The sequence below is a fragment of the Callorhinus ursinus genome, unplaced genomic scaffold, assembly GCF_003265705.2.
Source record: "Callorhinus ursinus isolate GAN/ISIS: 27379988/994484 unplaced genomic scaffold, GSC_fseal_2.0 scaffold25, whole genome shotgun sequence".
Lineage (NCBI taxonomy): Eukaryota > Metazoa > Chordata > Mammalia > Carnivora > Otariidae > Callorhinus > Callorhinus ursinus.
The window spans coordinates 25,541,781-25,613,869 of NW_027397087.1; the positions used below are offsets into that span (position 1 = coordinate 25,541,781).

Consider the following 72,089-nt stretch of genomic DNA (forward strand, 5'->3'; position numbering starts at 1 on the left):
CACAGCTGCCCAACAGAGTGCCACACACTGGGTGGCTTAGAACAAAAGAAATGTATCATCTCACAGTTCTAGAGGCTACAAGCATGAAATTGAGGTGTTGGCAGAGCCATGCTCCCTCTGATACCCAAAGAGAAAGGATCCTTGCCTCTTCCAGCTTCTGGTAGCCCCAATGTTCTCTGGCTTGTGGCAGCATAACTCCAATCTTCACATGGTATTCTCCTCAGGTCTCATCACACAGCCTTCCCTCTGGGCTTGTGTTTGTGTCCAAATTCAACACCTGTCCCCTGCCCTGCCACCTTCTTATGGATACCAGTCAGGTTGAGTTAGGGTCTATCCTAATGACTTCATTTTAATTTGATTATCTCTGTAAAGACCCTACTTCTAAATAAGGTCATATTTAAAGTATGGGAGTTATGACTTCGATGTATCTCTTTTGGAGAGATTCAACCCATAACAAATAAATTTAGCAGATCACATACAACAGAAGAGAATCAAGGAAAAAGAAAAAAGATAAATCAGGAAATTACCCAGAATGCAATTAGAAAAATTAAGAGATCAAAAATATCAAAGTTCAAAGTTATAAAGGACAAGATAAGATCTACTATATATTCTTAGGAATTTCAGAAAGGTGGAGTAAAAAGAATGAGAGGGAAGAAATATTCAATAAGATAATGGATGAGATTTTTCCAGAATTTATGAAAAACACCTTCTTAGATCCAGGAAACATGCCAATAGCAAAGTAGCACAAATAGGAATAAATCCACAGCTATATATATCACATAATGAAACTGCGTATCACCAAAAATAATATCTGAAAAGACAGGGGGATAAAAAGATTAACTATAAGTAAATAAAGACTAGATTGACAGCAGATTTCTCATCAGCAAAAATAGAAACTAAAACAAAACTAATCTATGCTGGTAGAAGTCCAGATAGTGTTTAACTATTGGGAGGCTGGCTAGTGGCTGGCTGGGGACATCAGGAGGGCTCCTGGGGTGCTGGCTGTGTTCTGTACCTTGAATTAGGTTTTGATTACATGGGCTCATTTAGCTACACACTCACAATATGTGTGCTTTTCTACATGTATATTAAATTTCAACAAAATTTCTTAAAAAGACCAGAAGACAAAGGAGCAGTATCTTTAAGGAGAAAAGGTCGGCAAAATTGTTGCTCAAGTAGCATGATAAAGACATTGTTCAATCAAACGAAGATTGTGAGACTTACTATTCACCAACCATGCTGAAAGAGCCACTGAAGGACATACTGCAGTAGGAAGAAAACTGAACCCATAATGAAGGAATGGCATTGCAAGGAGCAGTAGTGAGGCAAGCAATTAGTAAACGTGTGAGATAAATCTAAATAAACACTTGCTGAAAAAGCAAAAGTAAACTTCATGACTAGTTTTTAACCTAAACAAATTAAAATCCCGAGAGGGGAAAACATCATGGATAATGAGAGTGATCTTTGGGTATAAAGGTTTCTGTATAATTTAGGAAAAGGGAAGAAATATTAAATTTTGACTTTAGGCATGCATGCCAAAAACTAATGATAAACACTAAAAAATAAGAAATAGAATATATACAATTCAAAGCTATAGAGAGAGGAAAAGGAATAAAGAAAATTCGGTCTATTCAAGGGAAGCCGGCAAAGGAGAAAAAACTAAGCCAAGAAAAGGCAGGTTATACTGAAACATCAAACAAGATTGTGGGGGAAGAAATCCAAAGAAATAGTGATTTCAATCATGAAATTTAAACGGATTAAATTGGCCAACTAAAGAGAGATATTCTTAAATTTTTAGTAATTCAGTTATATGCTGTTTCAAAGATACATGCATGAAATATAACACATAAAAGTTGAAAGATAAGAAATGAGGTAAAAGATAAGCCATCAAATACTAACTCAAGGTAAGTTTAAAATTAGTAATATCACAAAAAAATAATTTAAGAGGGGAAAAACCTTATTAGGCGTTAAGAAGTTGTCATTAATTTACAAGAAATAAAATAATTAATTCTCCAAGAAGATCTAGCAATTATGAGACTGAATGAATCATGAATCAAACAACATTGCCTCTAAAGAAAAAAATTAACCAAATTACAAGAGGAAATTGATAAATTCTAAAAAACACTTTTAATTCTGATAAGTCTAGTTGATGTGCATATATTTCACTTCCATAACTAAACTGTATTTTCCTTGAGGTAAAAGTGCATGTCTTCTGTTATATTCTCCAGCATATGTGATGCATCTCCCCTCCACCCAAAAGTAAGTGCACATAACCCTTTCTCATATCATAGATGGAAGGCTAAGTGCTAAAAGCAAATGCAAAGCACAAAAAGTTTGTACTAATAATTTATTACTAATACTATATATTTTTTAACAAGCAAAACTATAAGCAGAATTAATGAAGACATAAAATGGATTGAAAAAAAATTATTCTATCTTACTGTACTTTTGCAGCATTTGTAAGACACAAAGATCATTTCTTAAATTATAAAATTACTGCACTCAAGGCAGAGGATCACTTATATTCACTCTCAATGGGAAAAAAATACACTTGGAAAGGTTAAAGAACTACTTTACTTTACTTTAATGGACTCAAGACAATAACAATGATGCTACCCCCTAGTGGCAGAGAACAGCAACCCAAAAAGTTTATCTTCTGGGTCATTTTCCTAACAAAAATATTAAACTAGAGAACACAGAGTTGATAGTGATATGTGTTCAATTAGATTAATGTCTGTTATAATGTCATCATTATCATCATTTTCATCATGCTCAGCCTATAGTTAAGTGCTTTTGTGACAGGTGGCAATTTCCAGGCCATCAGCTGTGGCCGGGGCTACAAGGTCATATCACATAGAGAGGAAAATTTATAATGAGAGAATAGTCTTTGGCTACTTTTCTCAGAAGGGGGCAATGTAACCATCAGACATTTGGAGGCTTCCTGGCCTTTCCAGCACATTATGAAAAAAGCAGCTCTTTGAAGATCAGTGATACAAAGTTCTATGCTAAAGAATACTAAGGGTATCCCATAATGGAATAGAATGCCATAATAATGTGGCCCTCGATTAAAAATAAAGAAAGAACGAGACTATGTTGGTGTTGGGGGGGTGGTGTGGAAATTGTTAATCTTGTATAAAGCAACTCAATAAATTGTTTCAAGGTTTCCAAAAAAAAAAAAAAAGAAAGAAGACAGACATTTCAGTTACAACTCAATAGGTCCCATCTCAGCTGTGAGTATGTCCCACATGCTGGATTGAAAGTGCACAAATTCATGTTTTAAAAGAGATTAAAGTCCCTATGTTATTTGTCAAGAGATTCTCTTACAGTCCATAAATTATAGGTAGCAATCAGCAATTCTACCATTTCTTACTTTAATGAGGGTCAAGAATCAAATATGTTGAGAAGGTCTACCACGTAGTTTCCATTAGGCTTTCATCTAAACCCAATGCCCCAGTGCAGGCTTTACACAATCTAATTCTTCAAAAGAAAAGGAGTTTTAGGATCCCTGCATAACTTGTCCTACACATGAAATAATACTCTTTGCAACTTGAGGAATTCCCTCTAGGCTTTAGCTCATTTTGTTGTGTGTCTTTCAGACCAGTGAGGTGAAATACTTAACTAACAATATTAAATCTTTTTCATGAGTTATGACTAATCAGTGGGCAAAGGACCTGGAGTTGAAGACAAACACGGAAGGAATGTGATAAAAGGCAATTTGAAGATGACTCAGCAGTCTAAAATGTAATGATCAAAATTTCTGGCTTTAAAATGTTTAAAATGTGGACTTCACACAACAGGGAATGTGGCAAATTGTGATTCCAAGCTAAACACAAATCTGATCAGTTGCCAATCGGCCTATTTGGTCATTTTTAAGTTTACTGATAGTGAAAACCAAAGGTGAGACGCCATTTCAAACCCACCAGAATGGCTAAAATAAAAGGTACAATACTGAGTGCTAACAAGGGCATGGAGAATCTGAAACTCTGTTCCACACTCTTGGTGGGAATGTAAAACGGACCAAGTTGCAGAACGATTTGGCAGCTTCTTACACAGTAAAACCTACATCTACTTTATGACCTAGTAAGCCCACCTCTAGGTACTTAATTAAGATAAATAAAAACGTAGGTCCACAAAAAGATGTTTTTACATGAAGAGCAGAAGTTTTTAAATTTTGATGGAGTCCAATTTATTGGTTGTTTATTTTATGGTTCGTGCTTTTGTTATTTAATCTAAGAAAATTTTGCCTATCTCTAGGGTTGTGGAGATTTTATTTTCTTCTAGAAGTTGCATAGTTTTAATTTTCATATCTAGGTCATGATCCATTCTGAGTTAACAAAAAGACTGATACATAAATGTTAATTGCAGTTTTATTAATAATGGTCCAAAACTGGGAACTACCAAATGTCCATCAACAAGAGAATGAATAAATACAATGTGGTATATCCATACAGCAACAAAATGAACAATTGATATGCAGGACATAAATTAATCTCAGAAACATTATTTGAATGAAAAAAGACACAGAAGAGTATACTGTATGTTTCCATTTATATGAAGTTCAATAATAAGCAAATCTAACCCATGGGACAGAAGTCCGAAAAATGGTCACCAGGGCTGAACAAGAGGAAGATGCTGACTGGAATGAAGTACAAGGGAACTTTCTAGGGAGATGAAAACATTATATAACTTGTTTTGAGTGATAGTCACACAGGAATTCATCTGTCAAAACTCTTCAAACTATACACCCCCAGACATTGCATATTTTATTGTATATACATTATAACTCAATATAAAAAGAATATTGTTGATTTCAATTTAATCCACTAGAGAACACCTTCCAAGGCACAAGGTTACTTTCCTGGAAATGAGAAGTAAAAGTATTTTCAGTTTTCTGAGCCTTGTCCTTGCACAGTGTCATCACAGAGAGAAGCTATGAGGCAGCAAGTTAGAACCAGGCCAGTGTGGAGTTACAGCTCACTTTTCCAGCTTCTGCTATTCAAAAATTCCCTAATGACAATTCTTGAGTCTCTGCCATTTTCTTCCCTAGGAATAGTTGAGTGACAATGAACAGGATTCATTTTTTTTATTAACTTAATACTAGTTTTATTTTCAAAACAGGAACATGCAGCGGAATCCCAGATTTCATTTTGAATTCAGTGTTCCTGTTCCTGTTTCATCCATTATTCATCTACACTGTGTTTTCTTGGCTTATGATTTTACTAAATTTCTTCATTTGAATTATGGCCTTGTGGTCAACAGCGGGCAATATATTATTCTTATATAATTTTTAAATACAAAGGCAAATGGCACGGAACAATTAGAATCGATGGCTTGGGAGTCTGGCTCTCAGATGTCATAGGCAAACACCGTGCTCTTGACTTTAACCTATGGGTTCCACTTCATGTGGGCTGTATTTTTCATACATCAGGGGTTTTTATAAATTTACTATTCAATCCAGCAGCCCTACTTTGTTCGCAAAATATAAGCAAAACAAATATGTCAGGGTAATGATGCCAGGACTCTCCCTTATTGAAAAAAGCAGTTTATTAATACCTTATTGCTACAAGCTAGATCTTATTATCATCTTGGGTCATTTAGAATCTTATTAGGTATTCTGCTGGTGGATGAATAATCCTGTGATAAATTCTTTGCCATGTCCTTCACAGTTGTCATAGCAGGATCATAAACAGCATTTATAACAATCTAGCCTAGAGGAAGCGGCTGACAATGGTCTGCTTAGCATGCAGGAAATATTCAGATCGGCTGTGTCTGGTTAGACACAAGCCCACAGGAGAGATCCCAAAGTTAAATGTAGCATGGGTTTCTCCGAAGATTCCCCTTCAAAAAATGCATGAGGTCAGGGATGTGGGGACCAAAAACACTTTGGAAGTCACAGATAGTTTCTTCCCATCAGATCACAGTTGGGCAGCAGGGAAAGACCCAGGCACAAGCCATATTATTCCTGACAGACTGTTCAGGTCTTTATTTGAAAACTCCAGATTAAGATACAAATTATTTTATATTGACTGATTTTTGTTCTCATTTTGACTTCACATACAAAACTATGATTCACCTATATTACTGCTCTGTGTCTAATTAGTACATTTGATGAGAAGATGAGTCTGAAGGAGAACAAGACTATAATCCCCAGCATAAGCCAGGTACTTTTGCTCTATTCTAAAACTGTAGATTTCAGCACTTATAAAAAACCCATGTTAAAAAATATATATATATCTGAGACACCTGGGTGGCTCGGTTAAGCATCTGCCTTCGGTTCAGGTCATGATCCCAGGGTCCTGGGATCAAGCCCTGCATGGGGCTCCCTGCTCAGCAGGGGGTCTGCTTCTCCCTCTCCCTCTGCTGTTTCCCCTGCTTGTGCTCCCTCGCACGCGCTCTCTTCTCTCTCTCTCTGACAAATAAATAAATAAAATATTTAAATATATATATATAATTTTGTATACACATAAATATTTCCTGTTCACATAGGGAGAACTATTGGTAGATTAGTGCAAATCAGCCACCACTATTTTTAGAAAAATCCAGACAACAGCCAAATAAGCCAGTCCAATATTTTTCCAGCCTCATCTACTGCTATTGCCTGACACTGGCCTCACAATTAATCTAAAGTAGTTTCTCATTATTCTCTAAATATGTCAGGCCCTTTTCCAAGTCTGGGCTTTAATATAGGCCATTGTCTTTGTCCAGAATGCCCTGGTTTTTTTTTTTTTTCTTTGCCATATGTCCTATGTTGTATGCTCCTAGAATCAGAACCTGAAACAAGCATTTGAGGTAAGGTAACTTATTTTGGAGGTGACCCCAGGAAGCACAGGCAAGAGAGTGGGGATGTGAGACAAGGAAAGAGAAAGAACCCAATAGTGAGCACAAACTATGAGCAATGAGGCTCAATCCCCCTGGGGATGTCTAAGAGACAGCGTAGAATGCAACGTGGATGGCCCACTTCCCCAAAGGGCAAGAAAGCTAGAGTATTTATCACCTTTTCCTATTAGTGGGCTTCTCCTAAGAGGTACTTAACTCTCCAGCACTTCCAGCCTGCTCTCTTGAGAGCAAGAGAAAGCTCTCAGACAAGTCAGAAGTAGTGGGGTCAGGGAGCATACTAATAGTGAATGTCAGGGGGATATGAGTAGGAAAATGACAGCATCTGTTTCTCAGGCTAAGTCCTCCTTATTGTTCAAATCTTAATCAAAGTATTTTCTCTAGGAAAGCTTCTTTGATTCTCCTAGTCTGAGTTACATAGTCCTTCACTTGATTCTCATAGCATGATGACTAATCAATCATGGTACTTATCAGATTATATTATAAATGTGACAGTGTTCCCTTTTAAGTTATAAGCTACTTTAGAAAAGGGGTTGTGCCTAACTCATGTTTGTATCATGAATACAGTTCCTGACACAATGAAGAAACTCAGTAGATCCATACATCCCACAAATATTTACTGAGGACATACCATATGCCAGACAATACTCTAGGACCTGGGGGATAGAGAAGTGAAAAATATATTCCACTTGGGGGTCTTATAATGGACAGAGGTAGAAAAAAAAAACATGTGGCCAAATTGATATGATAATTTTAGGTGTTAGTAAATGCTATAAAGAAAACAGAAGAGAGTAAGTGGTAGAAAAAGACGAGGGTAAGGAGAGGTTGCTATTTTGGGTAGGCTGCTCAGGGAGGTCTTCTCTGAAAAGGCAATATGTGAAGAGAGATTTAAAAAATAATGAACAAGGGTTGTGGGGAGGAGGGAAGGGATCCCTAGGCAGAACACAGAGGGTTTTTAGGGCATAGAAGCTACTCTGTATGATACTGTAATGGTGGATATCATTATATCATTTCATATCATTCTACATTTGTCCAGACCCACAAAATATATGACACCAAGAGTGAACCCTAATGTACATTATGGACTTTGGATCGTAATGATGTGTCAGTATAAGCTCATCAATGATAACAAATGTACCACTCTGGTGGGGGGGTATTGATGACGGGGATGCTCTGCTTGTGAGGTAGGAAGTATCTGGAAAATCTTTGTACCTTCCCCTCAGTTTTGCTGTGAACCTAACACTGTTCCAAAAAATAAAATCCACTTAAAATAATAATAGTAATGGGAAGGACTGAGACTTGCAAAGATATGGAAGAAGTGTTCCAGGCAGAAGAAGTTAAGTCCAAAGGTGTACAGGTGGGAATAATCATTGCATACTGGAGGGTCAGAAAAACCAGGAGCGCTGCTATAACTATAGTGAACGAGGAGGAAAATGTCAAAAGAGCTCAGAGGGATTGCCAGGGGCCAGATCATATAGGGACTTTTTGCTGTTAGAAACTAAATTAATTTAAAAATCCCCAAATCAAGTAGAAGAAAATTCAAGGCCACATAAAACAACTGTTTTCCTCAACTGTCTGGATATTTAGGCTAAATGTGACTTCTGGATTTATTTATCATGATACTGCCTCAATTTGTGTGGTACAACCACAGGGTTGCAAAGCTGATTCGAATGCTTTATCAATGACCTATTTACTCACACATTCCAGATAATACCCAAAGTACCACCTTAGAAATAGCCAAGGCAATGAAAAATAAGTCCCTTACAGTGATTGGTTTCTTGCATCAGCTCTGTTATATGTGACCTTTGGAAGTCCTTTACCATCATGTCCTTAGTTTCCTTTTCAGCAAAGTAGAAGAGTAGGGACTAAATGGCCCCCAGAGTATCTGACAGCCTACAAGTCAATGCATTGTAGAAGGTGAAAATAGAAGTTATGTGGCTGACTCTTTTATTTAACTTCTTAGTAAGAAAATTTTAAAACTTTCAAAAAAGTGGAGAAAATATACAATAAAGCTGCATGAAGCCATTATCTATCTACAAAACTTATAAGCATCGTCAACATTACTCAGCATCAGGAAAATACAAATCAAACCACAATGAGATACCACCTCACACGTCAGAATGGCTAAAATTAACAACTCAGGAAACAACAGATATTGGCGGAGAAAGGGGAACCCTCTTACACTGTTGGTGGGAATGCAAACTGGTACAGCCACTCTGGAAAACAGTAGGAGTTTCCTCAAAAAGTTAAAAATAGAGCTATCCTATGATCTAGCAATTGCACTACTATTATCCTTAGTCACCAAAGGATACAAACACAGTGATTCGAAGGGGAACATACACCCCAATGTTTATAGCAGCAATATCCACAATAGCTAAACTATGGAAAGAGCCCAGATGTTCATGGACAGATGAACTGATAAAGAAGATGTGGTGTGTGTGTGTGTGTGTGTGTGTGTGTATGAATATTACTCAGCCATCAAAAAAAATGAAGTCTTGCCATTTGCAACGACATGGATGAACTAGAGGGTATTATGCTACGTGAAATAAGTCAGTCAGAGAAAGACAAATACCATATGATTTAACTCATATGTAGAATTTAAGAAACAAAACAGATGAACATAGGGGAAAGGAAGAAAAAATAAAATAAGAGGAAAACAGAGAGGGAAGCAAACCATAAGAGACTCTTAACTACAGGGAACAAACTGAGGGTTGCTGGAGGGGATGTGGGTTATGGGCATTAAGGAGGGTCCCTGAAGTAATGAGCACTGGGTGTTGTATGCAACTGATAAATCACTGAATTCTACCTCTGAAAATAATAATGCAGTATATGTTAATTAGGTTGAATTAAAAAAAAATTTTTTTAACTTATGAGCATTATGTCATGGTTGGCTTTTTTCATACACATCAGTATTTGTGCAACCAAATATCTATAATCCCTTCAAAGTGGCTGGCCTGAGAGTTGATCCTGGTCCCTGTATGGAGTGATACAGCACATTCTTGCACACTATTCTGAGCAAGGGAGGGTTGACTTGGGACACAGCTTAGAACCAAGGCCACAGAATAAGGTAAAATAAGATAGATGACCATTCAGATAATAAATATTAAACATTAAATAGTACACACTGAGTTTCCATATTGAAAACAAATAATTTAAGAAAGCAAACAGCTTCTTTTTTACAACCGGGTAAAACTCTGAAAATATATACATGTTTTGAGCAGTGGTTTATCCACTACTGGAATGTTTTTATGTATTTATTCAGTAATTTTTCAGTAAATACTGCACATGAGGCCCAGAAATAGACACTGCAAGGGATACACAGATGCACGAGTCACATAGCCCTTTCCTTAAGGAACTCATAGCCCAACAAATGAGAATTTGAGTCGTTCTGCTGGCTCTGGTGCCTACATTTTACTTTGATCACACAGCAGTCTCATCAACTTATCTAGGTATTCTGACTTGCCTTTGCTCCCCTTTCCAAGGCAGCTTTTGTTATAGCTGACAGTCACCTCGGTCTCCACCCTCGTGAGCAAACACAATTCTAACATATTTCCTTCTCTAGCACGATGCTGCAGGACAATCTGCTTCTCCTGAAACTCTGCACACAGAAAAGGTTGAGACGCATGCCACTCTTGACCAGGCATTCATGGACACCTACTACTAGGGCCCTTTACAACGTGCAGTTCTGCTCTGAATAAGTGATTTCTCCTGAAGTGTCTGGCACCAACTACATCAATTGCTACCACAATTCCCAATGAGTGAATGTGCAACTCTCTTACTGATTGATTGACTTAACACCAGCCAATTAGAGCTTAAAATGTCTAATTAAGCCAGAGATGGAGCCATCAACTTGCTGAATTCCGAGCCCTGTTAACTTACCTAAACAATAAAATGATGTCAGGTATCTATTAGCACTGGGAGTAACTAGTAAAACCAGAATAAAGCACTTTGCAAATATAAAACACTCCAGGAATATTAACAAGGATAAGCAAAAGATACATCTAGACTAAAGAAAAAGTCAAAACCTGTACAAAATTCATGCATAATTCTTTCTAAAATCCTCTTTCAACATATATAGTTCTGAATTTACTTTCTGTCTAAGTAACACTAAACATACCTTACATAGGACTCTACCACAAATGGTTTCCATATTTCTGTTTTTTTGCGATTATCACTGACCTGTGTTGTCTACGAGACAACTATCAAGACAGCTCTATTACACTCGTTTAGCCACCATTCACAATATGTGCTTCTTTCTCAACTCCTACATAGATATCATAATTACTCCCCACTTCCCTCCTCTAAGAACAATAAAACTTCTCACTTCTAAAGTATAATGATGATCATTTTCAAGAACAAATGATAGAGAATATTTACTGATTTGCCTTAAAATCAGACAGTTCACTTATGAAAAGATTAAATTATCTACCCCAAACACTCTTTTTTCACTGTAAAACTAGCAATTGCAAATAAGAGAAATTTACATGAAGAGATGTTGGAACCTGCCTTGTTTAGCCAAGCACTAATGTTTTATAAATGGCACAGCATACAGAGATACCATCCTAGTCTGTCCCAAAAGCTATAGCTGCATTGGACCCTGAGATAATATTTAGCAAATAGGCATTTTAAGAAAGTCAGCATGAGGGACAAAAAAAATCTTCTCGGGTAGGTGTATGCTATTAATCATAATTAAGGCATATCTGACAGCTTCTTGGCAACAGAGACGATGAGTTCCTTTCTCTGAAATCAAAATCCTAAAGGAATACTTGCTATTTCATTATCAACTTCACTGGTCTTTACACCTATAATATCCACTTTGAGAATATGAGGTCTTAGAGAAACCTAAGCTCTGACAATTACTGTTTGCCCACCACTGACACCATGTAAGGTACAACATAAGCTGGGATCTTACTAAGATAAAGTACAGGGAACCATGCTGGGGTTAAAATGTGAGTTTCAGGAAAACACATGGCCTGTCCCATAATGCATTTCCACTGAAGGGTCATCCTTCAGAGTTGTTGGTTTTTGTCTGTGCAGGTGGCTCTGCACTTTTGATTTCCCATTAAATTGGAAAGGGAGCACTTGGTTCCCACTGTAATGGCATCCTCTGATAAGATGGTGAGAAATGGGAAATGGATCCGTTTTGAGAGATAAACTCATTTTAATAAAACCAAACAAGAGACATGTGTCCATTTAATCACGCCCAATTTCATTAATGCGTTTTGTAAAATGATGCCACTTTGGAAAGGTTCTTATGATGGCTGAGTGTTAGAAGCATCATCACCAGGATTTCTGTTTGGTGCCTTTGCAGGTGATTTCAAGGAATTTATTCTGGATCATCTACTGATCACAAGCTGAGTTTCTCTCGGGCCCAGCTGGGAGATTTGGCCACTCCTGTGCAGATCCCCAACTTACGTTCCACTGTTCTCTTTCACAGAAAACACGGGCTTAAGTGACCTTTGCCTATTTGGGCACCTATTTAATGGCATCAGTTGAGCTTTAGATGGTTTTCAAACAGTATGTTTCTACTTGGAGAATGATCCCAACCATTCTCACATTTTTCCCTCTTCCTCATTCTCTCTCTTAAGCTCTTTCTCACCACATTCTTCTCTCTTTGCCTTTGGTTTGACTCTCTTTGTTCTACTATCCTTTCCTCTGTAGGTTTTTCAGTCCTCTTCTCTCATGTCTTTCTTCATCAGTGCAGGCTGAGAAGCATGGGGGTCAAGTGGAAGATAAATGGTTTTGTCTCCATTATGTAAGTAAATTGAAAGAAAGTAAAATTTAAAATCGTAATTACTCAGTTTTCAGCTTAGTTCTTCTCGTAGAGATCTAGAAGTGGAATCTGTGATATTCTGGGGTTGGAAGGGACCTCAAGGGGAAACAAACAAGTTAACCTCCTTCATCAAGGCCGGGTGCTCCCCAGATCAGTTATTCATTAATGACTGGTTTCTGCCCCTACTAACTTAACATCATGACTATAACATACCTTTAAATATGGCCTTCAAGATGTTAAAATCACCACCTCTGCTGATTTGGGGTTTTATTGTCTATTCTGGGCCATATCTCATCTTAGTGAGATCCCACAGGATTCAGCAATTAGCATGAATATAGCAGTTTAATAATCAAAAGTAATTAATGGCATCAAAACACAGTCCTGCCTGCTTCTGAGGACTTGTTACACAAATTTAGATCTTTCTTTTTAAATGAGTACTTAAAAAAAAATAAAATAAATGAGGACTTTATTCCTGTTAGAAAATTATCTACCACAAAATTCTTAGATGGGAAACAATTCAACTTGATATACTGACGTGTTTAAAATAACACTGGGAAAGTGACTCAATATACCAATTGGCAATAAGTTCTTAATCCACTAATAATTAATAATTCTAATAAAAGAAATACTAACATTGTTCTCTGCAACTATATAGAGCACAGCAAAGTTATGCTTCCTTTAAAAAAAAGTAAAATTGGGGCGCCTGGGTGGCTCAGTCATTGGGCGTCTGCCTTCAGCTCAGGTCATGATCCCAGTGTCCTGGGATCGAGCCCCGCGTCAGGCTCCCTGCTCCGCAGGAAGCCTGCTTCTCCCTCTCCCACTCCCCCTGCTTGTGTTCCCTCTCTCGCTGTGTCTCTCTCTGTCAAATAAATGAAATCTTTGAAAAAAAAAGAAAAAAAATATTTAAAAAATAAAAAATACAGTAAAATTGTAAAATAGGGATTCTGTCAAGTGTCAAATGAAAATTTAAGAAAAATTATCGTGATTTATTTTTTTTCCAAAACTCTCATTTAAATATTGCTGAGGAAAGGGAAAGGGGAGGGCGATACTTTATTGTAAGTGTTCATTTTACCATGAATCAATTTTTTAAAAATTCTAAAGTTTCTCATAGTAAAAGAGAAGTGTAGGAAAAGAAAAGTTTTCCTCAACCTTCTTAGGGTTCCTAGCTAGATCCAAAAATTAAACTGACAAAGATTAACAGGAGAAAAGCAAATAAGTTTATTTAACATAAGTTTCTAAGTGACTCTAGAGCCTTCAAAAGGAAATGAAGAACCAAGGAAACAGACCTGAGTATTTTTACGCTAGGTTTGATGAAGAGTGGGCAGTCGTGCAGAAGTATGATAGACCAGAGAATATAAGGTAAGTGTAGTAAACTGGGGAAAACAGCAAGGCCTGTTTGTTCAGATTCTTCTTAGCATCTCCTTGTCTTTGGAGATAAGGATACTCCTTTTCTCCAGGTTTAGGGAGGGAACCTCTCACAGGAGGGTTTATGACCTGTTTCAGGGAAGACGGCCATGGAGAAGGTCAGAGTGACCTTCCTGCTTCTGCCGTTTTCTCATACTCCTTCAGGTTAAAATATTCAATATGCAAAGGTGCCATATTTTGGAGTAGCATGTCCTGAGTCCCAACAGAAGTAAATAAAGGTTTTAGTTTAAACAGATAAATGCAATTCTTACCTGAGAACTCTGGACTCCCTTTAACAAGTCACTGCTCATCATGTCATTGGTGAAGTTGATCTTGTCTTCATATCAACAGGATATGCAGGGTAAAGATTAGGGGAGCAGGTTACCAAATAGTCAAGCTTTCCTCTCCCCAGGGGAACTTTATTTTTGAACTGATTTTCATTTAAAATGTCCCCAGTTTTAGATAGACTGAAGCCCAGCACACATGAGCATTTACAGTTCTCCACATCTGTAACTCATTTCCATTTCTTAAAAAATTGATGATGTTTGCTTTAATGCCAAAATCCCCCCTGACCACAAGGGATGTTAGCTTCAGGCAGCTTGGTATCATTATTTAAAAAGCTAACACTTGGACTTTTAGAGTAGAACCAAAAGTGAGAGGAATGAGGTGACTAGCTGCTGTAGAAATGAGAAGTTCTTTAGAAGCTCTCTGGAAGCTTCCATGTTTGGCATTTCTATTTCCAGTACCACTAATATTAAGATAAACATCAAGTTTGGGCAATCTGAACAAACCTCTGATGTCATCTACTGATCTTTAAGACCAAATGGAGTATATGCATAAGTCATCCTATCAAGGATTTAAAGTCTCTCTGGTATAGGATTATGAAAATATGAAAACCTAAAAAAATACTTTTTTAAGTGTACTTTATTTTAATATTTTCCATCTGTTTTGTGTTCAAGAAATAAATGAGAATAACTTCTGAACCTTAAAGCAACTGAAAGGGATTAACAATGAAAGACAAAAGAACTTGGATATCATTTCTCTCATCCAGGGAAAGGGAAACATGGAAGTAACTTGTTAATTTCTTACAAGGAACTAGGTAAGTGTGTATCTTCTAGCTTGCCCATATTGCTGTCTACCAACAATAATATATTTCATCCAGGTTGAAGATAATACATATAAGAAACAAAAACAGACAAAAACCTTAATATTAAAATATTTTCAATATTTTATAAAATTGGAGGCTTTACATGGCATTTGCAGGCATTCAAGTACACATATATGTACTTCTTTTATAGCTGTAGTCATATAAAATGAGCATTCCTTATTAAGTTTCCTTCGAAGAAATCTCAAAGGTTATCTTAGTTATTAAATATTTAATGGAAACAAGGATAAAAAATCACTTAACAATCAGAAATGTAACTTGCCATTCATTTTGTCAACGCTTAACATTTTGCCATATTTGCTTTAGACCTTTTTTCTTAAGGAAATAAACATTACAGATATATAGTTGAGGTCCCTCAAGTATCCCAATCGATTTCATTGCCCCCCTTCAAAAATAACAACAGCAACAACAAACATTAATAATCAACTCTAACAGAGCTAAAGCCACAACAGGTCCTCTTTAAAATGGTGTAACCAGGGCGCCTGGGTGGCTCAGTCGTTAAGCGTCTGCCTTCGGCTCAGGTCATGATCCCAGGGTCCTGGGATCGAGTCCCACATCGGGCTCCCTGCTCGGCGGGAAGTCTGCTTCTCCCTCTCCCACTCCCCCTGCTTGTGTTCCTGCTCTCGCTGTCTCTCTCTGTCAAATAAATAAAATCTTTAAAAAAAAAAAAATGGTGTAACTATACGCTCTGTCATCAGCAGCTTGTAAGAGGACCAATTTCTTCATCTTAGGATGCATAATAATGGTTTGTCATCCCATCCCATAACACATTAGAGAGTCTTTATATCTCAACACAAAGGAAGTTAAGCTTTAGGCATCAGTGATAGACAGATATGGAAGATTAAGGCAAAAGGCCTTTTATATCTCACATAGCTATTATTTTAAAAATATTCCCATTACCTCTCTAATCCTCCTTATTCATTCCCCACTCTTTTGTCATAAAAACCAAATCTGATCATGCCACTCCCAACTTTAAACTCCTGGGTACCTTCCCATCACATTAAGGAGAAACTCCAAACCCTTTAACACATATGGCCAAAAAAGACCCCTCAGTTTGCTGCTTGTCCTCTGTACTAGCCACATTGCCCTTCTCTCAATTTTTTTTTTAAATTTTATTTATTTATTACAGAGAGAGAGAGAGCATGAGAGGGGAAAGGATCAGAGGGAGAAGCAGACTCCCTGCTGAGCAGGGAGTCCAACGTAGGACTTGATCCCAGGACTCTGGGATCATGACCTGAGCCGAAGGCAGATGCCTAACCGACTGAGCCACCCAGGCACCCCCTTCTTTCAATTTCTTAAAGGCACCCTACCCTTCACTTGTTTCTTTCACTTGAAATGCTCTTTCTCCTCTGTAGTTAGCCAGCTGAGTCATCTTTTAGTTTTCAGTTTAGAATAGAAAAATTTTTCCCTGGCTTCTCCTCACATCTTTTTTAATCTTAATTTTTTATTGTTATGTTAATCACCATACATCATTAGTTTGCGATGTAGTGTTCCATGATCCATTGTTTGTGCATAACACCCAGTGCTCCACGCAGAATGTGCCCTCTTTAATACCCATCACCAGGCTAACCCATACCCCCACCTTCCTTCCCTCTAGAACCCACAGTTTGTTTTTCAGAGTCCATCGTCTCTCATGGTTCGTCTCCCCCTCCGACTTACTCCCATTCATTCTTCCCCTCCTGCTATCTTCTTCTTTTTCTTTTTTCTTAACATATGTTGCATTATTTGTTTCAGAAGTACAGATCTGTGATTCAACAGTCTTGCACAATTCACAGCGCTCACCATAGCACATACCTTCCCCAATGTCTATCATCCAGGAACCCCATCCCTCCCACCCCCCACCACTCCAGCAACCCTCAGTTTGTTTCCTGAGATTAAGAATTCCTCATATCAGTGAGGTCATATGATACATATCTTTCTGATTGACTCATTTCACTCAGCATAACACCCTCCAGTTCTATCCACGTTGTTGCAAATGGCAAGATCTCATTCCTTTTGATGGCTGCATAATATTCCATTGTGTATATATACCACCTCTTCTTTATCCATTCATCTGTCGGTGGACATCTTGGCTCTTTCCACAGTTTGGCTATTGTGGACATTGTTGCTATAAACATCGGGGTGCATGTACCCCTTCGGATCCCTACATTTGTATCTTTGGGGTAAATACCCAGTAGTGCAATGGCTGGATCATAGAGTAGCTCTATTTTCAACTGTTTGAGGAACCTCTATACTGTTTTCCAGTGGTTGCACCAGCTTACATTCCCACCAACCGTGTAGGAGGGTTCCCCTTTCTCCGCATCCCCGCCAACATCTGTCGTTTCCTGACTTGTTAATCTAGCCATTCTGACGGGTGTGAGGTGGTATCTCACGGAGGTTTTGATTTGGATTTCCCTGATGCCGAGCGATGTTGAGCACTTTTTCATGTGCCTGTTGGCCATATGGATGTCTTCTTTAGAAAAACGTCTGTTCATGTCTTCTGCCCATTTCTTGATTGGATTATTTGTTCTTTGGGTGTTGAGTTTGATAAGTTCTTTATAGATTTTGGATACTAGCCCTTTATCTGATATGTCATTTGCAAATATTTTCTCCCATTCTGTCAGTTGTCTTTTGGTTTTGTGGACTGTTTCTTTTGCTGTGCAAAACCTTTTCATCTTGATGAAATCCCAATAGTTCATTTTTGCCCTTGCTTCCCTTCCTTTGGCGATGTTTCTAGGAAGAAGTTGCTGTGGCTGAGGTCGAGGAGGTTGCTACCTGTGTTCTCCTTTAGGATTTGGATGGACTCCTGTCTCACGTTTAGGTCTTTCAACCATTTGGAGTCTATTTTTGTGTGTGGTGTAAGAAAATGGTCCAGTTTCATTCTTCTGCATGTGGCTGTCCAATTTTCCCAACACCATTTGTTGAAGAGACTATCTTTTTTCCATTGGACATTCTTTCCTGCTTTGTCAAAGATGAGTTGACCATAGAGTTGAGGGTCCATTTCTGGGCTCTCGATTCTGTTCCATTGATCTATGTGTCTGTTTTTGTGCCAGGACCATACTGTCTTGACGATGACAGCTTTGTAATAGAGCTGGAAGTCCGAAATTGTGATGCCGCCAGCTTTGCTTTTCTTTTTCAACATTCCTCTGGCTATTCGGGGTCTCTTCTGGTTCCATACAAATTTTAGGATGATTTGTTCCATTTCTTTGAAAAAAGTGGATGGTATTTTGATGGGGTTTGCATTGAATGTGTAGATTGCTCTAGGTAGCATTGACATCTTCACAGTGTTTGTTCTTCCAATCCATGAGCATGGAACGTTTTTCCATTTCTTTGTGTCTTCTTCAATTTCTTTCATGAGTATTTTATAGTTTTCTGAGTACAGATCCTTTGCCTCTTTGGTTAAATTTATTCCTAGGTATCTTATGGTTTTGGGTGCAGTTGTAAATGGGATAGACTCCTTGATTTGTCTCTCTTCTGTCTTGTTGTTGGTGTATAGGAATGCCACTGATTTCTGTGCATTGATTTTATATCCTGCTACTTTACTGAATTCCTGTATGAGTTCTAGCAGTTTTGGGGTGGAGTCTTTTGGGTTTTCCACGTACAGTATCATATCATCTGCAAAGAGTGAGAGTTTGACTTCCTCTTTGCCGATTTGGATGCCTTTGATTTCTTTTTGTTGTCTGATTGCTGTGGCTAGGACTTCTAATACTATGTTGAATAGCAGTGGTGAGAGTGGACATCCCTGCCGCGTTCCTGACCTTAGGGGAAAGGCTCTCAGCCTTTCCCCATTGAGAATGATACTCGCTGTAGGTTTTTCATAGATGGCTTTTATGATATTGAGGTATGTACCCTCTATCCCTATACTCTGAAGAGTTTTGATCAAGAAAGGATGTTGTACTTTGTCAAATGCTTTTTCTGCATCTATTGAGAGGATCATATGATTCTTGTTCTTTCTTTTGTTAATGTATTGTATCACGTTGATTGATTTGCGGATGTTGAACCAACCTGGCAGCCCAGGGATAAATCCCACTTGGTCATGGTGAATAATCCTTTTAATGTACTGTTGGATCCTATTGGCTAGTATTTTGGTGAGAATTTTTGCATCCATGTTCATCAAGGATATTGGTCTGTAATTCTCCTTTTTGATGGGGTCTTTGTCTGGCTTTGGGATCAAAGTAATGGTGGCCTCATATAATGAGTTTGGAAGTTTTCCTTCCATTTCTATTTTTTGGAACAGTTTCAGGAGAATAGGTATTAATTCTTCTTTAAATGTTTGGTAGAATTCCCCTGGGAAGCCATCTGGCCCTGGGCTTTTGTTTGTTGGGAGATTTTTGATGACCGCTTCAATTTCCTTAGTGGTTATAGGTCTGTTCAGGTTTTCTATTTCTTCCTGGTTCAGTTTTGGTAGTTGATACATCTCTAGGAATGTATCCATTTCATCCAGGTTATCTAATTTGCTGGCATAGAGTTGCTCATAATATGTTCTTATAATTGTTTGTATTTCTTTGGTGTTGGTGGTGATCTCTCCTCTTTCATTCAAGATTTTGTTGATTTGGGTCATTTCTCTTTTCTTTTTGATAAGTCTGGCCAGGGGTTTATCAACCTTGTTAATTCTTTCAAAGAACCAGCTCCTAGTTTCGTTGATCTGTTCTACTGTTCTTTTGGTTTCTAGTTCATTGATTTCTGCTCTGATCTTTATGATTTCTCTTCTCCTGCTGGGTTTAGGCTTTATTTGCTGTTCTTTCTCCAGCTCCTTTAAGTGTAGGGTTAGGTTGTGTATTTGAGACCTTTCTTGTTTCTTGAGAAAGGCTTGTATTGCTATATACTTTCCTCTCAGGACTACCTTTGCTGTATCCCAAAGATTTTGAACAGTTGTGTTTTCATTTTCATTGGTTTCCATGAATTTTTTTAATTCTTCTTTAATTTCCTGGTTGACCCATTCATTCTTCAGTAGGATGCTCTTTAGCCTCCATGTATTTGAGTTCTTTCCAACTTTCCTCTTGTGATTGAGTTCTAGTTTCAAAGCATTGTGGTCTGAAAATATGCAGGGAATGATCCCAATCTTTTGGTACCGGTTGAGACCTGATTTGTGACCTAGGATGTGATCAATTCTGGAGAATGTTCCATGGGCACTAGAGAAGAATGTGTATTCCGTTGCTTTGGGATGGAATGTTCTGAATATGTCTGTGAAGTCCATTTGGTCCAGTGTGTCATTTAAAGTCTTTATTTCCTTGTTGATCTTTTGCTTAGATGATCTGTCCACTTCAGTCAGGGGGGTGTTAAAGTCCCCCACTATTATTGTATTGTTGTCAATGTGTTTCTTTGCTTTTGTTATTAATTGCCTTATATAATTGGCTGCTCCCATGTTCGGGGCATAGATATTTACAATTGTTAGATCTTCCTGTGGGACAGACCCTTTAAGTGAGATATAGTGTCCTTTTTCATCTCTTATTACAGTTTTTGTTTTAAAATCTAATTTGTCTGATATAAGGATCGCCACCCCAGCTTTCTTTTGGTGTCCATTAGCATGGTAAATGGTTTTCCACCCCCTCACTTTCAATCTGGGGGTGTCTTTGGGTCTAAAATGAGTCTCTTGCAGACAGCATATTGAAGGGTCTTGTTTTTTAATCCAATCTGATAGCCTGTGTCTTTTGATTGGGGCATTGAGCCCATTTACATTCAGGGTAACTATTGAAAGGTATGAATTTAGTGCCATTGTATGGCCTGTAAGGTGACTGTTACTGTATATTGTCTGTGTTCCTTTCTGATCTATGCTGCTTTTAGTCTCTCTCTTTGTTTAGAGGACCCTTTTCAATATTTCTTGTAGGACCTGTTTGCAAATTCCTTTAGTTTTTGTTTGTCCTGGAAGCTTTTTATCTCTCCTTCAATTTTCAATGAGAGCCTAGCTGGATATAGTATTCTTGGCTGCATATTTTTCTCGTTTAGTGCTCTGAAGATATCATGCCAGTCCTTTCTGGCCTGCCAGGTCTCTGTGGATAGGTCTGTTGCCAATCTAATGTTTCTACCATTGTAGGTTACATATCTCTTCTCCCAAGCTGCTTTCAGGATTTTCTCTTTGTCTCTGAGACTCGTAAGTTTTACTATTAGATGTCGGGGTGTTGACCTATTTTTATTGATTTTGAGAGGGGTTCTCTGTGCCTCCTGGATTTTGATGCCTGTTTCCTTCCTCACATTAGGGAAGTTCTCTGCTATTATTTGCTCCAATATACCTTCTGCCCCTCTCTCTCTTTCTTCTTCTGGGATTCTAATTATTCTAATGTTTCGTCTTATTGTATCACTTATCTCTCGAATTCTGCCCTTGTGATCCTGTAGTTGTTTCTCTCTTTTTCTCAGCCTCTTTATTTTCCATCATTTGGTCTTCTATATCGCTGATTCTCTCTTCTGCCTCATTTATCCTAGCAGTTAGTGCCCCTATTTTTGATTGCACTTCATTAATAGCCTTTTTGATTTCGACTTGGTTAGATTTTAGTTCTTTTATTTCTCCAGAAAGGGTTTCTCTAATAACTTCCACGCTTTTTTCAAGCCCAGCTAGTATCTTTAAAGTCATGATTCTGAACTCTAGGTCTGACATCATACTAATGTCCATATTGAGTAGGTCCCTGGCTGAGGGTACTACCTCTTGTTCTTTTTGCTGAGGTGATTTTTTTCATCTTGTCATTTTGTCCAGAGGAGAATAGATGAATGAGAGAACAAAATGCTAACAGGTTAACAACGTCCCCAGCAAATATACTCTATACAAATCAGAAAAGACCTGAAACCAGGGGAAAAGAAAGGGAAAGAAAGAAAAAAGAAAGAAAAAAAACAAAACAAAAAGAAAAAGATAAAAACAAAAACAGAACAATACAAAAAAAACCAGAATATGATCAAATATGATCAGGCTAGTGCATAGGATCAGTGCCACACATGAGATTTTGGGCATATTTTGGTGTGTTAGAAAAAAGTGCCTCCTAAAATTTTAAAGGGAGAAAGACTTATATATGTACAAGATAAGGGTTGATACAATGAAGGGATGGAAGATGACTGTAAAGATGAAAATTATAAAAGATTTTATAAAAGGAATTGATAAGATAAGAAGTTGTTTGAAAAAAGAAAGAAGATTTAAAAAAAAAAAAAGACAAAAAAAGGGAGAGAATGTGATCAGGAAGGAGACTAGAACAAAGCCATACACAAATTTATGGTATATTTTGATCTGTTAGAAGAAACTGTATCTCAAAATTTTAAAGAGAGAACAACTTATATATATATGCCAAAAATAAGGGTAACTACTATGAAGGGATAAAATATGACTCTAAAAATGAAAAATAAAGAATATTTTTTTAAAAAAGGGATGGATAAGATGTTGGTTTTAAAAGGGAAAAAGAAAAATTAAAAAAAAAACAGTTAAAAAAATTAACTTTGAAAAACTAATGAATCATGGTAAAAAAACGCCATGAATTCTATGTGCAGTATTCCCCTAGCGCTGGAGTTCTCCCGTTTTCCTTGATCGTTAACCTTGTCTTGGCTTTGCTGGCTGTTCATGCTGATCTTCTGGGGGAGGGGCCTGTTGCTGTGGTGCCCAAATGTCTTTGCCGGAGGCAGAATTGCCCCGCCCTTGTCGGTCCGGGCTAAGCAAGCTGCTCAGGTTTGCTCTCAGGAGCTTTTTTCCCTGCAAGCTCTGGTACAGCTTTGGAGGACCAGGGTGAAATGGTGGCCTCCCAATCTCCACCCGGAGGAGCTGAGAACTCGGGGCCCCGCTCCTCAGTGCGCCCCCAGAGAAAAGCAGTCACTCGGGTCTCCCCGGTCTCCGGCCGCACTCCGTGCTCACCCGGCCTGTGACCGAGCATTTCTATCTCTGGCACCCGACCCCTTGTGGAGTCTCCAAATCCAGCAGATCCCTGCGGTGCACTCCCGCACCGCTCCTCCCCGGGGAGGAAGGGGAGTCTCCCCAGCTGTGCCACTTGTTGGGTCCCTGTTGGAGGAGCAGTGGCCTGACTTCCAGTAAGTGGTCGCTTCTCTGTTCAGAGAGTTGTTGCTACTCTTTTCTTCGATCTCCTGTTGAGTTCATAGGTGTTCAGAATGGTTTGATCCCTATTCAGCTGAATTCCTGAGACCAGACGAAATCCAGGTCTCCTACTCCTCCGCCGTCTTGCTCCACCCTCTCTTCTCCTCACATCTTATAATCTTATTAAATCTCTTGGGTTTTTAAAATCATAATTTGCAAGCACATACTTATTTATATTTGTCCAATGCCTATTCTCTTACACTGCAAGCTTCATGAAGATGGGGACCTTTATTTTGTTTTCTCTACTTCTAAATTTATCAGCACAGTGCCTATCTATGATATAATCAGTATTTATTTATTGAATAAATGGGTGGAGATTCCCTGTTCCAGACCTCAGTATTTAAGGCTTTTTTTCCCAAAACTGTGTAATTGCCCTAATCCTTCCCTCTTCTTCTCTACCAACTTACATGTATCTCCTCTTCACTCTTCCCCTCTACTTCCTTCCCTCACACTCCACCCCACATCTTTTCTCCCATTTAGAGAATAAACTAAGGGTTGGTAATAACAAAGTATGTCTTATGTTGATGATATTAATTCTAGTCTATTTCTACTAAGTATTGCAAAATAAATTGTCCCTATTACATTTCATATATGCAATGAAAGATTTATTTTAAATTTTAGAAGGATCTCCTTTGAAGATACCTTAAGAATATCTCCATGGGTTAAAGATGACTTTAATAAGCAAAATGGTCAAACTAATAAACCAAATAGCTATTCTGCAAACATGGAATGAGCCAAGAATGCTCAACTATAAGCTTGAAGACAATGCCAGTTCAACAACAACAACAACAAAAAAAGTGGTTTTGAAAAGAATTGCAAGGATCATTAACTGCAGCCGAACAGTCATGTTCCCACAGGAAGTTCTTACAAATATGATACACCATCTTGTCATCTAATATTCAGAGATACATTTAGAGGTTTAAAATTGGATTCTGATTCCTGATATAAAAATTTCTCCAGTCATAGTTTGAAAGAAAAAGAAACAGAAGCACCAAACAGTGGAACATCACCAAATTCCAAGCTTAAAATTAAATAAGTCAATACTCTGAAAAACTTTGTTTTTCAAAAAGTGATCAATGTTTTTACATATATTTTTCAACCTCCACTGTTTACCCTCACAAAATCCTACCAAATTAATCCATGTTTCCTTTTCTTGCATGAACTCTGGATATGACTTCAATGCAATATTAGAACTCATGCCTCTTTGTATTCAAAACTGAGATATTCTCAGGGACACCTGGGTGGCTCAGTCAGTTAAGTGTCTGCCTTCAGCTCAGGTCATGATTCCGGAGTCCTGGGATCGAGCCCCTTATCGGGCTCCTTGCCCAGCAAGGAACCTGCTTCTCCCTCTGCCTGCCACTCCCGCTGCTTGTACTCCCTCTCTCTGACAAATAAATAAAATCTTTAAAAAATAAACTGAGATATTCTCAAAATTGGAATAATTGCACTGAGAAAGAGAGCAGAGGCAAACTGTTCCTACCCCCAAAGAGCTAAAGCTACAAACAGAAAACACAGCATTGAATCCAAAATTTTGACTGGAGGATGGTGCTAGCTATGTTCTTCTGGGACCTTTATTTAGTTGTCCAGAAACCCACAATCCCCACTCTGTTCGGAGAGATACTCCAGAGCAAGGAATTACCAGACTTCCAATTTCCTTACTACTGCTTCCAAACCAGTGATTAAAAGTAGAAGGGTGAGAGAAGGGGATGAAGGATCCTCCAGTGAAAACATTAAGACTCATTCATGCATTTATTTATTCAACAATCATTTACTGAGTTCTCATCATGAGCTCGAGCACTCTGGTCACAAGGGATACAATGGTGAGTAAGAGATTCCCCACCTTCATGAAACCTGTTTAGGGATGGAATATCAACACAGATCAAACAAATGAATATAAATCTACACACTGTGGTGAGTGCTTGGAAGGAAAAGTATTTGCTCCTATAGGAAATTATAAAAGGGGGAGCAGATTTTGTCTGGATTTTTTAGCAGACTTTGTCTGGATTTATAAATTACAAAAGATGAATAGGTATAAAAAAATCAGGGAGGGCACCTCCTTGGCACAGGGAATGGCAAGGGCAAAGGGCCTGAAGTAGGCAGGTGTGCAGGACAGCACACCTACTATGTCAAGAAGTATTCAAGAGGAAAGAGACAGAAATGAAGCTGAAAGTTAGAAGGTCAGGTCCAATCACCAAGGGCCTTGGAGGCCATTGTAAAGATTTTGGTCTTTGGGGTGCCTGGGTGGCTCAGTTGGTTCAGCGTCTGCCTTTGGCTCAGGTCATGATCTCAGGGTCCTGGGATCGAGCCCCAGCTGGGCTCCCTGCTTAGTGGGGAGTCTGCTTCTCCCTCTCCCTCTGCCCTTCCCCTGCCTGTGTTCACCCTCTCTCTCTTTCTTGCTCTCTCTCAAATATATAATAAATTTTTTTAAAAAAAGATTTTGGTCTTTGTTCAAAGAGGAAGTTGAAAGCCACTGAAAGGTTGTGACTAGTGACATTGATTATCTAAGTTCTCAGATCACTCTGATTGTCATGAAATATATTCAAAGTGAGTCAAAGAACAGAAGTGGAAAACCAGTAACAACATGATTTGACGTGTAATTTTTAAGGTCATTGGCTACCATGTATAGAATGAGCTGGAAGGAAGTCAGAGAGCCCATGGGGACATGAGTTCATTGGCAGGTGCAGCCAACCAGGTGAAAGGTGCTAACAGTCTGGGCCAGGAGGGATATGCCAGGAGAACTGCCATGGTGGCATGTGAGCTGGCTCACTCCTACTCTCCCCATGCCTGGGCGCTGCTTGGGTCCTAAAAGGACTGCCCTCCAAAACATCTATATGCACAATGAAGAAAGAAGCTCCTCTTTAGAAAGACTCCCGAAAGACAGTAGTCTTTAGTACAAGGACCAAAAATCCTCTTGCTTCTCCTGAGAAACTGACTTATTTTAGCCCCAGGCACATGAGACTATCACCCATTATGGTGTCATTGTTTTGTTGGGGGAGGAAGAACTCAATAACAAATTTGAGGCCCCCTTTTACCAAGCATACCATACTTACAGCCTGCCTCTTTGTGGCTAAACTCGATCTTTCTTTCAGCTTACTTTTCCTATTCTTATTTTCTTCTTTACATTTTTTTCTTTTATTGAGTGGGTATATGTAATTTTAAACACATTGCTATTTATGATTTAACAAGATTCTGTCAGAAATTATTTTTTAAAACCAGTTAATTATTTAACACTTATTTTCTTATTTAAAGCATATGAAAGGAAAAGCTGTTTCTCTTCTCACAGCACTTCTGTCACCAAATATGTGGGTTTTCCACACCAAGCAATTCTCCAATTCTCTGTGGACACCAAATGGGTGTTTTATAATTTAATTCGATTCTGACACTAACCGGAATTGGTGCAGACCCCACAGGTTCAGACCTCAGTCCCACAAGATTGTTCCACGTCAGATTCTAGTTGCAAATATTAGGTGTCAAGGGTACCCAAACTCTTGTCTAACTTGATTACAAATCAAATTCTACAACCCTTTCCCCTCCTATGGTTCGATAATTTGCTGTAATGGCTCACACATCTCAGTGAAACACTTAATTTACATTTAGTGGTTAATTACAAAGAATACCAATGAAAAACCATATGAAGAGTTACATAGCATGAAGTCCAGAAGTGTCCCAAGCACAGGAGGTTCTGTCCCAGTGGAGTTGGGGTACGCTGTCTTACCAGCACATGGACGTGTTTACCAACCCAAAAGCTCCCCAAACTACATAGTTTAGGGATTTTCATAGAGGTTTCATCACGTAAGCATGATCAATTATTAATTCAATCTTCAGTCCCTCTCTCCTCCCCAGAGGATAGGGAATGAGTCTGAAAGTTCCAAGCCTCCAGTCATGCTTGGTCTTTCTGGTGACCACTCCCCATCCTGAAGCTATTCAGGAGTCCCCAGCCATCTGTCATCTCATTAGCATACAAAAAGACAATCTTTTCACTCCAGAGATTCCAAAGGTCTTAGAAGCTCTTATGTCGGGAACTAAGTACTAAGAACAAATATTTTAACAGAAGATCCTCCTATTACCCCTACTACTCTGGAAATTATAAGGGTTTTAGGAGTTCTGTGCCAGGAACCCAGGATGAAAACCAAATATATATTTCTTATTATATCATAGTGTTACAATATGATATATATTCATTGCAGAAATATTGTGAAATACAGCAAAGCTCAAGAAGTAAATAAAAATTTAAAAAAAGAAGTAAATAAAAATAATCTATAATTCTACCATGCAGAGGTAACATTTTGGGATACAGTCTTCCAATCTTATTTCTATGCCTGTCTGTATACCTATCATCTTCCCAATCTTTTACACAGAAAAGAATATGTGTGTGTATGTGTACACGTTTGTCTTTGTGTAAGTCTTTTAAATCCATTTTGGAACAATGCGAGGAATGGACAGAAAGATGAAGAGATAGACAGATGACACATAGACAGACAGATACTTTCCGCTCCATTCTGAATACTAGATGATTTAAATCCTAAGCTGCTTCTTTGACAATGTCAAAATTGTTTCTTTACAACTACTTCTATCAATAAATAATACTCCTGCTTGCTCAATCAGAAGCAATTGTTTGGCCAAGTGATGAATGATGACTTAGAGGTTACGTGATTCCAGTCTTTCCATCTTGAGTCCTAAGAGTATTCAGGCTGATGGAAGACTGACCACAGGTAAAAAGTAAACACTCCCCATGGTCATGTCACATGCTACCAGACCGTACAGCACATTATATTTTAAATTGTTTATATAGCAAAACTAGACTGCCAGTGGAAATGACAAATCTCTTAGCTTCCTTGTTTCTGGTAGCATTCTGTGGAAAAGCAGAAAATTGCTCCCAAGTTATAAGACTGATTTTGTTTTGTTTTTAATTGCAAAGCAATCTGAATCCAGTTCCCGGAGGAAAGGCATAATCAAGAACTACAATCATCTGTACCACCTGCCTGAGGGAGGCTGTAGCAACAACACCTAGAACAGATGTCACTTGAAACTCATGCAGTGTCATTTGCAAATATCTTCTCCCATTCTGTGGGTTGCCTCTTAGTTTTGTTGATTGTTTCCTTTGCTGTGCAGAAGCCTTTTATCTTGATGAAGTCCCAAAAGTTCATTTTCGCTTTTGTTTCCCTTGCCTATGGAGGCGGCGTGTCTTGAAAGAACTTGCTGTGGCTGATGTAGAAGAGGTTACTGCCTATGGTCTCCTCTAGGATTTTGATGGATTCCTGTCTCACATGGAGGTCTTTCATCCATTTAGAGTTTATCTTTGTGTACGGTGTAAGAGAATGGTCATGTTTCATTCTTCTGTATATAGCTGTCCAATTTTCTCAGCACCATTTATTAAAGAGACTTGTCTTTTTTCCATTGGATATTTTTTCTTGCTTTGTTGAAGATTACTTGACCATAGAGTTGAGGGTCCATTTCTGGGCTCTCTATCCTGTTCCACTGATCTATGTGTCTGTTTTTGTGCCAGTACCATGCTGTCTTGGTGATCAGAGCTTTGTAATATAGCTTGAAATCAGGCAATGTGATGCCCCAGCTTTGTTTTTCTTTTTCAACATTTCTTTGGTGATTCAGGGTCTTTTCTGGTTCCATACAAATTTTAGGATTGCTTGTTCCAGCACTTTGAAAAATGCCATTGGTATTTTAATAGGGATGGCGTTGAAAGTATAGATTGCTTGGTGCAGCACAGACATTTTAACAATGTTTATTCTTCTGATCCATGAGCGTGAAATGTTTTTCCATCTTTTTGTGTCTTCTTCAATTTCTTTCATAAGTGTATTGTAGTTTCTAGAGTATAGATCTTTTACCTCTTTGGTTAGATTTATTCCAAGGTAGCTTATGGTTTTGTAAATGACACTACAGATAAAGGGCTGGTATCCATAATCTATAAAGAACTTCTCAAACTCAACACCCAAAGAACAAATAATCAAGTCAAAAAATGGGCAGAAGACATGAACAGACACTTCTCCAAAGAAGATATACGAATAGCTAATACACACATGAAAACCTGTTCAACACCAGTATCCATCAGGGAAATTCGAATCAAAACCACACTGAGATACCACCTTATACCAGTGAGAATGGCAAAAAAATGACAAGGCAGGAAACAACAAATGTTGGAGAGGATGTGGAGAAAGGGGAACTCTTACACTGTTGGTGGGAATGCAAGTTTGTACAGCCACTTTGGAAAACAGTATGGAGGTTCCTCAAAAAGTTAAAAAGTAGAGGTACCCTATGACCCAGCAATTGCACTACTAGGTATTTACCCCAAAGATACAGATATAGTGAAAAGAAGGGGCACATGCACCCCAATATTCATAGCAACAATGTCCACAATAGCCAAACTGTGGAAGGAGAAGGATGCCCTTCAACAGACGAATGGATAAAGAAGATGCGGTCCATATATACAATGGAGTATTACTCAGCCATCAGAAAGGATGAATACCCACCATTTGCATTGACATGGATGGAACTGGAGGGAATTATGCTAAGTGAAATAAGTCAAGCAGAGAAAGACAATTATCATATGGCTTCACTTATATGTGGAACATAAGGAATGGCATGGAGGACATTAGGAGAAGGAAGGGAAAAATGAAGGGGGAGAATCAGAGGGAGAGACGAACCATGAGAGACTATGGACTCCAGGAAACAAACAGAGTTTCAGAGGGGCATGGGGGGGTGGGTTAGCCCGGTAATGGGTATTAAGGAGGGCATGTATTGCATGGAGCACTGGTGTTATATGCAAACAATGAATCATGGAACACTACATCAAAAACTAATGATGTACTATATGGTGACTAACATAACATAATAAATAAAAAAAAAGAAAAAGAAAGAAAGAAACTCATGCAGTAAAAACCCATGACTAAATTGTTCTTTAACAGATACTCAACCTTGCTTGCCCAATTCCCCCTCTGATAACCAGTTGAGATTGTCTAAAAATACAAATATCTAATAGCATATTTAGTCCATCTAGTTTCATTTTGGCCACATTTATGTGGCCATTTTGCACTGAAACCCATAAAAATTTGTGGCCACTGTGCTATACCCCACACCAGTGCAAAAGAGTATGTTGATGAGTTTCTAACACATCACCTTGAAGGACAAAGTGCTCACTTCTTGGGCCCCACTACCTGAATTCTTCTTGCTTCCTCTCTTTCTCTTTCCTTTCTTCTTTATTTATTGATATAGGCCCAACATTTTGAGGGTTTACTACTGAAATGGATATTGTTTTTTTTAAATTAATTTAATAGAATATTGGTTATATGGAAAAATGTTTACAGTCTAGACTCACCACACCAAATCATCTTCTAATTCCCTACCTCTATTGTGCTCAGAAAGGTAACTTTATTGTAAGAGTAATGGAGCTCAATTTGAAAACTTTTATTGAACATCTAACTTACTCCAGACACTATTCTAGGCATTAGGGATTCCAAAAAAAAGAGACATAACCCATTCTCATAAATCTCCCAGTTTAGTAGATAACTCACAAACCCTAGTTGAATGAAATCTCCTAATTAAAAAAAATGCTTTGATTATTTTAAAATGTGAATGTTTCCTTGAATTTTAACCTATAAATACAAGAGTCTTTTCTCCCCCAATGTTATGTTCTTTCTCTAGCCTAATACCTGTTCTTTCTGATGATTAGAGATAAAAGTCAATTGTTTCTGCGTCATAGATACTTTCAGGAGTGTCTGCTTAGCTCACACTCTCTTTTTCTATAGAGAGAGATAGAGAACACAGCCCCAAAGTTAAGTTTAGGTTATGAAACCTGACACTCTTGATCACAACTAAATGAACCAGGAGTAAACACTGGACCCAAGTGGACTCAAGCTGGTTCCAACCAGAGTTAGTTCTTCCTCTTCTGGTTATAATGGACAAGCTTGGATCAGAACAAACCTCTCACTGAAAACACCTAGAAAGGATGGATAATAAAGAAAAAAAAGCTGTTTGAAGGCAGAAGAACACTAAAATGCATCAAGACTTGGGGAAATAAGGTCCCAGAGACACAAAAGGCTCAGAAAGTTGAATCACACACTTTTGCCCTTTAGGCAGATGCAGATTCTGAAGTGATGGCTGAGGAGCTTAGAAAATGAGCAGAACCTTAAGTAGTTTCACAGAACTGTAGGGAGAAGAATTGGAATTTAGAGTCCATTAGAGAAGAGTGAACATGCTATATACCCCAGGCTGGATCAAAGTGATGTGTTCCTAGAGTAGGCAGCCTCTAAGAAGGCCCCCAATGATACCCACCTCCTAGTACTCATGCCCTTGGGTAATCCCTTGAGCATGGGCCGGACCGGGCACATTCTAACAAAGAGAACTGGCAAATATGATGGGTGTCAGTTCCAAGATTAGGTTACAAAGAAACTGTCCTTCTGCCTTGCCCTTCCTCTCTAATTCTCTTACTTGCTTTGAGAATAGCCAGACACTGTATTGTGAGCTGACCTATAAAGGAGTTCTATATGGCAAAGAATCAATAACTCCACAAACAGCCAGTGAAGACCTAAGGCCTGCCAACAGTCATGTGAGTAGGCTTGGAAGCATGTCCAACCCTAGGGGAGCCTTTTCAGATGAAACCACAGACTCTGCCAACACCTGAATTTCAAGCTTGTGAGAGACTGAGAGACAGACTCACCCTACAAAGCCACACCTGGGTTTTGGATACATAGAAACGTGAAGATAATAAATGTGTGATATCTGAGGCCACTGAGTTCTGAGGTAATTTGTTGCTCAGCAATAGACAACTAATATAGCATCTATCTTCATGCTTTCCAGTATAAAAATAAATCATCTCTCAAGAACTATACAATTATCCAGAGTTTCAAATTAGCTCTAAAAGTCCTTCTTCTTTTTTTTAAGGGGGGGGGAAGGGCAGAGGGAGAGAGAGAGAGAGAATCCCAAGCAGGCTCCACACCCACCATGAAGCCTGATGAAGGGCTCGATCTCATAACCTTGAGATCATGACCTGATCCAAAATCAAGCATCGGACACTTAACCAACTGAGCCACCCAAGCTCCCCATTAGTCTAAAATTTTTGTACATATTGTCTGATATTTAACAAAAACATAACAAACACTTATACCTTGACAATTAGAGGAAAAACACTTTCAGATTCACTAGACATTCAGGCACTGGATTCAGAGAAAAACTTTAAAAAGACTAACATGTTTAAGAAAGTAGACGGTATGACAGAGAATTTCACCAGAGAACTGCAAAGTATTATTTTAAAATAATCAAATAGAAATTACAAAATCAAAAAATCATAAATGAAATTTAAGATTCAATGTATCAGTTTAATGGCAGATTAGACATAGCTAAAGGGGAGAAATGGGAACTGGAAAACTGCACATGCATGCACACACACATGCCAGACTAAAGTACACATTAAAAAATAAAGATGGAGGGGCACCTCTATGGCTCAGTCAGTTAAGCGTCTGTCTTCAGCTCAGGTCATGATCCCAGGGTCCTGGGATCGAGCCCCGTATCAGGCTCCCTGCTCCATGGGGAGCCTGCTTCTCCCTCTCCCTCTGCCTGATACTCTCCCTGCTTGTGCTCTCTCTCTCTGTCAAATAAATAAAATCTTAAAAAAAAATTAAGATGGAAAATACAAAAAAATACTATGTGCAAGAATTTTATGGGTAAAATGATAAAACTATTAAAAGACAAAAAAGAAGATCTGTAAAACAGAAGGTCTTATGAACACATGTTGGAAACAACCTGAATATCATCAAAAGGAAAATGAAAATAAAATGTGCTACTTTCATTAAATGGAATATTGCAGAGAAGTTAAAACAAATAAACTGGATTTATATGTATAAATAAGGATAAATCTGAAAACCCTAATGTTGAGTGATGAAAAAAGACAAACAGCATCATAACATTGATCTAGAATCTGTCACCATTATGTAACTATCCCATCAGAGATCCAATTACTCCAGTGCTAATAAAACTTAAGCTTCAGGGTCCCTTACTTTTCTGGGCCTCTTTCAAAGCCCTGAGAGAGGCTCTGGCAATGTGTTCACATGACATATATTTTACAAAATTTATATAAGTAATATTTTAACTACAATTGGTTAAGACAGTTGTCCCTTCCCATGCCAACTTCACCATCTATTTCCCTTCCCTTTATGTTAGGTAGCATTGTAATGACCATGGACATTTGGGATCTGATTCAGGAAAACTTATTTTGGGGATACATTAGGTTAGGGTTTGTGAGATGTGTTCATGAACTTTACTACCCATCCAGTGCAGGAACTGCTCCTAGCAATACTCCTGCTGCCTACCATATGGACCCTTAGGTGCGATGTCATGACTCAAAGGTGCCTCGCCCAAGATCAGATCAAGACATAAATGTGCCATATAGCATCAGGCACTGGAAGTATGGTGAGATTAAAAAAAAACAAAGTTTGAAATGTATGGAAACAGAAGCTGATCAGTGGAAAATTCTTCAGTCAGATATGTAAACTGTAAGTGAGAAATTTGGTTTTCATTGATGTCTTGTGAAAACAAAGTTCTCTCTTGTCAGGAATAGACTCATAATGCAGCATATGCAATTACAAACACACTGTTTTTCTTTGGGGGAATATCTTACAAAGAGAATCATAATTCTTGTGTGTATAAGGGAAAAATCTATAGCAGTAGTATGTCTTTCTGTCTGCAAAGTTTCATATGCTTTATGAATTTTGACTACCAGGAATAAAAAAAAATTTTGATCAACCATGCCAAAGGAAAAAATTGTCTTTGTATTCAGACTACTTTTAGGTAATGATATTTCTCTAAAAGCTTAGGGAAGAAATCTATTTAGAAAAAGCTAATTTAGAAAACTATACAGACAATATTATTAAATCATTTCACGTGAAATAGTATGTAGCCAAAAAAATTAGAGAAAAAGTGTAACAGAAGTGTGTCAGTTAATTAACAAAAATATTATTTTTCTAGATTTTTGTGATATTCGTGAGTTTCTAAAAATTTGTAATTTGTTACAATTTCTTTTTTCATTATACATAAATGATCACTTTAAAAGGCTACCAAAATTTTATAAATTTTTGGCATGCAAAACTCGGATCTGCTCCTAATCCCTGCATATTATTCATGATTTATATATAGTAAAAGCTGAAAACACACATGGGAAGAATACAAAGCAACTTTGGGATCTTGTTTACTTTAGGAATGGCAAGAGTGGTATGGGTGAAAGGCATGGTGCTGCCTCTGTGTTTGTAGCATTTACAAATTCAGTAACTGGAATCTCTGAATTCTAGTGTAAGTAAGCATCAAGCTAAACCTGAAAAATGGTCTCGTTAATGGTATTTTAAGAAAACAGGTGGAATAAAATTTGCCTCATTCTGTAAAATAGGATATTTTATCTCTATTTTTATTAAATAGATGTAGTTAAATTTGAACACAGGTAAGAGGGGCTTGCAGATTGTAAAATACTGTCAAATGTTAGTTTACAAAATGACAATCTATATGCAAGTGTTAAGAATGTCAGACGATATCTGACACTATGTGTCTGATATGTATTTATCTCACTTAACAATCCCAATAAGCCTACGAGGAAGGTGTTATTATTATACCTATTTTACATATCAGATCAAATATGAGACTTCTTGATGGACCTATAAAATATTCGCCTGTATTTAATTATTTTTTTAAAAGATTTTATTTATTTAACAGAGAGAGACACAGCGAGAGAGGGAACACAAGCAGGGGGAGAGGGAGAGGGAGAAGCCAGCTTCCTGCGGAGCAGGGAGCCCGATGCAGGGCGTGATCCCAGGACCCCGGGATCATGACCTGAGCCGAAGGCAGACGCTTAATGACTGAGCCACCCAGGCGCCCCTTTACCTGCATTTATTTAATACCTTTAAAATATTTAAATAAGTGAGCCAGGTGCTTCACTCAAAAAAATCATCAGTGTAGGTGTATGAGGTTATGTTAAGTATGGTAGGGGTGGTGGGCAAAAATGATACAAACAATTCTTGAATGAATTTTCATTTTTTTCAGTAATTATTGCATCATATATATTGAATACATGTCATGATAAATCTCAGGTTGAATTTTAGGGAATAATACAAAGTAATGTGTATAGGCTTTTAGTTTCTTCCTTAAATTTTAATCCAGATTCCACACTATTCCTTCTAAAGCAAAAACTCAGCAAATTGAGAGTACTGTCCTATCATATTCAGAAGTTTCATTTTGGTATTTATGTGTGGACTATCTTATTTACCTAAAGCACTGTAAAATGCCACAACTTATATCAGAAAATTTCAGCATTGTGGAATCCACAGTTCCATTAAACATTCAGCAACTATATTTTTATAATGTAGGAATTATATGCCACAAATTGGGGTGTGAAAGAGAAAAAAAATCCCTGCCCTCACAGAGCTTACAGATCCAAAATGAACAAGCCAATAAAGTAATAAATAATAAAGAGAGAGAGAACTCTAACATAAGACCAGGGGGACAGATATTTAGGTGGGGGCCTGAGGAGACAAAAACTGGAAGAAAAAAACGGCACCAGACCATATTCTTTGTAGACCTCCACACTGTATCACTTCTAAAATGATCCACAGTCCAATAGCTTCATTACCAATGGCTTGAGTCAGGAGCAGAAACTCTGAAGTATCACACCATGGCCACAAAAGGAAGGGTGAGGGGGATCTTTGGTGAAGCAAATGGGGAAAAAGTTGGATGGAAAATTTCCTGCTGGAACATGTTGGGAGTGTGTGGTGTTTCAGCCACAGGCTCCTGATGATGGAACTTTAGTTGCTGAACATGAAGATAATTTCAGCACCCTACAATTATGTGCCTAATTAAAATTAAGAAATTAGAACACAGTTAAAAGGAATAATATTTTGCTCACAGCTAATTTCATTAAAGTATTAATGATCAGGACTCTTTTTATGGCCAGAGGGCAACCACTTTCTACAGAGTACTTCCATGCTAGCTAATTTATTCATGCATGAAAAACAATCCAATGAGAAATGAGGGAGCTGAGAACTGCTGGTCCTAATTAAAATATTTAAAACACCATGTCTGTTTTCTCCCATCTAGCCAAATACCTAAGCTTGAGCCAGCATGGTGCCAATTAACATGGAAAAAGCAAACACAAACACCCATGGTTTCTGATTAAAGTGCACATTATTGTACTATGCAATATATTGTTCAGCACATATATGTAAATGTTTAATTAACCCATGTCTAAATCTCAGCAACATTCAAAAATTGATACTTTATTCCTAAACAAGTGGCAATCTGTGTAGGGGAGACACTTACTTATTTATCACAGTGTTTTATTCAAACCTAATTTGAAGCAGTCCTGTGCTAGACATGCTAAAGTGTTTCTTAAGGGAAAGAGCAGGGAGGAGATTCTTTGCTTGGCAGACTTCTCTTCAGATGGCAGCAAGATTGTTAGTCGCCAAAGACTTGTGAAAGGAGCTAGGTTAGCCTCAGGTGATATGCAATTTTTCATTAATAATGCAAGGGGGAGTCTGGACCTAAACCCATTTGTCAGCCTGGACAGCAATGACAATAACAACACACACACACACACACACACACACACACACACACACACACACAATCACTTCTCTTTGTTAACTAAAGACCTGTCTGTCAGAACAATTTCCAGATACATCCCTGCCATAGGAGCATGTTGGAGAGAAACGTCTGAAACTCTGAGAAGGTGAAGATTTGAAAATCTCACAAATATTAACTGGAACTTTATCAGTATGTTAAAAACAATCATAAAAGGAGAATTAACATTTTCATAGCTGCTCTGGTTTATATCCATGTTCACTCCAGTTATGTCTGTCTTAACAATCCTGTGTTGTTGGAGGAGCAAGGCTGAGCAAGGGAAATCAAAGCTAAGGGCAGTAAAGTGACTCGGGGAAGGTCATGCAGAGTACATGCTGGAGCCAGAACTTAAACCCATGTCCTTCAACCCCAAAATCAATCTACTACATACCACATTGATTTTGAACAGTCATTAATTTTCTGTTTACATGAGAGATATTATCTTAAGAAACTTAATTACTACCCATTTAGCTATTAAAAATCATTCGTAGTTTGCTTTTCCTGGAAGGGACTGGGAGGGTGAGGATATATTAATAAACAACGTTTCCTCCTTCTAGCATTTTTCACCATGTTTCAACAACTAAAATCCAGAAATTTCAGGTTAAGAGCTTAGAAGTAATTTTGTCCACAGGGTTTCAAACTATTTGCAGCAGCAGAATCCTTTTTTTCAAACACAATCTTTCATGAAACACTAACGTACCAACACAGTTGTAAAAGCAGAACCCTTTAACAAAGGGGTGGATCTCACTCCCCAAGATGGCAACTGAGGCACCACCCCAGAACCTGCCTTCTAAAAACCACTGTGCTTACCAAATCCTTCATTAAACGGAGGGACTGGGGTCCAGAGAGGTGAGGCCACCAGTTAAGCACTTATGCAATATAAAAGATGTGAAATATGCTTACAGTAGTAACCTTGACCCCTTTGCCCAGTGCCCTTTCACAGTACCATGGTCCCAAATGGAAACAACAGAGACTACAATGCATGGAAAGTTACAATGTCAAATAGAGGCAGGAATGCTCATGCAAAATTACCAGCAACAACAGGAGAATGTAGGGCCACGAGGCAGGATGGCCTGGTGCACAAAGCAAGAGGTAAGATTGGAAGCAAGAGGTTTAACAGAGAAGTTTGCTTCTGCCCCATGACTACAGGATCTTCATCTTACTTCCCTGGGCTCCAGATTCCTCATCTGAAAATGGGGTTAATACCTCAAAGAATTGTTTTAAGAGCCAAATAAGAATCGGTGAATATGCCATTACAAAAGTACTTTATCCACTGCATTACAATTGTTTGTCTATTTCTGCCACTAGACTCTGTGCTTATTCCAAGATAATGCCTATGTTTTACTATCTCTTTATCCTCAGTGCCTATTCAGAAAAGATGTTCAATTAGCATTGGATGGTGTTGTTGAATTCGTAATGATAGTAATAATGGCTAACATGTATTAAGCATTTATTATGTGTTAGGCATTGACACTAAGCACTTGATATTATTTAATCCTCATAACAATCCCGTATGGCTGATATTATTATTGTCTTCAATGCACACCTGAAAAACTGAGACACAGAAAAGTGATTTGCTTGCTTAGGTTTCCAGAATTAATAAGTTGTGGAAAAAAGATTCATACTGAGATGGTCAAACCAAGCTCTTAATCAATATATTCTTCAAAAGCAGCAAAATGGGGTAACAAACTGAGAGTTATTAGCTAGGGAATAAGACAAATGTCATAGATGGAAAAGCATGTGAAATATACCACGCACCCACTGAAAAACATGAAAGGCAAATTCCAGAAAGAGTTTAGTTCTCCATGACTGTTCTAACAAGCAGAGGTTAGGGATGATTAGAGGACACCTCTAATATCTAAGAATGATGTTGTGGATGCTATGTCTCTGATTCAATGTATCTGAAAAAGACAGACTCTCAAATATGCAATAGCCAAAGGAAGAGAAGAATCAGGAGTAGGGAGGAAGGAGTAAACACAAGGACATGGTTCACAATGCACCAGGGATTATCCCTGTGATCAACAACCTCACTGTTCTCATTTATAAACATACGTACACACTGTGCTAAACAGTGCAATAGAACTGTCTGGTCACAATGCAGACTGATGAGAGTCAACAGAAGATGGCACTAGTCCTCTCTTATACTGAACCACAAAATCACTGTTTTAAACTGTAAATAGAGTTGGCAAGGGTTTATAAAAACTCATTAGTGATAGAGCCATAGCTGATCATGAAGGAAAGTCATACATACCTGGTCTACATCCCAGACATTTTCAGGGACTTCTTTTTGGGCAATCATATTCAGATTATGGTCAGAAACTGAATAATGGGCTGGCTGGACCACCAGCCTAACTCTGTGTAATAGTCTTCATGAGATTTTGTCATTTAATTGGTAATTAGCAACTACATTCATGTATACAGTCTCTCGTTGAAGACAAAATAGGTTGCATGTTCTTGGGTTGCTAATTTGCAGCTGGCATTGACTGAGCCCTGGGTAATTATGGTTTTCCAATTATTAAGACTTCAAGGAAAGAGCTAGTATCTCATTACTTTATCCCCTACAACTTACCTACAACCTACCAAAATTTTTCAGTTCCTTAGAATTCGTATTTAATTAAATGCATTTTCTTATAATGTCCCAATGTGTAAGTTAGTATTTCAAACATCTGGCAATTTCTCAAAAAAAAAGCCAGTATTAGATAACTAGATTTTTCAAAAGGTTGTTTGTTTGCTTTTAATTCTCTCTCCATAAGCAAGTTTGGTTTTTGAAACTTCCACTTTCAAGGAAAAAAAAAAAAGCAACAAAGCAGATCTCCAAGATAGAGTTTGCATTTTTATGCATCTTTAGCCAGACAAACATTAGTCCTTCCCCAGAACTGGAGCAGCTATTCTGAAGAATGTAAATTTGCTGTTTTCTCAATATGCAGATAGGCTGTTGTCACAGATCCCCATAGTAATGAACAACTTCTCAATATTTAATAAGCCTGGCATTCCTGTCCCCAGGCAGAAAGCACAGACGGTTGGTAGCCAGCTACTAACTGACCATTAAAATACAGAAACTCTCTTTAAAATGTGCTTCAAAATAGGTTATATCACCTGCAGTGGGCAGTGAGTGCTGTCCTCTACCGGGAGGTGGCCTGTTCTCCCCGCCTGAAGAGATCTGGCAGGAGCAAAAGCAAAGTTAGCCTGCTCAATATTCAAACAGGGGCTACAACACAATCCTGTTTTGTGACAGGGCTTTTAAAGGAAGATGGAGGGGTGGAGGGAGAGCCCATCAATAGCCCTACTTTTTGCAGTGTTTTAGGACGGAGAACTGCCAAGCAAGTGGAAATGAGGAAATTAGCCATGAGATTTTTTTTTTAATATAAAAGAATGGAACTGTTCTGGAACTCTGCTTTTCGTTCTTTTCATGCTTGCTTGTACACAGGAGTGGCTTGTGCTGCCTCTGGTGTGCTGTGTGAGTATAAATATATTGCAACAATAATGCTTACTAATTAGACGAAGAAGCTATTACTTTAGAACAATAGTATTTGAACATTTTCAAAGTGGCTTTTTTAATTTAAGGAGTAAAACTAGTGTTTATATGATTATACGGAAATTCAGAAAATCATTAATACAATTATCATTTTCTGAATAACGGAAAAGCTAATATAATGAGTTCTTCTTGCTCTCTTACTGACCATTAAGAGAAGATGTTTGATTGTAACTATAATTTCAGGTTAACACAAATATTCCCACAATCACATTAAACATATAGAGTTTTAAAATTCTTGAGTAGGCCTACTACAACTCTTCACCATCACTTCATAAGACGTGATTGCTTTTTCTTCTTCATCAACAGCAATAGGAATTAGTATTTTTTAGGACCACTTTCCATGAGGAAATGAGAATTTTTTTCTTCATCATTTCAGGAGAATTGGTGCCTACATAATAATGAGTGGGAAATGATGAAGAGGTGGAAGATAAAGATGTGGATGATAGGTGGCTTCCTAGCAGATAACTGGCTCTTATAACCATCCTCCAATAGTACCCTAATCCATGCCCTCAGGAAAACTAAAAATGGCCCTTTGGGCCACTTTTCAGAAGCATTAATTCTAAAAGTGTTTACAGTCATGTGCTGCTGAGCAGTAAAAGGAGCAAACTTGTTCTATGTTTTGTCAGGAGACAAAACTAGGACCGGGGGTAAATACTATAATGAGGCAGATTCAGGGCCTTCATGAGAACTTCCCCAGCAGAGGTATACAGTAATGAAATGAATAGCGTAACTTATAAGGTAGAGGCACTCAAATAAAGGCTTATCTTTCGTGGATGCTATTAACAACATTTTCAAGAAAAAATGTAGTGTATTTTTCTCCAAACCTCATGTGAAATCCCAAAATATAACACAAATGAAAACAGCACTGCTCTGGTTGAAGTAAAAGGTGGAGAACCTAGAACTCCATTTACTCACCTTGTTTTTACCCCCAAGGCTCTGCAGGCAACACCACTGGGCTCTAACGAATGCAGTTTAAAAACAACTGCTATAAAAAATCCTCCAAAATTATGTGGGAGATCATACTGACCCAGCAATTCTCAAGTTTTCTGTACTGGGAAACACATGGCAAGTGATAATTAACATGTAGAACTTGAACATATATGCAAATTGAAATATCCCCAAAAATTTCATGGGGAAGTAAAGCACCACAAGAATTCCCAGGCTTCACATATGCTAAAAGTACTTACAGGTCTCAGGGAGCTAGCTATAACTCTGCCTGCCTCACCCACTCAAGACACCTCCCAGAATACAAGAGAGTTTGAAATACAGTATTATTACTGATGTGGCCTTGAATCTACTCTATAATTTGTAAAAGTAATAAATTTTTTAAAAATATTCACAACTTTACCTTATCAATAATGATCAATTCTTTGGGTCATCCCTCACAACTGGCCACTACACAGCAGGGCATTGTAACCCTGAGCTTAAGAACCTGGATGACTGCAGTGGTACCCTCATCCAACCAAAGCACCAGAGCTGATTCTACACGCTAGATAATGCTAAAATAAAGTGAGTGTTTTTATTAACTTACACAACTGTTTTGAAATACCCAAATGCTTAGGATTTTATGTATAAAAGCAAACCGTAGTCAATTTCTCTCTGTTCAGTCAGAGGCTTAGGCCTCATCCAAAAAGTAGCCTAATGAAATTTTATTGTCCCTCTTTTGAAATTATTTCACAGTATTCAGTATTGTGATCAGCAGCTTAGGTTTATCTATGTGGTAGAATTTAAAACAATGAAGTACTTTTTAAAGAATTTTGAGTATTTATGATTCACTAGACATGGCTGTGAATGTCTTACAAGCATTAGCTCATTTAGGTTTCACAGGAAACCCATGATAGAGCTATTGTTGCTACTACCCCCTTTTTATGGATGTGGAAACTGAGGCTTAGCGGAACTAAGTAGCTTACTGAGCTCTATACAATAGAGAAGCTGTAGAGCTGGGATTTGAACCCAGGCAAATCTGATCCCACAGCTCACAAGCTTTACCTTTACACTAGACAAGAAGCCAGAAAAATCCTACTGTCCAGAAGGATACTGAAAAGGTAGTTCACAAAAGCGCTTCTCAAGTTGTTATATGAGCTTCTCATCTCTGTTCTATGTTGTCAGTGAGCAACAAAAGAAAAAAGACATAAATAAAGAATGGAGTTGAGGAATTAGAGGAAAGGGTATGGCTAAGCTACTTTTCTTGCAAAAGGCAAAAAAAATGTCAAGAATTCTGATTACTTCACCCAAAGGTCAAAAGAGAATTTTTTTTCTTTCGAGAAGATAAAGATGAAATGTGTTGGCTCACCCGGGGGCTAAAGAAAAATTAGAAACACCCCTCTACAGCTAACTGATGAGTCCAGGGGCACTGGCTCCCTGCTGGACTCAATGCAGTGCTGGGGAGCCTCCTAGAGGGCCAGCCTTGAGCAAAACACACAGGAGACCTGTGGCTCACCAGCAGGGACTGTTGTCAGCCTTGTGACAACTACAGCAATAATATCACTGACAAAATATCTAGAGAGTTGTTTAGAATTATAAAACATCCTAGCCATCATAGAGTTTGATCCTCACAACCAACCTGTGAAGCATACATTATCACCTAGTTTACAAATGAGGAAATTGAGACACACAGAAGTTATCAAGTGCCTTACTCAAAGCTTCTCAGCTGGTTAAAGGCAGAGTTGGGACTCAGATATGATGTCAAAGCACCTCCCTCTCATCACATCCCTTGAAGCAGATGTTACTCATTCACTAGATAGGTAGCAGAGCCTCAGGGATAGTGTGCAGGATACGTCCTGGGCTCACATCTTGGCTGTACCATTTACTAGTTGCTGGATGACCCTTAGCAAGTTATTCAACCTATAAAATGGGAATCATAATAGTATACGCCTCATAGGATTTTTGTGGTAATTAACTGAAATTGAAGGAATTAATATATTAATATATAGAAAGAGAAAGCAAAGTGGCTAGTAATACTAAGCATTCAATAAATGTTAGTTTTATCATTAATCATTCATTCATTTAATAAACTTTTCTCACATGGTTATTCTGCACCAGGCCTGTGTGCTTGGGCCTGATGATATGTGATAAATCAGGCATGATATGTGATAAACCCTGCTCTGCAGTTGCTCACAGTCCTTGGGAGACCAACACAAAGAGAGATTTGTAAGACAAGGAAGAAGTACAATGGCAAGTTATGATACAGGATATCATGCAGGCACATAAAATGGCTTTTTATCTAAGCAATCAAAGCAAGATGCTTGAAGAGAGTTTGTAAAACAGCAGTTTTTTAATACCAAGAAAGATGCTACAAATTGAAACACAGTTCCAAATTAAATATCAATGTCACAATACTTCATAAAAACAAACAACACAACTCTGAGATTTAGAGTTGAAGACCTAGTTTAAATCCTCATTCCATAACCTACCAACTATGTGATTTTAAATAAATAACTGAACTTCTCTGGATGTCAATTTATTCATCCCTAAAATTGATATATAATAGTAATGTACCTCACAAGGTTGTTATGCAGACGAAATGATGTATGTGAAAGTGTTTTGTAAATTTAAAAATGTCATTATAATTATTGCTAATTATAGGGAATGAGGAAGATACAGAAGTGGAGGAAAAGGAGGAAGAAGGGGAGGGAGTAACCCTCAAGTACTTGCTGGGGTGTTTGGGCAGCCACAAAGAGCAGAAGTCCTGTCATGCTCCCAGAGTCTGAGGTGTGCACAAAAGACGTTTTTCACTGAATAGGGCAGGCAAGGATTTTGCCAAAATTTTAAATCTACACAACTAGTTAGGTTCCCTCCCTTTCTCCTTACTCCAGGCCCTAAGTACTCTTCTTAGAGTAAAGACTTGAGCATCTTTACCTGAGGAAACCACACTACTGGCCTGTGAGTATTTAGAACTAGAGATGGCCACCTGCCTCCATTTTGGGAGTCCTTTTGCCCCATGGCTCAATTCCTAGTTGCAGAGGATGCCACCACCAGACCGGGGTGGGTAGACACCGGTAGATGGCCCATCCCAAGCCATCTGCAGAAATGTTTCTCTTCACTACAACTCTTCCAGAGGCCCAGCCAAGCAACACTGAATTGAGAGGTGAAGTTGGAGTTTGCCAAGTGGAGAAGGACAGTGAATGGCACTTGCAGATGGCAAAATCTGAGGAAAGACACAGTGTCATAACAAGTCTGGGGATTGAGAGAATGATGAGCAGAGCAAGGCATACAAAAGAGATGGAAAGAGTAGGGAAGTAAAGGGCCACATGTGCCAGATGAGGGAGTTTAGGTTTTATTATAGTGAGTGTGGAAGACCCATGGGGAGTATAAAGAGAGGAACATGACGTGTCTGAAGAGGTCACTGTGGCATCGACCAGTAGAGAATAGAGTAGAAGCTAGGGGACTAGTGGCAGAAAGGCCACTTACCTAAAAGGCCCATAATGAGGGCACAGACTCCATACCAGTGTGCCTGGGTAGAAAGGGGGAAGATTCAAGAGCTATTTAAAAGGCTAAATAAATAAATAAATAAATAAAAGGCAAAATCAACAGGATTTGGAGACTGGTTGGTTGTAGGAGAGTAAAGCAAGGAGCCAAATCAGCAGATACTCCTTTGGGTCATTGGATTAACAGACTATGGTTTTATCGAAATAGTCAATTTTAGTAAAAATAATATCTCCTTACATTGAAAATGAGATTTCTTATTTTTATTATAAATTTCATTTGATACTTCCATGAATTTGGAGTTCATGGATTAGATAATACCTCTTCTTTATGGATGGTGGCTGAGCCTCAGAAAGACGAATCTTGCCTCAGTTCCCACAAGTGGCTAGAAGAGAGAAGAATTGGCATTAGCCCCATTAACTCAGGGTTGACAAATAACTCTCAAGTTGTATGTCAATTGGTAATAACTATGTGAAGCACTATGTTGAGATTCTGATATTGAATCTGGCCTTGGAAAGCTAGATACTGTGACAAAATGGCAACGTATGTCATGACACCAGGAAAGGAGAGTGGCGTTATGTCAGATGTTTACCAGCCCTGCATCAGACTATGCTGACTCATTAGAAATGGATAGAATAAGAAGACAGATTGGCTTGGATCTAGCAAACAGCTCCTAAAAAAAGACCTTATTTGGTACAGATCATACATTGTACCAACTGAAAAAACTGATACCAGCAAGACTGTAAAGTGACCCAAACATGCCTAAGTCCTTCCACTCTCATCCTCATCTCATCACTCTCAAATGGGAGGCTCCCTTTTTCCAGACAAACACAGTCCTGTTCCAACATTTCTATTGCCAAAAGTGTACCCCCACTACCATACCTTCCCTGAAATTTCAGGTAATGCAACATTTTCTTTATGCCCATCAGAAGACCTTTTCCTTCTTCTTTATTGCAGAAAAAAGCAATAAAGAAGAGTGGAAAGAACAGAGACTGGGTTTGAGAACTTCTGTTACCTGTTTAAAAAAGGAGAGTATTAATACCCCAATCTCAGAGGTGTTGAAAGGATTAAATAATATATAGACCTGCACAGCATACAGCAATCATTCTATAAATGCTTTAAAATTATTTATACAATAAATTGATGGGCTGAGGGGAGGCAATATTTTGGTCAATCAAGCTCTTGGTGCCCTTAAAATCCTCTCTCTGCTTAGGGATAGCCTTTCAGCCTCAGGTGACAAATGTTTCCATAATCTGATGGCTGCACCATTTATTTCAGACAAAATGAACCCAAATTATTTACAAGTGGTACTTAATGTTCATAGTCAGAGATCAAAATAAAAATTGTTCCTAAGTCCAATTATCATACTCTAAGGCTACTCAATCAACTCAACAAAATCAGTGATAAAAGTTGCCTCTAACCTAAAGTTCCATGAGTCCATGAGTTGATATATTTTTTGTTCTCAAAAAAGCAAAACATGGGGCGCCTGGGTGGCTCAATTGTTAAGTGTCTGCCTTCGGCTCAGGTCATGATCCCGGGGTCCTGGGATCGAGCCCCACATCGGGCTCCCTGCTCGGCGGGAAGCCTGCTTCTCCCTCTCCCACTCCCCCTGCTTGTGTTCCCTCTCTCACTGTCTCTGTCTGTCAAATAAATAAATAAAATCTTTAAAAAAAAAAAAAGGTAAAACATTCTCATGAGCAACATGCAGAAGTAGGAGACTGAGCCTAACAGGAGTTAAGAGTGCAGACTGTGCAATCAAACAGACATGAACTTGAATTCCAGCTCTTTTATTCACTCGCTATGCGGACTTGGGAAAATTACTCGATTGCTCACAGCCTCAGTTTTCTCATCTATAAAATGGGTAATGGCTACTTTAGAGGGTTTGATCAAACTAAAATGAAGTAACGTATGTAAAGCACTTTTAGCAAAGTATCTGATACACAGTAGGTGCTACAAATTGCAGTTATTTTATGTAAATGGATTAAAGCAATATAAAGAAAATGATGAAGTCTACCAACACACTGACTCGCAAGGTCGTTGACATGACCTTGCCTTTCCCATGCAGTTTCCTAATTATAATACTTTCTGTCTTCCCAGAAGAGCAAGTGTAAACTACAGACTTCTCAAGAATAAATTCTACCCAGCAATCTATATTTTTGATAATGTATATAATAAACATCAAAGGGTTGAACAAAAATTCAGATTGAGTTGGCCCAAACATCTTGGTATTGTCTAAGTGTCACTGAGAGGTACTTCAAAATTATTTTTAAAATTATTTTACGAGGGTTGTCATTTTCCATATAAAAGAACAAATTAAAGTTCTCCTTTGACACTGAAAAATCCAGTCAGTCATAGGAATTAAGAAACCAATGAAATCACTATTTTTCAAGCTCTTGGTACATACCTAGCACAGTTCTAGGCATGGAGTGGATAGAAGAAAAGTGTAAAATATGGCTTCAATGTATAATTTATCACCTCACTAAGGAAATGTGATTGGACAAAGGGATTGCATTCAAAACCATAATCACCAGACCATAATATCAAGGTCCAGTGACCAGAGCTTACCCAACAACCAGATAGGTGAGACAGCATAGAGCTAATATCTGGAAAAAGCTGGGTTTTTTGGTCCTTATCAGAAATGCCCAGTTAAGTAAGGAGTCCTTTTGAGAAGAAATGAAGCCATATTCTGAAAGCCTCAGGCAGCTGACCATAGCTGAAGAGAATATTACCAAAGTCCTTCGGGCTATTTATCTTTATTGGCACTATTTTTACGGGCAAATGAAAGGAATTGTTTCCATATAGAATCCAATTACTAAAAACTTTCAAGAAACCCCTTCCCAGCCACTGTCACAATCACCAGTATAACCAGTGTAACCAGAGATACAGGTGCTGCCTTAAGGCATCGCTGCTATTACTTTATCTCCAATACATTACAGCTCTGCTCATGCCATATTCACATACACACACACACAACACACACAAATCACAGCTCCAGAATTCTTTACTGTGATTCTACTGCTCAGCAATACCATATGTAGGATTCTTGCTACAACCAACTTTTTCTTGAGAACCCAATGCTAGACTCCTAAATAGGAAGCATTTGCCCCTACCCCACTCCATTCAGCTCTCAGAAAATCCGTTAGACAATCTTCTCCCTCAGAACAAAAGGGCTTCCAGGATGTTTCACAAGCTCTTCTCTGTGGGTTTGAAATTATACACAGCAGTGCCAAAGGTAAGGCATTTCTAGAGGTTTTTTTTCCTTTTTTTTTTTTTTATTACAGTTCTGGTGTTTTTTTTTTTCTGCTCCCTCTCCCTCTTGTGGTATATATTTGTGGCCTACAGCAATCACTTTAGACTTTTTAGACACGTCCGGATAGAGATAGATGACACAAGTGATCTACTTATCTTCCTTTCCCATCACCAATAAAAGTGACAGCCCGCCTAATTAGGCCTAATAAAGCAGCCACAGAAAGAGTGGCGCAGAGGCGATCTAAAGAGAGATGGCACTGACCCGGAGATACAGGTGCTGCCTTAAGGCATCGCTGCTATTACTTTATCTCCAATACATTACAGCTCTGCTCATGCCATATTCAAATGCAAGTAGCATGTTTTTATCCTCAATTCTTAGATCAAGAACAAAAAAAAAAATTCCCATCTAATCAAAAAAGGCACTGACAATTTTTCAGCCCCACATTAAAAGCAAAGAGTCATTCAGAACAGTGCACTCCATATTCTATTTTATAATATCACTTTAAGCTATTGCTTTGAATCTCAGACATTTCTTTGTTAAGAAGGAAAATCAAAAATTCATCAGAAGAAGTTCTTTCTTCCCCCTCTCTTTTTTTTTCTTCCAGGGCTAGCATGGGGTTTGGAGCTGGCACCAACATTTGTAGAAGTTAGGGGTCCTTAAGCAATTATTGGCGATGAGAGTTTGACACGCTTGAGAGTTGTCAACAACTGACTTTAAACAAAGTGGAAGGAAGAAATAAACGGTGCTCTCAGCAAAATTAATATACAGGCCTGCAAATTAATGATGTCGTGTATTTTTTAAACAAGGGAAAAATATCTGAACTTTGCATGAAACAGCATTTTAAGTACATCTTTGCAAAAATTATCAGATTGTCAAAGGGCATCAAAGTGAATTGAATCTGCAACTATTCATAATATTTCCACATATGCTAAATGCAAAATTTATCTTACTTTGTTCGCCTGTTCTGTAGCAATTATTTGAAGCTATTAGATAGGGGAAAATGTCCTTGATCTGAAGTGCCAGTGCTTGTTCCACAGTAATTATTATAAGAAACACAACCCCCTACTTTGCCCTTATGCGCACACGTGCATGCACACACACCCACACACACATGTACATGCACACCCACACCCACACATAATCCACTACTTACTACTGACCAGATGCTACTCAGCCCTGTGCATTCTATCTCACTTTCTTTAACTTATTCCTGCAAATAACCCATCCATTCACATGGATTTGATTGCTACATGTACGCAAATAAGTCTCTCCAATCTCTACTTCCAACTATTAGTTCTAACACTCTTCTGTATCCAAAATGAAACCCATGATCTTCTTCCCACCCTTGCCCAATTTGAACCCGCTTAAAACATTCCTCCTCTCCAACATTCCCCCATTTCCAGTGGTAGGCATAGCTCTCTGTTGATAAGTTATAATTTATCCCAACTCCTCTTTCTCCTCTATGCTTTCCAAGATGAGGGTGATGTCATAATCATAGCCATCACCTATGGAGGGCCTGCCAGGTATTCTGCAGGATGACATACACATTACATATAGTGGTTAATTTAATTACCTAACATTTCTGAGGAACAGGCATATTTTGTCCACATGTTTTAACCAGTGAGGGAACTCTGAGAAATAATATAATTTGTACAAGGCTGTACAGCCAGTAAGTGGCAGAACGGAATTCACTCATGCTATCATAGCAAATCTGTTAAAAAGAAAGGGGGGGGTACTTTGGAATTGGTGGCCAGTTGTCTCATTTCATTGTGTGCAACCTCACAATTATGCATACCAATCATTTCTCTGAATACTGGAATCGGCCCTCAGCCAAGTTTTTCATCTCTAGTGTCCATCCAAATCCATCACATCATGAGAGCAATCACCATTTCCTCACATACAAAATTCCTGGATCTGCCCCTAACAGCTGGGTAACACTGGAAGACTCACTTACCCAACCTGTGTCCCAGTTTCCTATTCTACAGAAGAGGGTTTATGATGTGCTCACCTTGGAGGCTTCTGGTCAAGATCAATGAAGCTGCATGGAAAGGGTCTGGCAAAATACCTGCCATCCAGCAAGCCCAATTACTAGCAATTTCCATTGCTAATCTTATTCCTTTCTGTCATATCATGCCTTACAACTCCCTGGAAGCACCACTTAAGAGGCCTCTTGAGAGGTCAAGTGTCAAAGCAGGGAAAGACTGGACTTAGAATTTCACAGATGTCACTTGGATTTTGGAGTTTGCCATTGATTACCTTGTGATGTTGGATAACTCACTTACCTCTCTAGTCCTCGGCTTTACCAACCGTAAAACGGGTATGAAAGCTCTGACTGCTCAGTGTTGGTATAAGTTCTAAACGTGATCATAGAGAGCTCCTAGTACTATGTCTGACACACAAACCATCTCATTTAACCAGAAAGAGGAGAAGGAGCTATTTAACATTTACTGTATTACATGCCAGGCATGAGCTAAGAACTTCACATACATTCTCTGGTCTAAACCTCCAAACAACACTATGAGGTCACTCCCAGAATCTCTATTTTTTAGATGAGAAAATTGAGGCTTAGAGAGATCATGTAACTTCCCCAAATTACATAGCTAGTCAGTGGCTGAGATTTTTTTTCTTTTTTAAAAAATTTTTTTATTGTTATATTAATCACCATACATTACATCATTAGTTTGTGATGTAGTGTTCCATGATTCATTGTTTGTGCATAACACCCAGTGCTCCACGCAGAATGTGCCCTCTTTAATACCCATCACCAGGCTAACCCATCCCCCTACCCTCCTCCCCTCTAGAACCCTCAGTTTGTTTTTGAGTCCATCGTCTCTCATGGTTCGTCTCCCCCTCTGACTTACTCCCCTTCATTCTTCCCCTCCTGCTATCTTCTTCTTTTTTTTTTCTTAACATATGTTGCATTATTTGTTTCAGAAGTACAGATCTGTGATTCAACAGTCTTGCACAATTCACAGTGCTCACCATAGCACATACCCTCCCCAATGTCTATCACCCAACCACCCCATCCCTCCCACCCCCCACCACTCCAGCAACACTGATTGTTTCCTGAGATTAAGAATTCCTCATATCAGTGAGGTCATATGATACATATTTTTCTCTGATTGACTCATTTCACTCAGCATAACACCCTCCAGTTCTATCCACGTTGTTGCAAATGGCAAGATCTCATTCCTTTTGATGGCTGCATAATATTCCATTGTGTATATATACCACCTCTTCTTTATCCATTCATCTGTCGGTGGACATCTTGGCTCTTTCCACAGTTTGGCTATTGTGGACATTGCTGCTATAAACATCGGGGTGCATGTACCCCTTCGGATCCCTACATTTGTATCTTTGGGTAAATACCCAATAGTGCAATCGTAGGGTAGCTCTATTTTCAACTGTTTGAGGAACCTCCATACTGTTTTCCAGAGTGGCTGCACCAGCTTGCATTCCCACCAACAGTGTAGGAGGGTTCCCCTTTCTCCGCATCCCCGCCAACATCTGTTTCCTGACTTGTTAATTTTAGCCATTCTGACTGGTGTGAGGTGGTATCTCATTGAGGTTTTGATTTGGATTTCCCTGATGAGTGGCTGAGATTTTAACCTAAGCTGCCTCTCTCCAGAAAATGTACTTTAAATCTTCTTAGATAATTACAGTTCCTGTTTCCTCCCTCTATGAAGACTTCATTGACTAACAGTCGCACTCCATCTCTCATCAACCAGGAACACACACACATTTAGTTGTACATAATGTTCAATAATAGGCAAAACCAAACCACACCTAAAGAAATCAGAACTGTGCTTGCTTTTGGGAAGAGTTCAGGGATTGACTGGGAAGGACACAAGAGAAATTTTTGGGGTGATAAAAGTTCTGTGTATATCTTAACTCAAGTGTTGGTTACACAAATGTCAAAATTCATCAAATTGTACACTTCAGATTTATGCATTTTAATATATATAAACTACACTTCAATTTAAAGAGATAAAACGAGATAAATTATATAAAACTAGCAAGGGTCAAGCAAACAATACACGGCACTATATATTTCAGACGTTCAGTAACTATTTAATAATAATGCCCACCAAATGCTAAACACTGTGGTTGGGGATGGAAATAGCATGGTGGTTAATCATTACTATCATTTATGTGGTATCCACAACTCTTACTGTTCAGTAGGGTGGGTGGACACAGAATGGTAAATGGTAACTTACCAACAGAAAGTGGACACTAAAAGAGCTGAAGCTGAAAGCCTGCTGTGCCCATGGGCAGGTAGTAGGTAGTAAAAGACACACCATGGGAATGGTGTCATCAGAAAGGCAGAAGCTAGAATGAAAGGATAATCATAGGAAACAGAAGGGAGTCCAGGTAAGCCTTAGCAATAGAAAGCAGGATGGAGTATGCCCTGACAGGCAGGCAGAGCACATCAGTGTGGCAGTGATGGTCTAAAGAAGGTCCCTGAGTAAGTACAAGGGACCCATTACAGAGCAGGCACCCATTTACCCAAACCATGGGACAAGGTAAGGCCTTGGCAATAAGATTGGTCCAAGCACCAGGGTAGGGCAGACTAACCTAGTGCTGGCTGATGCTGGGTTGAACCAGGACTCCATGCTCACCTCCTCTGTTCAGGACTGTCCCCAAAGGTAGAAGCAGGGAATGACAAAGGACTCCAAGCATGGGGAGAGAAGAGATATGGGGTCAAGGCAAATCAGATTCCAACATATACACTTTCCAGACTTTGAGAGTAAACAGCTGACCTGCAAGAAGGGCCACTGGCCAATAACATGTATACTCAGATTAACCATGGAATTCCATGGGAATGGTAGTACATCTTGGGACTTGCATAGGACTCCTGACATATGTGTTCTGTGTTCAAACTAAAAGCAGTCACTTGGAACTCAGATGGACCTGGGTTTAAAATCAGCTCTGCCACTTACTGTCTGGCTGACCTTGTGGGTCTTAGGGTTCTCCTCAGCAAAATGAAGATGATAATGGTACCTGCCACTTAAGTCTATTAAGAAGATTCAGTGAGGTAATGCTTGTAAAATTCATAACAGTGACTGACACATAGTAAGTGTCCAACAATGTAAAGCACTGTTATTAAGAGCCGAGTGTCAACTCTAGGCAGAGAAGCCAGCACACAATGGGGATATGTTTTAGTTTCATGTTTCATGTAAAACATAAATGGCAACAACACTGGGGTGGTTACTCATATTATTTTATTCATGTCCTCTATGCAATACGGCCAATAGGAGAATTTCCATTCCATAATGTAAAAGCTGGTGTATTCTGCATTCTAACAGTAGAAATCTCTAGCCTACAAAATTTCCAAATTTATCAGAATCAATGTCCATAATGACAGACTCAAGCCCTAGAAAATTCTGATGTGCCTGATCCTGAACAGAATTTCCTAGTGTCTTCTGCTGCAATCTCACTATTCTTTGTGACTCAGTAATATATTTTGGTATCAAAACAGTAAGAATCCCATCTCCTGATCATTCAGGAAATCACCATCATATGAAGAAGACAATTATAGATGGCTCATATTTTCAGCATCAGTTGATACTAGTTTAACATGACTTAGTTAACATGACTTATCAGCTCTGATCTCTGTCAGCCAGAAAATCCTGAGCAAGATGGGAAACCAAGCTTGGATATATAAAATAGCTTTGTTTAATTTGTGGTGATGATGCTATTTCATATGGCCCATTCCCAAAATATATCCCTTAGCCTCAAATTAAAAGTTGGTAGCCTACTCATCCCTTCTTAAGAACAGTCAATGGAAATTAGTTTACCAAGATATTTCAAATTTCTCATGCTTCCACATTAACCTGTTTATATTTCTTCTATAATTTCACAATTACAGTAAAATGTAATAAGTAAGGGTTCTGTTACCCCTTCCAACTCTGTTCCAATTAAGAAACAATATGAAAAAGTGAAATGTTGGGCTACACAATGAGGGATCACATTATACACTATACATATGCTGGGCATATTGTCTTCTCTTACACACAATAGGTCATGCTCTACACCCAAGAAGCGCTCCATAAAAGCAGTTGAACAATAAAAATAATGGATTAATCCATATGCTGTCTGCAAGAGACTCATTTTAGACCCAAAGACACCCCCAGATTGAAAGTGAGGGGGTGGAAAACCATTTACCATGCTAATGGACACCAAAAGAAAGCTGGGGTGGCGATCCTTATATCAGACAAATTAGATTTTAAAACAAAAACTGTAATAAGAGATGAAAAAGGACACTATATCTCACTTAAAGGGTCTGTCCCACAGGAAGATCTAACAATTGTAAATATCTATGCCCCGAACATGGGAGCAGCCAATTATATAAGGCAATTAATAACAAAAGCAAAGAAACACATTGACAACAATACAATAATAGTGGGGGACTTTAACACCCCCCTGACTGAAGTGGACAGATCATCTAAGCAAAAGATCAACAAGGAAATAAAGACTTTAAATGACACACCGGACCAAATGGACTTCACAGACATATTCAGAACATTCCATCCCAAAGCAACGGAATACACATTCTTCTCTAGTGCCCATGGAACATTCTCCAGAATTGATCACATCCTAGGTCACAAATCAGGTCTCAACCGGTACCAAAAGATTGGGATCATTCCCTGCATATTTTCAGACCACAATGCTTTGAAACTAGAACTCAATCACAAGAGGAAAGTTGGAAAGAACTCAAATACATGGAGGCTAAAGAGCATCCTACTGAAGAATGAATGGGTCAACCAGGAAATTAAAGAAGAATTAAAAAAATTCATGGAAACCAATGAAAATGAAAACACAACTGTTCAAAATCTTTGGGATACAGCAAAGGTAGTCCTGAGAGGAAAGTATATAGCAATACAAGCCTTTCTCAAGAAACAAGAAAGGTCTCAAATACACAACCTAACCCTACACTTAAAGGAGCTGGAGAAAGAACAGCAAATAAAGCCTAAACCCAGCAGGAGAAGAGAAATCATAAAGATCAGAGCAGAAATCAATGAACTAGAAACCAAAAGAACAGTAGAACAGATCAACGAAACTAGGAGCTGGTTCTTTGAAAGAATTAACAAGGTTGATAAACCCCTGGCCAGACTTATCAAAAAGAAAAGAGAAATGACCCAAATCAACAAAATCTTGAATGAAAGAGGAGAGATCACCACCAACACCAAAGAAATACAAACAATTATAAGAACATATTATGAGCAACTCTATGCCAGCAAATTAGATAACCTGGATGAAATGGATGCATTCCTAGAGATGTATCAACTACCAAAACTGAACCAGGAAGAAATAGAAAACCTGAACAGACCTATAACCACTAAGGAAATTGAAGCGGTCATCAAAAATCTCCCAACAAACAAAAGCCCAGGGCCAGATGGCTTCCCAGGGGAATTCTACCAAACATTTAAAGAAGAATTAATACCTATTCTCCTGAAACTGTTCCAAAAAATAGAAATGGAAGGAAAACTTCCAAACTCATTATATGAGGCCACCATTACTTTGATCCCAAAGCCAGACAAAGACCCCATCAAAAAGGAGAATTACAGACCAATATCCTTGATGAACATGGATGCAAAAATTCTCACCAAAATACTAGCCAATAGGATCCAACAGTACATTAAAAGGATTATTCACCATGACCAAGTGGGATTTATCCCTGGGCTGCCAGGTTGGTTCAACATCCGCAAATCAATCAACGTGATACAATACATTAACAAAAGAAAGAACAAGAATCATAGGATCCTCTCAATAGATGCAGAAAAAGCATTTGACAAAGTACAGCATCCTTTCTTGATCAAAACTCTTCAGAGTATAGGGATAGAGGGTACATACCTCAATATCATAAAAGCCATCTATGAAAAATCTACAGCGAATATTATTCTCAATGGGGAAAAGCTGAGAGCTTTTCCCCTAAGGTCAGGAACGCGGCAGGGATGTCCACTCTCACCACTGCTATTCAACATAGTATTAGAAGTCCTAGCCACAGCAATCAGACAACAAAAAGAAATCAAAGGCATCCAAATCGGCAAAGAGGAAGTCAAACTCTTACTCTTTGCAGATGATACGATACTGTATGTGGAAAACCCAAAAGACTCCACCCCAAAACTGCTAGAACTCATACAGGAATTCAGTAAAGTAGCAGGATATAAAATCAATGCACAGAAATCAGTGGCATTCCTATACACCAACAACAAGACAGAAGAGAGACAAATCAAGGAGTCGATCCCATTTACAATGGCACCCAAAACCATAAGATACCTAGGAATAAATTTAACCAAAGAGGCAAAGGATCTGTACTCAGAAAACTATAAAATACTCATGAAAGAAATTGAAGAAGACACAAAGAAATGGAAAAACGTTCCATGCTCATGGATTGGAAGAACAAACACTGTGAAGATGTCAATGCTACCTAGAGCAATCTACACATTCAATGCAAACCCCATCAAAATACCATCCACTTTTTTCAAAGAAATGGAACAAATCATCCTAAAATTTGTATGGAACCAGAAGAGACCCCGAATAGCCAGAGGAATGTTGAAAAAGAAAAGCAAAGCTGGCGGCATCACAATTTCGGACTTCCAGCTCTATTACAAAGCTGTCATCGTCAAGACAGTATGGTCCTGGCACAAAAACAGACACATAGATCAATGGAACAGAATCGAGAGCCCAGAAATGGACCCTCAACTCTATGGTCAACTCATCTTTGACAAAGCAGGAAAGAATGTCCAATGGAAAAAAGATAGTCTCTTCAACAAATGGTGTTGGGAAAATTGGACAGCCACATGCAGAAGAATGAAACTGGACCATTTTCTTACACCACACACAAAAATAGACTCCAAATGGTTGAAAGACCTAAACGTGAGACAGGAGTCCATCCAAATCCTAAAGGAGAACACAGGTAGCAACCTCCTCGACCTCAGCCACAGCAACTTCTTCCTAGAAACATCGCCAAAGGAAGGGAAGCAAGGGCAAAAATGAACTATTGGGATTTCATCAAGATAAAAAGGTTTTGCACAGCAAAAGAAACAGTCCACAAAACCAAAAGACAACTGACAGAATGGGAGAAAATATTTGCAAATGACATATCAGATAAAGGGCTAGTATCCAAAATCTATAAAGAACTTATCAAACTCAACACCCAAAGAACAAATAATCCAATCAAGAAATGGGCAGAAGACATGAACAGACATTTTTCCAAAGAAGACATCCATATGGCCAACAGGCACATGAAAAAGTGCTCAACATCGCTCGGCATCAGGGAAATCCAAATCAAAACCTCCGTGAGATACCACCTCACACCCATCAGAATGGCTAGATTAACAAGTCAGGAAACGACAGATGTTGGCGGGGATGTGGAGAAAGGGGAACCCTCCTACACGGTTGGTGGGAATGCAAGCTGGCGCAACCCCTCTGGAAAACAGTATGGAGGTTCCTCAAACAATTGAAAATAGAGCTACCATACGATCCAGCAATTGCACTACTGGGTATTTACCCCAAAGATACAAATGTAGGGATCTGAAGGGGTACATGCATCCCGATGTTTATAGCAGCAATGTCCACAATAGCCAAACTGTGGAAAGAGCCAAGATGTCCATCGACAGATGAATGGATAAAGAAGAGGTGGTATATATACACAATGGAATATTATGCAGCCATCAAAAGGAATGAGATCTTGCCATTTGCAATGACATGGATGGAACTGGAGGGTGTTATGCTGAGTGAAATAAGTCAATCAGAGAAAGACATGTATCATATGACCTCACTGATATGAGGAATTTTTAAACTCAGGAAACAAACTGAGGGTTGCTGGAGTGGTAGGGGGTGGGAGGGACGGGGTGGCTGGGTGATAGACATTGGGGAGGGTATGTGCTATGGTGAGCACTGTGAATTGTGCAAGACTGTTGAATCACAGATCTGTACTTCTGAAACAATGCAGTATATGTTAAGAAAAAAAAAGAAAGCAGGAGGGGAAGAATGAAGGGGGGGAAATCAGAGGGGGAGACGAACCATGAGAGATGATGGACTCTGAAAAACAAACTGAGGGTTCTAGAGGGGAGGGGGTGGGGGGATGGGTTAGCCTGGTGATGGGTATTAAAGAGGGCATATTCTGCGTGGAGCACTGGGTGTTATGCACAAACAATGAATCATGGAACACTGCATCAAAAACTAATGATGTAGTGTATGGTGATGAACATCACAATAAAAAAATTAAAAAATAAATAAAAATAATGGATTATATAGCAAAAGCAGAAAGCACCAAAATTATAATTCTCATACTGAATAAAACAGAGGCAGGGCTTCCTTTGTGGCTACTGGAAGTCCTGTATGGATGAATGGTAGGTCAGAATATTAGAATTAATTATTCTCTCATCCTTTTTTGCCACCCATTCCCTGCTATTGGCTCAGCATGTTTTCAATACCTCAGTGACTCAAAGGTCAAATGATACCTTCCCAGATATATTTCCAGCCTCGACAATAAAGTTTCTACACACACATGTCACACAAGGAGTCTAATAAATTCACTGTTTTGTTTGGTCTGATGATCTTAGCCAGAAGCAATTAGAGAGCTGTTTCAGTATTCGGTTTATTTCAAAATGTGTGGGCATGCTTTGAGTTCTGAAAATCCCTTTGTAATAACTCTTGGGAACAATTCTTCAGGCCACTCAGAGGCTTAACTTGCAAATGAGTGGGTGTCCTCCTTTAGCTTTGGCTACCAAAAATGGCCGACCCCACAAGTACATTAAGTATATGACCGATCTGGTTGAATGACTAAGTACAATAAGTAGTACTGCTTTTCATTACTGGTTGGATTCTACTGTGAGTGGCAACTGGCTGTTGCATTTCCCACACTTGGCTTTCTGCTCCTTCTTTTGAATACACCTCTTTAGGTAACTGATCTGCAAACCAAATGCAAAGAAATACCTTTACTAACAAAACACATGTGGCCATTGCTGGGTCAACACTGCTCTCAGAATCAACTGGTAAAAAACTGAACTAAAGCCTTTAACTCTCAATGAAATGAAACAATGTACTTTCCTGTGTAGGTCTACCTCTCCTTCCAAGGAATGTGCACATACCTACACACACAAAAGTGACATTTATCATCATCCTTTTAATGAGAGATTATGAAAGCTATGGCAAGAAAACAAAAACAAAAACAACTTCATCTGTAAAGAGGCAAAGGAACTTCAGGCAAGTCTTTCCTAGTTTTAAGGTCATGTATTTAGACATCCCAGGTTCCAGAACTGTTCGGTGAACCCCAGAACAACATGGGAAATAGGCAGTCCTCGGGTTTAATTCATTGAACGATTTTACACTGCGAAGATCTGCCATATCACAAAGAGCAGGTTTCATTCAGTATATCTTGCCCCCCTCCCACCTTCCAACACCAGTATCACTTCTTACCAGAGGGGGAAAAATTGCTTTTTAAATATTGACTTTTTCAGTCACTGCCAAGGTCAATGAGTCAGCCGTGAACCACATTTGTTGCTGCCATCTTATGCATATCTCAAACTATGCTGCTTGCCAAGAAGTATCTCCAGGGCAATAGCAAAGCTGCAGTAACTATCCTGAGCTGAGATTCTAGGCATCCGAGCCAGGAATGCAAGGAATAACTGCTTCCTTCAGTGTAGGAGTCACCATTCAACCTCCTAGTGACATATCTCAATGACATCCCAAACCTCTACATTCTGAGTCCTTACCCTTTACTGCAAGGCTCTCAAGTCAACTTGCCTTGTGAAGCTAATCATCATCATCATCACTAACAATTAATTTAATAGTTGCTACATGCCTGGTACTGTTCTAAATGAGTTTACTTCTATTACTACCACTACTACCACTAATTAATAGCTAATACTTAGATAGCATATATTATTTGTCAGGCACTGTTTCAAGAACTGTATATGTGTTGGGGCACCTGGGTGGCACAGTCAGTTAAACATCGGGATCAAGCCTCACATTGGGCTCCCTGCTTAGTGGGGAGCCTGCTTCTCCCTCTCCCACTCCCCTTGCTTGTGCTCTCTCTCTCAAATAAATAAAATCTGAAATGTGTATGTGCAATCCTCACAATATCCCTAAGAAATAGGTACTATTATTATCCCTGTTTCACAGATGAGGAAACTGCAGCACAGAGTGGTTAAGGAACTTACCTGAGGACACATCTAGCAAATGGAGGAGCTGACCTTCTAACATAGGTTACCTAACTCTAGGGCCTGCTGCCTGCACATGCCCTTGAATCTCATGGGAAAGACAGACCTATAACAACCAATCGAAAATTCTGGTTCAGAAGGTGATGTTTGGAGCCTTTTAATCTTTCATATTTAAGAGTAGGGCTTTAAAAAAAAAAAACAGTTGAGAAGCCCTATGTGCATAGATGGAGTCTGTCAACTGGTAGACTTCACCAGGCAGTGACCAGATGGGGCTTTGGCCATTTCCCCGGGTACTCCCAAATGTTAGTATCCATAAATCTTTTCTTTAGGACCTTAACATTTCTCAGAAGCAAAAAAAGCAAACCAAAACCAAACTCAAACAAACCAAAAAATAAAAATCTTCCCATCTCCTTCTGGGTTGGACCCCTGGCTGTTGGAACTTTTGGAGGTAAGTGGCAGAGGTAGCTGGATGGGGCCAGGAGGTCACCATTTAGCATACAAGCCTTGGTTTTACCTGTTTGCAGCATGGGGCCTCTCTCTCACCCTCCTCTGGGCTACTGGGGACTGGCAGTGTGGCCAGCCAAACTGAGTTGTGTTTTAAAGGTAAAATACACAGCAGATTTCAAAGATTCAGTTTGAAAAAGAATACCAAATATCTCATTAATAATTTGTATATTGAAATGTAGGGACCCGAAGGGGTACGTGCACCCTAATGTTTATAGCAGCAATGTCCACAATAGCCAAACTGTGGAAAAAGCCAAGATATCCATCGACAGATGAATGGATAAAGAAGATGTGGTATATATACACAATGGAATATTATGCAGCCATCAAAAGGAATGAGATCTTGCCATTTGCAACAACGTGGATGGAACTGGAGGGTGTTATGCTGAGTGAAATAAGTCAATCAGAGAAAGACATGTATCATATGACCTCACTGATATGAGGAATTCTTATTCTCAGGAAACAAACTGAGGGTTGCTGGAGTGGTGGGGGGGGGGAGGGATGGGGTGGCTGGGTGATAGACATTGGGGAGGGTATGTGCTATGGTGAGCGTTGTGAATTGTTCAAGACTGTTGAATCGCAGATCTGTACCTCTGAAACAAATAATGCAATATATGTTAAGAAAAAAAAGAAGAAGAAGATAGCAGGAGGGGAAGAATGAAGGGGGGGAAATCGGAGGGGGAGACGAAGCATGAGAGACGATGGACTCTGAAAAACAAACTGAGGGTTCTAGAGGGGAGGGGGGTGGGCGGATGGGTTAGCCTGGTGATGGGTATTAAAGAGGGCACGTTCTGCGTGGAGCACTGGGTGTTATGCACAAACAATGAATCATGGAACACTACATCAAAAACTAATGATGTAATGTATGGTGATTAACGTAACAATAAAAAATTTAAAAAAAAAAAAAAAAGAAAGTTCTGGTTCCTTTAGAGAGGAACTCAGAAAGAGCTGAGACCTGGTACATCTTCTTGGAGAAAGTGACTCTCGGGTTGAGTCTTGAAGGACCGAGGAGGAGTAAGTCAGGGAGGAAAGAAAAGGAAGAGCTTTCTTGACAGGGGAACAGTACAGACACAAACCTGGGATGGGGAGGAGAGAAGAGTTTACTCAGGAAATTCCAGGCAGTTTTATAGAGTTACAGCAAAGGATGCAGAGGGGAAGAATTAAGAGATAATAGTGAAGGGTGCTGAACCTAGTCCAGACTTCCACACCGGCACTGCTGCTCATCTAAAGTTAGACTGATCCTGAGAACAATGGCAGCCTCTAAGGGATATGAAGCCAAGCAATTGCACACATGGGCTGCCTTTCCAGGAATATCCCTTGGAAATTACATAGACAAGAAAGAGAAACTAATTAGGAAGCTATCAGCAAAATCCAGGTGAGAAATAATGAAGTTTGAACTAACACAATGTCAATAATTACAAACACAGGAGAAAACACGCCATCTTGAACATTTTGATATTGCTTTAATAAAAAAAATGCCTGTGTAGCTATGGAATCCCTGAAGTTCTTTTCCCTTCAAGGACTAGACTGTAAGTTAAGTCTACATGGACCTCATAAATATACACTTATATCTTGAAATCAAACATAAATGAGCTCACCATTTCAAGTTCCATTACACTAGAACTCAACTAGAACTCAACTGCTTAGCTGTTTCCATTATTTAATAAGATTTAATTACCTGAAATATTAAGAGCCCATGTCAATCTTATAAAAAATCTTTACCATCCTCCTCCTCCTCTTCCACATCATCCTCTTTTACATGAAGCAAATTTTACCATGGGAATTTAAAGAACATCTCTATCATGTCTCACCTTGGGCCACAGTTATTAAAATAATGTCTATAACCTACCAGGAAGTCACAGGGTGGCTGACCTCTTACAACACCTGTGCAGATAAGTGATACCACACGTGACTCACACTAGATACTCAAAGGCTTTGTGAAAAAAAAAAAAAGTCAAAAATCAGTGAGTCAGTGACACCTATAATTGGGCATGAACAATTTTCATCCAATATTTCACAAACCTACATATTATTCCATCATGTTCTCACAAAAGTCTATGCCATTTTACCTCTTTTCTTTGGCAAGGTGTCTTAAGGGATATCTTAATTATAAAAACAGTGATTTAGGTGATTCAGTTATGGTGGACCACAGACCAAAAAAGTATGAGAAACATTGCTAAGGAACTTGGGAGATTTCACAGAAACCACTCCTGATAACCTTTATAATCACAAGGAGCTGGATTGGGGATCATTTGAAACAGTCGATAATTCAAAAATATTCCATAGGTCATTAGGATTTTAGAAGAGATTGGAAGAGATTGGCCCAGAAAGCTGAAGAGATTTACCTAAGGTCACATAGCCAATCAGTGACAAAGCTGAGATGAGGACACACATAATTCTTAATCCTTAGATCTGTCTTCTTCTCATTATTCCATGCTGCCTACTACTTTGTGTGAAGATATTATGAAAATATAACTTGAAACTTGATGGTATACAAGCCAAGGATATGCTAATAATGCTGAAATGGTGAACAAGCCTCAGAAATCCTAATGTTAATTCCTATTTTGCCACTTGCTAGTTGTGTGGTCACTTGGTTTTTTTGTCTCAGGTTTCCTGTTTGTTAAAGGCAGTAAATTCACTAGTTCTGCTTCTCACAGTCTATGAGACTCAACAGTTTCTTCGCCACAGTTGCTTTCCCCCTTAGAAATCTATTCATAGCAACCCCATCTCAAGGCCATGTCTCCAGCTCAACCTATAATGTTTTCCCTCTTTCCTTTTATAACCAAATTCCTCAGAAGAATCTACACTCACAGCTACCACATGCTCTGGGGCAGAAGTGGCCACACCAATTTTTAGCTGTGTGACCTGGGGCAAGTCACATGACCTATCTGAGCTCTGATTTCCTCATGTGTCAAATGCAGCTGTTGACAGTTCCACCTCCGGATTTCTGGGAGGTTTAAATGAGATAACCAAGGTAAAGTACATAAGCATTCATTCAACAAATATTTATTCAGCACCTCTTATGTACCAGGCAGCATTCTCAGCACTGGGGATACAACAATGAACCAAAATAAATGTGAGCTCTCATTTCCATGAGGCTGGAGAAGTCTACTTTTGAGAGTTTTCCTGCACCTCATCATTTCCCTTTGGACACTTAGAATAAGGTAAATAGAGCATGCCTCTTTGCCTTAGAACTTGTAGGAACTGAGCACAATAGTGTAGACGAAACTACTGTGAAAACTATAAAAATCTACACAAATGGAAGGGATTTTTATTAGTACTCCTCAAGCATAAGCAAAGATTTACCAAACCAATCCCAATATTGCCCTTCCTCCTTGGGATACTGGAATCTATGATGAATTGGAATCTTCCTCAGGTATCAGGTTAAGAAACCAGAATGCAACCCCAGTAAACTACTGTACTTTCTATTTGAGTCTTCAGGCTAGAGAATCTGCAAATCTGCTGAAAGTGAAGTCTCCCACAGCGGGATTTCCTTAACCCTCCTCCATCCATCTTCTCACATTGACGTCCTCCCACTCCGTTTTTATACTCGTCTCATCACTCCCATGGGGCCATAAGCTCCTGGAGGCAAGGTATATGTCTGGTTCACACTGTCACCATCTCCCTCTCCCAGACACGTGCTTTGACACAGAGTACACCTGCAAACAATGTTTACTGGTGGCAGTCACCAGGTGTCGGGGAGGGGCTGGGCCCTCCAGAGGGCAGTGTATTTTGGTGTCCAGCTCTTCCAACATGCTCACTATGTTTTTCTTTTAAGCTCATCAGTGTGCCTTATAAGTAAATAGAAAATGCTAACCTTAGCATATTCAAAAGAACATTTTAGCATGCAGCAATTAGGTTATCTCTTGGTTATTTATTTCTTTGGCTTGTTATTAGCTCTGCGTGGAATATTATTCTAATTATGTCAGCCCAATCAGCAGTATTGCATGTCCAGGCTCATTTCCATTAGTTTGAGCTTTGTCTTTCACACTGTGATACTAATTCAATGAGACATCAAACATTTAAATCGACCCGGGATGCCGAGGTCAGGCAGTTTTGCCCTTCCACTCTATTAGCACTTGGGTGTAATTGTGTTTGTCACTCCCCACATGACAAATAGTAACAGGGTGACTACTGGAGCACAAATGAGCAATGCGCTAATATATTATTTTGTTCTATAATATCAATATGTGTTTATTCAGTGCTCATATTAGCCAACTTGAAACAGTCACTTTAATACAGCGGCTATACTCCCAGCAAAGCAGTTACTTGGAAAATGTGCTAGATTTTCAATGGAATTTGGTTGAAGAGGGGGAAATAAAAATGGTTGCTGGGAAAAAGAACCACAAAGGTCTCAGAGCCTCTTACCAGCACCAGCAAGAACTTACAAACCACCAGAGCAAACGGTAGAATGCAACACTGTTACCTCCTCAGTGGACTCTACAAAACTCGCATTCTCTGATAGTTTAAAAAATCAAGATGCAGCCTACTGTATTTGAACAAATATACGTTTGACCTGTAGTTAGCTCAAGCTGTTGATCTCTATGACACTGTTTTCGAGTGTGAGGATAATTAAAGAAATTGGCAAGCAGTAAAAATAAAAACTTTTGGAAATTTGTTAGTTTTTGTTTCCACAATAAAGTAGATACTGTACAATGAATTTTATCCCTCAGACCCCAACAAACCATATCTGTGCTACTGCTATATAATTTACCTTTATCATTATGAGACTTAAATTGGAATGGTGATATAACACAGTGTTATCCATAGTTTTTTACTTTTATATTTCACATTATACTATCTAAAAAGTGACTAGGGAAATTGGTTTGGCAAGAAGTCCAAGCCAATATGCTGCACTATCTGATCAGTAGGCACAGTTGATTCTAAAAACAATTCTATTTCTGGGTCTCATTGCCTTTTCACAGTCAACACGAAGCAGATTTTGTTATTCCCATGTTGTAAAGTGAAAAACTTAGGCCTAGAAAGGACCCAATGTCCAAGTTCAAGGACCCAAAGCTTGTCAACAATAAAGCTAGAACAAATATGGGTTTTTAAGTTCCTGCATGTCATGGAACCTAAAATCCTGAACTGTCCCCAAATCCTGAACTGCCAGCCCGAGTATAGGTCACCCCTGCTCTGGTACCATCTCTCATCCAGGCTCTCCCTCAATCTTGGCTCTCAGCATAATCCATATAACCTGTGCTTGGCACTCTGCCCAGGTTGACTTATCTATCTTCTCCAAATCATAAACTTCTTGGACTAATGTTTGCATGTGCAAAGATATGCACTGAAAGAAAGTAGGAGGATAAATCATCCCTAACCTCCATCGACAGGTTCAACGAATTACACCAATGTATGTTAATTGAAAAATCACTCTTTATAAATATAGATAAACCTAAAAAGACACGATTAAGTACTTTTTAATCGCTTTTTTAAAACTCACCATTGCTTTAGATGACCCTTAGATGTATTTCTGTTCTATTGATTTTAGATTTTAAATACAGATGCATCTTTTAATTTACTCTGAGGAATTAGCTGAGAATCTCCCATTTTCTGTTTGGGCCTCAGTTTGCATGATAGAACTGCCTCTAATGTAGATATCATCAAAATTTAGTGCTTCCACAGTTTAAGATACACAGCTCTAAAAACTGGTTCACTGGTTCACTGGGAGGACAAATGGAACTTTCAATTTTGAAATTACAATTGGGCCAAGAAACTGAAAGCAAACTAACATATAAGAATTTGATGCTATTACCAGTCAGTGACTTTTCAAGGAATGAGCAGGGGATTCATATATTTTAATACTTTTTTTTCACATTTCATATTTAGCCATAGTGATATCTGTATAATGAAAGTAGCACATCAGACTTTTGTTCTCAAATATTCAAGTTGAACAGAAATGAAAGTGGAAATAAGAGACTGACTCCAAGGTGAAGAGAAGCCCTCTGAGATGCAAACACAAACCCTTTGAGTTCACAGCACTTTGGAAAGGTGACAGGAGCAGTAAATAAGCCACTGGATTAGATTAGAGGCTGGCAAACTTTAAAAAGAAGTGGACCGAAAAGCTGAGCCCTTTCTTTTTGGCATGCGGTTCCTTTGCTGACCACATCTTTGCAAAGTAGAAAAAACTGAACTGCCATCTGCCAATCAGGTGGGAAGGGCTGCTGACCCTTGTTGCTACTGGTGGCCCAGCCACCATGTGCATGTTGAAAAAACTCCGACTTTAGTGCCCTCAGGCAGTGATGGGCCAGATTCACCCTCATCAACATTGAGAACTGTGATCAAGAAAGTAGAATTCATCAGGTCCCCTTCCAACATAATTCTGATGGCATGCAAAGTATTGGTAACATAAAATAATGAGACCAAAAGAAAGGGGGGAAAGGCTAACAGACCACAAATGAGAGGATCAGTGATTATGTCCTATCCTTCCTTGCCCTCCTATCAAAAAGAAATCAGACACAAGAAATACTGAACAAGTTCCCTTATGGGAACATGGTATCATAGCAGCCTGGAAATCAAGGGAAGAGAAACCATAGTCAAAATAATATGCAGAAGTAGCCATTTATTTATGCTCTCTTTCCATTTATAAAAGATGTGTTTCAGCCTCTGGCTGCATGTACATAATAATTAGTGCTAATGAATATAAATGATACTCACAACTCAACCTGTTTACAGAGTCTCCCCATGTCATTCAGGGTAGAATTAAGTTTGGAAATGAGATGTATGCTGTGTTCTTGGGCTTGAAGATGACCCAAAGGTTATAGAAGCTGAGGACAATGAAATCAGTTAGCAATTAACAAGGCAAGAAGACCACCAACCCACAGAATTCAGCACTTGCAGTCTCAGGCACTGTTACAAAGGAGGACACTCTTCTTTTCCTTGCAGACATTTGTCCACAAAGTAGCACGTTTATTTTTGTGTAACCCAGAAGCTGAGAGATGTTGAGGGTGGAAATTCAGGGAACAACTTTAAAATCACAAGAGGTCTGACAAAAAGAACAGAGAATATAAAAAAAGATTAAAAGAATTACAATTCCTTAGCTGACTGGGACATTGCCCTGTGGGAAAAGGAATAAACTACAGAGCTATTTGGCATTTATATGGCAAACTGAAAAAAATGCCCCTAATCTCGTTTGCTTTTTAGTCATTCTTGATTACCTGTAACATGGCTGAGAACCCCAAAACAAGCTAAAAATAACTGAAGTGGACATTCAAAAGTTCCTCTCCAAAGCTCACTTTATTTACAGGATAACCACGTGCTCACCTTCTAATCCTACTTATTCTTACATCCAAACAAAGAAGGTAATCTGATTTCCTATCTCAGAGCATGTTTGAAGCCAGAAACTCAGACATGCAAGAAGTTAATAGCAACACCACAAAGACAATGGCAAGAGGTAATATATGATATGATAGAGACTGAAAAACCCCAGAAATCAGATATAAGATTTCTTGAAAATGATATCCAGGAGCTATTTAGTGCAAGGGAAAGCAACTTCACATAACTCAATAAATACATCTGTGAACTCTACAGTGCAAAAATGGGCTGGATTATAAATGAAAAGATCACTGATATTTGATATGCTCTGTTTAATAAGAAATAAAAATCACAACAAAACTTAGAAAAGATTTCTGTCTGCAGTTATGTATGTACAACAAAGTTTATGTGTTTAGAAATGCCAGCCTCAGCTATTTGGGAAATTCATTTACAGGACACCTCACTTTCCTGTGGACCCAGGATCTAATGCTTCATGTTCTGACATTCCTGAGAAAGCATTACTCCCTCACTGTTAGATGTCAGCTCCTGCCTTTGAGGATACTGCAATCCAGGATATTTCACAAGTGGAAGGACCCTGTGAGATCAACACTCTCAATTTGCAGAGGAAACAACTGAGCCCAGAGCAGGGACAACCCAAGGTTCCAAAATAACTTGAGGACAGAGGTGAGTGGAACCAAGGACTCCTGGATCCAAGCTTCCAGCAGTTTCCATGAAATTAAGTTCAATACACAAAGGACAGTGACATATTTGGCCCCTGCAAGCTGACTCCCTGCCTAGCTCATCCTTCTGAACGAATCAGAAGGAGGCAAGTCAGGTGGCAGGAAAGACCTGGAGAATTGGGCAGTATGAATAATAAGAGGAAGCTGAACTCATTTCACTTGCTAGATCCTACAGCAGACCTTCACACAATTGCCCCTGTCCCTGTTTCTCTAAAACTATGCTTCAAATTTGCTGCATCCAGGAAGCCTACCAGGCTAGCCTACTTCTAATCATTCACCACAATCTAACTCCTCCCCTGACTAGCCACATGATATTTGCCTGATGATTTAAGCTCCAATTTCCTCATCTAAAAAAAAAAAAAAAAAAATGGAGACAGTAAGACCTACTTCCTAGGATTGTGAAATTCAATGAGATAATATGTGAAGAAGCTAGAACAACATCTGACAAATAATAAAAAATAAAAATAATACGTGCTCAGTTAAAGGCTGGTGTTAGTATACTGCAACAGCAAATGTATCTCTACAACTAAGTTGCTTGGTGCCTCTAGGTGGGTCACTTTAGCACAAATGATATTATATTAACTTTGTTACCTTGGTGTTATTTTGGTCTCACCCAACATGAGCTCCTTGAAGACCAGGGCTGGTCTGTGCCTATGTCTTTGCATTTGGGTTGAGGTACTTTCCTCTTTTTCCTCTCTTCCCTCACTAGACTGGAGTTTCTTGTGGGTATGGTGGGCACAGACCAACTACCAGAAGCTGACTATGCCTGAACTGATAAATAGTAACTAACACTCTCACGGTTGTTAGAATCATTTACAAGGCAATTTCACATATAGAAATTCATTTGATCCTTGCAATTACCCTAGAAGGTGAGCAGGACACTTACTGCTATCCTCATCTTAGAGAAGAGGTGAAAACACAGGCTTGCACAGGTAGAATAACTTGCCTCTCACCTTAAGTGGTGCTGGTACAGTTTTGGGTTCGGAAGCACTCTTGTCTGGCTCAGTCATTTTTCAACAGAGGATGTTAATCATTCCCCTCAATGACCTTTAAAAATATGACTGTGTTACCACTGGAAGATTCTGTGTTGTGTGAATGGAGGTCTCGGTTCCTAGATTCCCCATGAAAGATTTACGTGAGGATCTGTGCTCGAATAAAGACAGCCAGAAGGAAAAGAGCAAGCACAAAGCAGTTTATTAAGGACAGTACACTCTAGATAGGAGAGCAGGGAGGCCCAGAGGCAGCAACTGCACTGGGATTAGGGGTGTCTTTTCCTTTTATGTTCACCTAAGTTATGAGTCATAGATAGGGTGGTCTCCAACTGAAGTTGTTTCCAATCATCTAAGGGACTCTTCCTACTGGTTAGGAGGGGTAGTTTTCTTGCTGGAACTGTCATGGCTGTCTTCCCCCAATGGGTGTGGGGATGTCAAGACCACAAAGTAAATATATGATAATGAAGTTATAGGTTATTGTAGGACACAGGCTGGAAAGAACAGTGCATGCTCTGCACCTGCTATTCTTGATCTGATAGCCCTAGGAAGTGGGAAGCCAGGAAACCACTGTTTACCACCATTCCTGCCTCCAGCTCATATCTAGCTAACTGCCTACTCTATCAACTGCTGCCATGCAGTGTCCACTCAATGAAGACTGAAGAGTTTCTAGACATATTTCTCTAGGATTTTAGCATCTACAACTACTGTCTCCTCATAGCAGCTTTTTACCTCATTGACAAAAAGCATCTCCTTCACAGAGGTCAGCAAACTATGGTCAAATCTGGCTCACAGGGGCACCTGGGTGGCTCAGTCAGTTAAACATCTACCTTCCTCTTAGGTCATGATCCAGCCCAGAGTCAGACTCCCTACTCAGAGGGGAGTCTGCTTCTCCCTCTCCTCTGCCCCTACCCCCAACTCCTGCTTTCTCTCTCACTCTCTCAAATAAATAAAATCTTAAAAACAAAAATCTGGCCCACAGCTTCTTTTAATATGGTCTACAAGCTAAGGATTTTAAAGGGCTATAAAAACCAAAACAAGCAAACAAACAAGAAAATGCACCAGAGATGTATATGGCCCACAAAGCTGAAAATATTTAGTATCTGACCCATTATGGTCTACAAGCTAAGGATTTTAAAGGGCTATGGAAACCAAAACAAACAAACAAACAGACAAAGAAAATGCAGCAGAGATGTATATGGCCCACAAAGCTGAAAATATTTAGTATCTGACCCATTAAAGAAAACATTTGCTGGTCCCTGAATCAGATTGTGGTTCTCTCCTGCTTTGGCAGCTTAGAAACTTAGAGCCCAATCTGTGGCCCTGTTCCAGCAACTGAACAGAATTTCATGCAATGTATTTTAGGAATCTCATTCTGAGCTCCATTTTGCTCTCAAAGGAAATATTTGATGTGACTTTTTTGATGCTCAAGATATTAGAACCACCACTATGTCCCTAAAATATAAACCATTACACTCCCCAGTTGCTTTTTTACCAATACTTGTAGCAGACATCTTCACCTTGTCCCTTACCCCAGTGCATCCTTAAGCCTTTCCCCTGTCACATGATTCAGGCTTAAAGGTGCTTCAAGATGTCCTACCTACTATTTCCTTTTACTAATTTTTTAACTTACATTAAGTGTTTTATCTTACACCATAATAATCATTCTTGAAAATTACTGAATCCCTTTGAGAAGAAAGACTTAAGGGCTCTACATTAAATAATTTCCTTAGAAATGCCCAGGTAGCACAGAGCAGGCTTGAACCCAGCTTACCTCATTCCACATCTAGGGCTTCTGACCACTATCCCTAAAAGGTAAGTAGGTTCTAAACAGAAACGATTAAAGACTGAACCCTTTTACTTAGTGACCCTCCCCAGTAGTAGCCCATTCTCCTAGCAGGCCTATCGTGAAGGAACCATCCGGGCTTTCTCTTATACCACTGTAGAAGGTACACACACCACTCAAGCATTCTTGAGTTTTGGACTGTTTTGGATCTAGCTACTCACCATTCCAAAGGAAGAGAAGTGGGACAAAAAACCTATTCCTAATTATGTGGAAAGAATCACTGGGATTTGAGACCAAATGGCTGGGTTTGGGTTCTGCTCTCACCACTCACCAACAACATAACCTTGGAACAGTCACACACTGTCTTTGACTCTGTTTTCTTGTCGTTAGAAGGGGCTTATACCTAACTTCACATTCTCCTAGAGCTGTCATGAATTGCACAGGCAAGTGTGGATAATAAATAAAGTACTTGGTAACTTCTGGAAGCCCTGTACCACTGTAAGAGATTGTTATCACAGCCAGAGATGCTTGGAGTTAGAGTAATCATTTTCCCACCACCCCTGCCATCAGCTCAGCTACTCTTAAGAATTTGGACAAGTGGGTTTTTCCAG

The 72,089-nt window shown here is 38.9% G+C and overlaps 1 long non-coding RNA gene across 1 annotated transcript; it reads right to left on the minus strand.

The window, feature by feature from the left end:
* Positions 1–12,358: 12,358 nt before the first annotated feature.
* On the minus strand, positions 12,359–39,973 carry LOC141370005 (uncharacterized). The gene is made up of 3 exons (XR_012373647.1): positions 39,922–39,973; positions 14,284–14,348; positions 12,359–12,580 (listed from the first exon to the last, which is right to left on the minus strand). It is a non-coding gene; the product is annotated as an uncharacterized lncRNA (long non-coding RNA).
* Between the last annotated feature and the right edge of the window lie 32,116 nt (positions 39,974–72,089).